Raw genomic sequence first — 72,089 nt, forward strand, 5'->3', positions numbered from 1 at the left:
TCCAAGCCAATGGTCCCAAGAAACAAGCTGGAGTAGCCATTCTAATATCAAATAAAATCAACTTTCATCCAAAATTAATCAAAAAAGATAAGGAAGGACACTTCACACTCATCAAAGGAAAAATCTACCAAGGTGAACTCTCAGTTCTGAACATCTATGCTCCAAATGCAAGGGCACCTACATACATAAAAGAAACTTTACTAAAGCTCAAAACACACATTACACCTCACACAATAATAGTGGGGGATTTCAACACCCCACTCTCAGCAATGGACAGATCATGGAAACAGAAACTAAACCGAGACACATTGACATTAACAGAAGTTATGAACCAAATGGACTTAACAGACATCTATAGAACATTTCATCCTAAAACAAAAGAACATACCTTTTTCTCAGCACCTCATGGTACCTTCTCCAAAATAGACCATATAATGGGTCACAAAACATGCCTCAACAGATACCAAAAGTCTGAAATAATCCCATGCATCCTATCAGATCACCATGGAATAAGGCTGGTCTTTAATAATGACAAAACCAATGGAAAACCCACATGCATGTGGAAACTGAGCAATGCTCTACTCAATGATGACTTAGTCAAGGAAGAAATAAAGAAAGAAACTAAAGACTTTTTAGAATTTAATGGAAATAAGGAAACATTATACCAAAACTTGTGGGACTTGATGAAAGCAGTGCTAAGAGGAAAACTCATAGCTCCAAGTGCCTACAAAAAGAAATTGGAGAAAGCATACATTAACAACTTGACAGCACATCTGAAAGCTCTAGAACAAAAAGAAGCAAATACACCCAAGAAGAGTAGACTTCAGGAAATAATCAAACTCAAGGCTGAAATCAACCAAGTAGAAACAGAAAGAAGTATACAAAATATCAATAAAACCAGGAGCTGGTTCTTTGAGAAAATCAACAAGATAGATAAACCCTTAGCCAGATTAACCAGAGGGCACAGAGACAGTATCCAAATTAATAAAATCAGAACTGAAAAGGGAGACATAACAACAGAAACTGAGGAAATTCAAAAAATCATCAGATCCTACTACAAAGACCTATACTCAAAAAAAAAAAACCTGGAAAGTCTGGATGAAATGCACAATTTTCTAAACAGATAACAAGTACCAAAGTTAAATCAGGAGCAAATAAACCATCTAAATAGTCCCATAACCACTAATGAAATAGCAGCAGTCATAAAAATTCTCCCCACCAAAAAAAGCGCAGGACCATCTAGATGGTTTTAGTGCAAAATTCTATCAGACCTAAAAGGAAGACCTAATACCAATTCTCTTCTATCTATTCCACAAAATATAAACAGAAGGAACACTACCCAATTCGTTTTATGAAGCTACAATCATACTTATACCTAAACCTCACAAAAACCCAACAAAGAAAGATAACTTCAGACCAATCTCCCTTATGAATATTGATGCAAAAATACTCAATAAAATTCTAGCAAACCGAATCCAACAACACATCAAAATAATCATCCACCATGATCAAGTGGGCTTTAACTCAGGAATTCAGGGATGGTTCAATATTTGGAAATCCATCAATGTAATCCACTATATAAACAAACTCAAAGAAAAAAACCACATGATCATCTCACTAGATGCTGAGATGTTGACAAAATTCAACATCCCTTCATGGTAAAAGTCTTGGAAAGATCAAGAATTCAAGGCCCATACTTAAACATAGTAAAAGCAATATGCAGCAAACTAGTAGCCAACATCACACTAAATGGAAAGAAACTTGAAGCAATCCCACTTAGATCAGGGACTAGACAAGGCTGCCCACTCTCTTCCTACCTACTCAGTATAGTACTGGAAGTCCTAGCAAAAGCAATTACACAACAAAAAGAAGTCAAAGGAATACAAATAGGAAAGGAAGAAGTCAAAATATCACTATCTGCAGATGATATGATAGTATACTTAAGTGACCCCAAATCTTCCACCAGAGAACTCCTAAACCTGATAAACAACTTCAGCAAAGTGGTTGGTTATAAAATCAACTCAAACAAATCAGTAGCCTTCCTCCACATGAAAGATTAAACAGACTGAAAAAGAAATTAGAGAAATGACACTCTTCACAATAGTCACAAATATTATAAAATACCTTGGTGTAAATCTAAGCAAGCAAGTGAAAGATCTGTATGACAAGAACTTCAAGTCTCTGAAGAAAAAAATTGAAGATCTCAGAAAATGGAACGATCTCCCATGCTCATGGATCGGCAGGATTAATATAGTAAAAATGGCCATCTTGCCAAAAGCAATCTACAGATTCAATGCAATCCCCATTAAAATACCAACTCAATTCTTCACAGAGTTAGAAATAGAAATTCTCAAATTTATTTGGAATAACACAAAACCCAGGATAGTGAAAACTATTCTCAACAATAAAAGAACTTCTGGAGGAATCACCATTCCTGACCACAAGCTGTATTACAGAGCAATAGTGACAAAAACTGCATGGTACTGGTACAGAGACAGGCAGGAAGATCAGTGGAATAGAATTGAAAACCCAGAAATGAACCCACACACCTATGGTCATTTGATCTTTGACAAAGGAGCTAAAATCATGCAGTGGAAAAAGGACAGCATCTTTAACATATGGTGCTGGTTCAACTGGAGGACAACATGTAGAAGAATGCAAATCGATCCATTCTTTCTTTCTTTTTTTTTGTTTTTTGTTTTTCGAGACAGGGTTTCTCTTTGTAGCCCTGGCTGTCCTGGAATCACTCTGTAGACCAGGCTGGCCTCGAACTCAGAAATCCACCTGCCTCTGCCTCTGCCTCCCAAGTGCTTGGATTAAAGGCATGTGCCACCACTGCCTGGCTAAATCGATCCATTCTTATCTCCTTGTACAAAGCTGAAGTCTAAGTGGATAAAGGACCTCCACATAAAATCAGATACATTGAAACTAATAAAAGAAAAGGTGGGGAAGACCCTCGAATACCTAAGCACAAAAGAAAAGTTCCTGAACAGAACACCAATGGCATATGCTCTAAGATCAAGAATTGACAATCAGGACTTCATAAAGTTGCAAAGTTTCTGTAAGGCAAAGGACACTGTCAATAGGACAAAACAGCAACCTACAGATTGGGAAAAGATCTTTACCAATACCACATCTGATAGAGGGCTAATATCCAATATATACAAAGAACTCAATAAATTAGACTCTAGACAACCAAATAACCCTATTAAAAAATTGAGTATACAGCTGCACAAAGAATTCTCAACTGAGGAAACACAAATGGGTGAGAAGCACCTAAAGAAATGTTCAGCACCCTTAGTCATCAGGGAAATGTAAATCAAAACAACCCTGAGATTCCACCTCACACCAGTCAGAATGGCTAAGATTAAAAACTCAGGTGATAGTAGATGCTGGCAAGGATCTGGAGAAAGAGAAGCACTCCTCCATTGTTGGTGAGATTGCAGGATGGTGCAACCACTCTGGAAAACAGTTTGGTGGTTCCTCAGAAAATTGGACATAACATTACTTAAGGACCCAGCTATACCACTCCTGGGCAAATACCCAGAAGATGCTCTAACATATAACAAGGACATATGCTCCACTACATTCATAGCAGCCTTATGTATAACAGCCAGAATCTGGAAAGAACCCAGATGTCCTTCAACAGAGGAATCGATACAAAAAATATAGTACATTTACACAATGGAATATTACTCAGCTATTAAAAACAATGAATTTTAGAAATTCTTAGGTAAATGGAAGGAACTAGAAAATATCCTGAGTGAGGTAACCCAATCACAAAAGAACATACATGATATTCACTCATTGATTATTGGATTTTAGCCCAGAACCTTGAAATACCCAAGATTCAACTCACAGACCACATAAAGCTCATGAAGAAGGAAGACCAAGTTGGGGTGCTTTGGTCCTTCTTGAAAGGAGTAACAAAATACTCAAGGGAGCAAATATAGAGAGAAAGTGTAGGATAGAAACTGAAGGAGGGGCCGTCTGCAGACCATTCCACCTGGGTATCCATTCCATGTGCAGTCAACAAAGGTAGACACTGATGTGGATGTCAGGAAGTGCATGTTGACAGGAGCCTGACATAGCTGTCTCCTTAGAGGTCTGTCAGAGTCTGACATATTCAGAGGCAGATGCTCACAGCTAACCATTGAACTGATCAAAGGGTTCCCAATGGAGGAGTTAGAGTGAAGACTGAAGGAGTTGAAAGGTTTTACGACCCCATGAGGAGAGCAACAATACCAACCAACCAGAGCTTCCATGGTCTAAACCACCAGCCTGGGAGCACGTAGGGAGGGACCCATGGCTCCAGCTATATATGCAAGGGAGGATGGTCTTGTCAGGTATAGGTGGGAGAGGAGATCCTTGTTCCCATGAAAGCTGGACGCTGTGTGTGGGGGAATTCAAGGTTGTGGAGGTGGGAGTGGGGGTTAGGTGGGGCCACATCCTCATAGAAGCAGGAAGAGGGGGGATGGGATAGCGAGTTCCTGAGCGGGAGGGGGAGGGAATGGGGTAAGAGGAGAACATCTGAAATGTAAATAAAATATCCAATTAAAATAAAAAAAAAGAAAGAAAAAGAAAAAGAACCCTCAAAGCTGGCCTCCAGTGATGTACCTTCTCGAACAAAGCCGCACCCGCCAATCCTTCCCAAATAGTTCTATCAGCTGGGCCCAAATACTTGAGGGCTGTTCTCATTCAAACTATCATAGTAATCAAGCCACACTATTTACTCATGTCACCATGTAGTAGAAATGAATTTTCCTGTGCCGTCAGAATAGGCATGAAAATCCTGAACCTGGCATAGAAACATCTCCAAGCCATGATACCTACCCATGTCCCAAGCTGGTTCTCATACTCAAGGAAAGTTTCCTAGTGTTTTCTGATTTAGTATCTAGAATGGATTTTCTTTAATATGCTCTACCTCCGAAACACCTTTGAAGTTTTATCTTAGTGAGAATTACATACAGAGGAAAAAGAAAAAAGAAAAAGAAAAAAAACAATGCTGACTTCTCTGCCTTCCTTGCAGAACCTCACCAGACACATTTTTAGATGTATCTCCACTAAAGAGTGTATATAGTGCTTGTCCTAGGAAATAATTAGACATGTGAAGGGGTTGGGTGTTGACTGTATTTTAGTCAAAAAATGTGAAATCAGTAAGAAATAGCCTGTGAGAAATAGGTTAAGCAGAGGCTGTTCTCAGTGGTGGCTTGAGGATAGCCTGCAAAGTTGCCCTGGTTGGTTTTTGTCAACATGGCACCCATCTTGATATATCAGGAAAGAGGGGATCTTAATTGAGAAAATGCCTTATAAGTCACTTGACATATAAGCAAGTCTGTGAAGCATTTTCTTAAATAATGATTGATGTGGCCTCCCAGCTAACTGGGGTGGTACCACCTCTGGACAGGTGGATTTTAGGTATACAAGAAGCAAACTGAGAAAGCCAGGAGAAGCAAGCCAGTAAACAGCATTCCTCCACGGCTTCTGCTACAATTCCTTCTTCTAGCTCAGGCCCTGACTTCCTTAGATGATGCACTGTGATATGGACATGTAAGCCAAATAAGCATTTCCTCCCCTTGTTGATTTTGCTTTTGGTCTCTATCCCAGGAGCAGTGCGAGATAGCTTCTCATCACTGTCCATCATCGCTGTCCTCCCACCTAATATCAAGCTTATCTCTGCTTTTTTTTTTAAATAGAAGTTCTAGATTGAACACTGTGTAGAGAAGAACACAACATCTTAAAAAGAAAATGAACTGCTTAATACATTTGGCAATGAGAACATTTTATTAGAAGAAAAAGAAAATAGTCAATTATACAAAATGTTTTAGACATTAGGTGTCAGGAAAATTTTGTGTTCAGGCTCCGATGGGAAAACGTTCCCAAGAAGGATAGAATTTTAAAGAGTTAGCATGCAGAATTTACAAGGAGTGTTGCCATTGGTTACAAATTATAATCCCTTTTATATCTTTCAGAAATCTCTAGCAAAGAAAAAAATCCTACTAATATTTCTCATTTTTCTAATTTTACATTTTAAAAATGTATAGAAGGCTTTAGTGGAGAGAAATAATCCTCAAATTATTTTTAAAAAATTAAACTAGATTAATTCAGTTTTTTTGAAAATTGTTTTCCCTAGGCTGTCTAAATAATCATGTCTTTTTTTCTTTAAATGGAAGATCCCATTAAAGATATAACAAATCATAAATTTTCTTTTGTGTGCATTTCATAAGAAAGTATGGAAGAGGGCCAATCTTGCCAACTTTATTGACTTTCCTGGCTGCTGTTTCATACTTTTTTGGATGGATTGGACTACCTTAACTACCTACTGTCTTTTTTTCTTTGAGTAGAAGAAGAATCTAAGATGCATCTTGATCAACTAATTATCAATTAAAAGTTATATTTATGATGAATAAAAATAAAGTTTAATTTAATATTATATCTTAGGTTGGTTAACTTTCAGATGTTAAACGTAAAATTTTTATGAAAATCAAATATGTTAGGAGAACACTTAGGAACTAATGGAAAGGCAATGGGCAATCTTTGTTGTGTCTTACAGTTTAAATAACGAAGCCACAAGGAATATGACTGAAACAGTGAGATTTTAAAACAAGTTTTGTTTTTAATAATAAGCATTACATTAGTGTTCAAACCCACTAAAATGGTATGCATTCTCTTGTTATACAAGAGAACTCTCTTGTAGAGTGTCATCAAGGATTCTAAGTATACTACATATGGCATAACACAGGGTTTATTTTTTAACTCAGAAGTAAATGAGAACCTTTGTGTTTGGAGGGAAAAATGTCACTAACAGTAGCAGTTGCCCAGATGCCCACCCACAGCTAACATTTTGTATACTCAAAGAAGAAGTTATACTGTGACAAACATACTGACTACCTCTTCTGTTATGAAACTAAGAATTGTACATGGAATCACTTGGTGAAGGGGAAATTATACAGCAATGGAGAGATGGCTCAGCTCTCAAAGAAGACCTGAGTTCAGTTCCCAGCAGGCTGCTTGAGTAGTCCACAACTAATTGGAACTCCAGCTCCAGGGGATCTGAATACTTCTGCCTTCCACGGGCACCTGCACTCACACGTACATACCCACATGAGGACAAACACACCCAAACACACAAATGCACAATTTTAAAAAAAAAGTCTTAAAATGGAAACTAAATAATGCTAACTCTTTATCCTCCTTTCCTTCTTTTGTGCACTTTCCATTGTCTTTATTTGGAATGCGTTCTCGTTGAGCTTATTTGAGACCAAATCAGTCAAGAAAGGCTCATTGGAAGAAATGGTTTGAATAAATATGGATGTGCCTGTGGATGCTTCTGACTGTGTTAAACATAGCAGTAATACTCATTAGTCAAAACAGTATGCGGCATGAATCCTACTTGTCAAACGTCATTTTATTGCCTAATAGTTTATAATTCTATGTGTTTGGTGAATAATAACTAAGCTTATCAAAGAATCACGATGGTGGTCCTAAAATCCGATGAGAGTAAGAAACACCAGCTATTGTTTCCAAGTGAGAGGTGAAACCATCTTGATAATAAATGAAACTCATTAGACTTACAGGAAAAAAGCAAAAGGAATTGAATAAAAATCATTTTGAAGATCACTTGAGAAGCTCTTTTCTAAATTTGTAAAAGGTCGACACAGTCATTAGCTACACAGTCCACAGTTCAGTCTGATGGAGAAGATATGACATTTTCTTCAGCTAGAGGAGACTGGTGTGCTCAGTATGGAATGGCTAGAGACTCAATGTGACATTTTCAAAGCAAACTAGGGGATGTAGTTTGTTACTGGCTAAAGTGGCAGGCAGGCTGTAGACAAATCAATGTGTAAATGTGCATTATGGTGCTGACTGCAGGTAAGTGTGGCTCTGTAACAGCATTCCAATGTTTGTGTAGCTTTTATAACTGATCTGAATGATAAGGTAGAAAGTACTTAGCTAATGAAGTTATATAAAAAGGCATACATCCCAGAAAGGGAAGATATTAAAAATAAGTCAGCCAGGCGGTGGTGGCTCACGCCTTTAATCCCAGCACTTGAGAGGCAGAGGCAGGCGGATTTCTGAGTTCGAGGCCAGCCTGGTCTACAGAATGAGTTCCAGGACAGCCAGAGCTACACAGAGAAACACTGTCTCGAAAAAAACAAAACATGAATAAATAAATAAATAGTCAGAATAAATGTAAGACAGAAGCAAAAAAGGGGGACTTCTGCTTTCTTTCTGGCCTCCCAACTTTCCCCTAATGCCTGGGATGAGAGAGGAGCATGGAACATTCAAAGACATATACCTTACAGACTGCACATAGCATTAGCCAGCTATTAACAAGGTAAAGTGATCATCCACATTTAGAGAACTAAATTATTTCCTATCTTTGTCTTTAATTCAGAAACAGTTATTCTAGGCAATAAAGAGATGGAAAAGATGAAAGTTGAATGGAACATTGTTATACGTATGTGTCATATATAATCTGCTGGTCAATGGCATACCTCCTAGAGGCTCCATAAAATGCTATTGGAGGGAATGTTCTTCTTTCCTGATGACATCATGTCCATTGCAATGTCACACAGCACAATGCTTCGCTCTCCTGCAGGTGGAGGAGTGTATTAATATAGTTACATACAATACAGAACATTTGATAACGAGAATAAATGACGACACTACTAAATTGTATATTTCATTATACTATATTTCTATTGTTACATTAGATAATATTTCTTATTAAAACAGAAAAGTTCACTGTCTTTACCATATGCCAGTTATGGGTTTCCAGATGTAAGAAATTCTGGGGGCTGTGTGTTTGTGTGTTGAGATGCAGATCAGTAAAACCTAAGCCAACTCATTAATTAGGAAGTTTATTTGAAATTTCTTAATTATCTTAAGGTAGAAACTATGTTACCTAAAGATTGAATAAAAGCAATAAGTAAAATTTGTATTGTTTATAATACAAATATCCTTTTGTTTTATATTGGAGAAACAAATAAAACTAGTGTTAAAGCACAATGCATGTTTTGTTCATCAATCAGCTTGTTGTCAATAGTGTAGGGCTTGCAGAGAGCTAAGCAAAAATAAAAAGAGTAAGTAACTGAGAATATTACACAACACATAAACCAGAAATTCTAGTCCTCTAGCAGCTGATCAATATTAAGGAGACCACTAGAGTAAATAACTACGCCATTTCTCAAATAGCCACAAAATAATTCCATAAAAAAAGAATGGGAACATAAAGTGATATATCTCAGTACAGGTAATGAGGTAATTCTAGAATTTAATGTAAATTCTAACTTATTCATGCTCATAAAACTAGAAGATTTTAACGTACATCTTATCTTGAGGGGAGGGAAAACAAATACTAAAATCAAAGCATAATGTCCAGCATTTGGTAGAAATCACAGATGGCTTGTGCCACATATGTAGAATTTACAGAGAATGAAAATAAGTCACCAGGACTCTCTTATGACCCATAAATTGTATTACTCTGTGGCTTCTTAATTTTATATATATATATATATATATATATATATATATATGGTCATCAATTGTGATTTAAAGTGTATTGTAGAAATTTATGTTTTGTCAGTATAGTGAAGATCAATAACCAAATTGATATTTTCATACTCATTTTATAAAATAAGACTGTATTGGTTTATTTCCTCATTGCTATGATAAAATAGCTGATAAAAGTAACATAAAGGATTAATAACCTATTTTGGCTAAAGGGGACTAGTCTGTAGGAACAGAGAAGGTAAACGCATGAGATCTTGAGAAAGCTGGTCTCAGTAGGAGACAGAACATGAATGTTCATGGGCATCTACTTTCATATGTCCACCCTGAGTAACTTCCTATTGAATACACGTACCTGGAACATCCCAGGAAATTCAAACACATCTCAGACCAAATCATTCAACACTGATAATGAAATTCAGTCTGTATGTATTTCTGTTTGGAGTTCCAGCCTCCATTTTTATATGTTTAACCCAGTAGTGCCTCAAGTGTATATGGGCACACCTGTTATTATGATGTAAGCACATTTTCATAGCTCTTTTCCACATCAAACATTAAATATCAGGTATTTAAAATCTAACAGGAGAGGGGGAGGGAGGATTGTAAGTGACAGAAGGGTTAAGGACACCACAAGAACACAGCTTACAAAAATCAACTAATCAGAGCTCATGGGGCACTCATAGAAACTGAGCTGACAGGGTCCTCTCCATATGTGTTATGGTTGTGTAGCTTTTACATTTTTGAAGTTAAAATATAGTTATATCATTTTCCTCATTTTCTCCCTCTGACCTCTCCCATAAACCCCTGATTGTATGAAACTCTTCATCCATAAACATTTAAAAGATGAAATCATGTAGCTAAAGAACATTGGAATAATGGAAGAATTGAAAATGCACAACAGAAGACATAGCATAGATCTAAACATTTTAGATCTATAATGTGACTCAAGTGTGGTGATACATGCCTCTAATCCTAGCAGTAGGAGAGCTGAAACAGGAGGGTGAAGAATACAAGAACAAACAATTGACAAATGGATCTTCATAAAACTAAAATCACTTATTGTGAACAGACACCACAACCAAAGCTAAAGGACAGCATTTAATTGGTTCTGGTTTACAGGTTCAAAGGTTCAGTCCATTATCATCAAGGCAGGAGCATGGCAGTGTCCAGGCAGATTTGGAACTGGAGGAAATGAGAGTCCATTTCTTGTTCCAGAGACAGGTAAGAGAAGACTAACTTCCAGGCAACTAGGAAAAGGATCTTAAATCTCGAGCCCACAGTGACGCACTTACCCCAACAAAGTCACACCTCTTGGGTTGTGACTTTAGTCAACTTCTTGGGCAAAGCATATTCAAACCATCACAACACTTCTGCTAAAAAAAGCAATCAATCAGGTAAGGAGAATGTCCTCCTCCATTGAAAAGGAAGCCTAGAACGGGAGAGAACTTTTGCCACCTATACATCTTAAAGAGAGTTAATATCCAGAATACATAAAGAACCCCCCAAATCCCACCAGGAACAAAGTCAAAGATTCTTCAAAAATGAGTGATAGATGAGAACAGAGTTCTTGAAAGGCAAATAAAAGTAGTTAAGAAATTTCTCAAAAAATATGCATAGTTGCATTCCTCTTTGCAATTAGGAAAGTGCAAACCAAGCTGGGCGGTGGTGGTGCAAGCCTTTAATCCCAGCACTTGGGAGGCAGAGGCCAGCGGCAAGCTGATCTCTGAGTTCGAGGCCAGCCTGGTCTACAGAGTGAGTTCCAGGACTATACAGAGAAACCCTGTCTCTCGGAAAACCAAAAAAAAAAAAAAGTGCAAACCAAAATAACTTTTAAACTCCAATGTGCCTAGGTCAGAGTAGTTAACAACCGAACAAAAGGACAACAAATACTGGAAGAGGTGCTGAGAAAAGGGAGCCTAGCTCACTGTCGGTGGGATTGCAAATGAGAGGAGCTACTTTGTTAAACAAGCATGATTCCATTACAAATAGGGACGCCACAGGAAAGGTAACAGAGTCAATTAACCTGGACCCTTAGGAGCTCCCAGAGACTGAATCACCAACCAAAGAGTGAGCACAGGCTGGACCTAGGCCCCTGCACATATGTAGCACGTGAGCAGCTGAGCTGACGTATGGGGCACACACACATTTTAAATTGTTCAGTGGTAAAGTCATTCTGTAGAATGACTTTTTAATTTCAAATTTCTAGTAAAGAAACATCAGTTGATTTTTATGACCTTAAGAGAAATGTAACTGTGGACAATATTAGACCATGATATTACAACTTAAAATCATATATAAGCAGTCATTTAGCAATTCGCTTTCCTCTACTCTTGCTCCTCTAATCAACATGAAACGTTTTATTTCAGATGTTTCCTAAATAAGCTAACTGTGAAAGCATGCAAAATCTCAAGCCCCAGGCTGCTTCTATCCTTGTTTTCTGACAGTTTGAGAGTCCTTTTCCTATAAATAAAGGGAGAGTTCAGAATAAAGAATGATGAAGTGCGGAGAACGAGGTGGGTAGAATTAAGCTGATACAAATGGATTCAGGATCAGGATTATAGAGCTAGCTGGAGACTACGAGAGAGAGACACAGTTGAGAAAACATGTGGGCTTATGCAGGGAGCAGATAAGGCTAATCACTAAATGAAAAATTTAACTTCATCTCAAAAAGGAACTTACTACCCAAGAAAGACTGTAGACAACTCAGAGAAAAGATAACAAATTTAATAAGACTGTTTTCTCCATGTAGAATTTGCAGGAACAAATAAATACAAAGATGTGTGTGTGTGTGTGTGTGTGTGTGTGTGTGTGTGTATGTATGTGTGTAGTGTGGAACAGTCTCTTCTACAATATGGGTCCCAGGGATCAAACTCAGGTCATCCAGCTTGGCAGCAGGTGCCCTTATCTGCTGAGCCATTTGGCTAGCCTGATCATTTACAGACTGATTTCAACAGATGACCATGAAGTGGTGAAATGTATTTGTAGCGGTCTCGAGGAAGGTAGTAGAGCTGGAAGGAACATTACCACATGTATAACCATGCATACACTTATTTAATTAGACTCTTTTCCTCCACAGGCTAGCATTAGTTTTCTTCTCAGTTCTCAATGTATTGCTGTTATCCTGTGGAGACAACCTATAAGCGTCTATATAGTATGTTGTATGAACCAATCGAAGATTATTTTAAAAAAAATAGATGAGGAGGTCACTTAGGAAAGGATAAATAATTGATTTGCCAGGAGCTGATTTAAATAATAGCTTAAATACAGTTTAGAACATATTTCTTGTTGATAAAAGTCAGGTTGCCATGAGAAGATAAGTGCCTAATTATTCTGACATTGAATATACTTACATGTGTCCAAATCCAGATTATTCCATGAATTAGTTCAATGACCTTTAGGAGACTGACAAAATGTCTCTGGGCACACTAATTCTAGATAAATAGTGCTGAATTTGGGCTCATTCTGAGATTAAAATAAAGTTAATTATAGATAGATAGATAGATAGATAGATAGATAGATAGATAGATAGATAGATAGATAGAGATAGAGATAGTTATAGATAGTTATATATGGTTATATATAGTTATATATGGTATATATAACAACTTTAACTGAGCATTCTACAGTTACTATTGCTTATAATATTATTACTATTATGCTATTTATAAATACTATATAGAATTTTTATAGCATACATATTAGTTATTAGATAGACTTTACCCCTCTTTGTCTTATGCACTGTTATCATTTATTGAGGGATGAAAGGTTTTTCTGCAAGAAAACTTTCTTGTGCTTCCTTGAAAATTTTGAGAGCAATGACCAAAGTAACTTTATTGGGACAAATATTACAAAATGTCAGGCAGCTCTAGGATAAGGTATTCCTTAGTATAATAACCCAGGTTTGGATTCAAGATATAGTTCAGTGGTACAGTGCTTCCCTTAAATGGGAGAGCCCAGTTCAAAGCCCAACACTACAAACAAACAATAAACAACAACAACAACATCAACAACAATAAGAAATTCTCTAAAGCAATACATATTATAGCTATAATTCCATGTTTAACCTACATGGATTGTACATCATCAGTCTTTCAACTTTGTATTCTAACAAATTCATGTTCAGAAATGTTAATACCCATTTATTTTACACATTCATTTAAGTCTCTGAAATTCAGTTTTCTCTTGCCATACAGTATTTCTTCAATATGACTGAAAACAGACTTGGATGGCATACTGGTCATTTTGAACTGTCACTTGACACAAACTACAATCACTTGAGAGTGAAAAGTTGTTTGATCCCTGGAACCCATCAGGTAGAAAGAGAACTAAGACTAGCTTTCAGACATGTCTGTAGGGGATTACTTTGATGGTTAATTTACTCAGCCACTGTAGACAGCACCAACCCCTGGAAGTGAGTCAATGCTTGAGGACAAGGAATCAACCAACCAAACAAGAATCCATGGATTTATTCTCTTTCTACTCTTGCCTGTGGATATGGTGCATCAAGTTTCTGCCTTGACTTTCCACAATAGTGGACTGTAACCTGGATCTGAAAATGGAATAAATCCTTTCTCCTCTAAATTGATTTTGTTTCGAATTTTTTAAAATCATTACTACAGTTTTAAAAAAAATTAAGACATGTAGTGTGAATAAAATTTTGAATACCATTTTAAATAAAATAGAAGTTTCTATTTCTGTCTTTCAAGAGAAGTTCAGGAAACAATAAGCATTAGTGTGGCTGTTTGGCAGGACATTAAGATTATAATATCTTTCCGCCTATTGAGTTATCCTAGCCTTTCACGTTGTTTCTGTCCTCAACATGAACTCAAAAGTCATATGCAAACTCTCATCATCATATCCAAGCACAGAACATAAAAGAGAAAGTAAAAGAGATACATTTACCTCCCGGGAAGAGCTTTCTGCTTTACCACAATCTTACTCCTGTTCATACTGAACAAGCTTTCTCCTTGCCAAGTAAGCTAGGAAACATAGTTTTCCTGAGACCGTTTACAATCCTAACATGGGAATTGTTGTACAAAAGGGATATGGCAATGAATGTCTGTTTCCTATGCAACTAGATACCTTCCAAAAATGTTTGTTCCTGTGAGTGGCATCTGCTGCATAAGGAGTTAAAAGATAAACTACAAATACTGATTAGTACTTAGATTTTTAACAATGGAAATGAGAGTGGTTGAACTATGTACATCTAGGCAGCTTACATGTAAACCATCCAGTATGAGTCCGTTACTTTTCACCGATGACAATAAGTCAATGTAAAATAATCAAAACTGAAGGCAAGACAACAATTGAAGCAAGTTACTAATGATACAAAGAGTCAAAAGAAAAAGTTAAAGTAGTTAAGCAAAAGAAGCATGGCTTTCCTGGAGGAAGTCTCTGCTCTGGGAAACAAATATAAGCTAGGGAATTATTTTTCTATAAATCCTGCTTGTTAAACACTAATTTTTGGCATTTTCATACTATACTCTGTTGGTGCTTTGCTTCAGTTGGTACTATTTTTCTTAGTTCTTTTTTTTTAATTTTTTTATTGGATGTTTTATTTACATTTCATATGTTGTCCCCTTACCCCATCCCCCACCCATCCAGGAACCCCCATCCCCTCACCTCTCCTCCTTGTTCTCTGTGGATGTAACTTCTATCTACTCCCCCACTCCCACCTCCCCACCCTCAAAATTCCCACCCCCTGGGGCGTCCAGCCTTCATGAGGTAAAGGATCTCATCTTCCACCTATGCCCAGCAGGGCCCTCCACTCTTACGTATTCAGCTGAAGCCCTGGATCCCTCCCTAAGTGCTCCCAGGCTGGTGGTTTAGACCCTGGGAGCTGTGGTTGGTTGGTATTGTTGCTCTCAGTTCTTTTGTTTTAAAACATGTTTAGTGATTACATTCTTAACTTAATTTTACTCAAATCCCATGAATTCTACAGCTTAGGTATTTAGTTAAGATACTCCCCTTAGGAGATGGCTGATATGTAAAGGCACTAGGCGTGCACGCATGGGGACTTGAGTTCAGATCCACATGGGTAGTGTAAAAGCCAGACAGGTCACATGTACCTGTAACCTCAACACTTCTGGGAAGCAGACAGGAAGATCACTGGGACTTGCTGGGCAGCCAACCTACTTCCAAAATAACAAAACAACCAAGTTCAAGTGAGAGATCCTTTCACAGAGGAAGATACCCAAACCTCATGGTCTCCTGTGGATTCTGAACAACAGTGCATATAACTGCATATATATGCATACACCACAGATACACAAACATACATACACTGACAGGAAAACAAAAGACTATTGAAATTAATAAAGTGTTATATTACTCCAAATTATCAAGTATTTGTTATCGTCCTTGGGGACAATAGGTTTAATGTAGAGAATGACTTTCTCCTCCATCTCTTCTGTTTCCTTTCCTACTTCTTCTTCTTTCTTTCCTCTTTCTTCTTTCATTCTTTCCTTTCTTTTGTCCTATGATGTAGGCTGGTGTAAAGTTTCCTAATGTACACAATATTCTTTCATTTTTAACAGGAGCAGAGGATGTAGTTTTTAGAAAAGCTGACAGTTAGACACGGCACTATTGCTTTCATTATGTTTGTGGTGATTCATTGAATAATCAAGATGTCCTGAAAAGAAACAGGCCAGGAAGTAGGCGTTAACTGTGCAAAGATTTGAGGGTACTCTTTAAGGGAATTACTGAATAGTATATTCTGTAAAGCAGTATGCATTCTAGAACTAGAGGCGCTTTATTGTGATTCCTCTGCTGGGATTCTATTTTGACAGCCTTAACTAATTTTTTCATAATTTCCTGTATATACTGAACACTCAAGGATGACTCCAATCTAAAATGAAAAGCATTATTTTTATGGCAACATTCATACCACAACCCAAAATATTCCTTGTGTACGTCACAGAAAGAAACAACTATATAAAAACTAAGTTCAGGAGACAGAAAAGAGTATCTTTGTTGAGAGTTCCCCCCACACACTCAGGAATCATCCTTTAGTTTTTATAGAGAAAAGTGGAATGTCACCTCTCATAAACAGTTATTCAGGGAAAATTCTCTCTGGCAGGTCTTAGAGGACACTAGGAATAAAACTATCCATTTTTATATTCATAATACAAAAATTATATTCATTTTTGTATTCATAATATAAATTTCCCTGACGTTAGGGTAAGCCTGACCTCTGTTAGTATGCCTAGATACTTATTTTATGAATTCCAACTGGTGGGCCCCCTCCTAGGACAGGAACGTACCATCATTTTCATTATTTCTAATTATTCTTACTGTCCCTTGGCCTTTGCTGTGGCAGATAAGGTCAATTTCTAGTTAACATCATGAGTACTAATCCCATGCGTAAGATCTGTGCTAAAATGTTCCTCCTCATCACCTTAAGCAAATGGAAGAGTCTCCTTTTGTCTTTTTACACAAATAAGGTGAACAGAATGGGGAGCATAAAGATGCAAGACAGAGGAGGGCTTTATAATCTCCTAAAATACATCTAATTTACATTGGTGTCTTTTCAGAGAATTAGCCTACTCACCTAATACCTCATTCCTTGAATCAGTCTTACGTGTCTTCAGATAATATTCTTTTAAAGATACCAGTCATTCAGTTGTAGGAAATGCAATTTAGTAAAACTAACTGAGTAGGACTTTATCTTAAATAATGATAGATAATAAATTATCTGATTCTTAGAGTTTCTATTGCTGTAATGATGAAACACCATGACCAAAAACCAAGTTGGGAAGGAAAGGGTTTTTTTGCCTTACACTTCCACATTACTGTTATCATCAAGAAAAGCAAGACAGAAATGCAAGAAGGGAAAGGACCAGGACAAAGGAGCTGATGTAGAGACCATGGAGGGACGTTACTCACTGGCTTGATCACCATGGCTCACTCAGCATGCTTTTTTGCTTTTTTTTTTTATATAGAACCCAGGACCACCAGTGCAGGGATGGCACCAGTCACAATGTGCAGGGTCCTCCCATATCCATCACTAATTAAGAAAATGCCTTACAGCTAAATCTTATAGAAGCATGTTCTTAATTGTTCCCTCCTTTCTGATACCTCCAGCTAGTGTCAACTTGATACAAAGCTAGCCAATACACTGATTTCTGAGCTTCAAGTATACATGAATAGTGGAGGATGTGACTAAACCTACTACAGAGTCTTGGCATGTTCTTGATAGCACTGTTCAGCCTGAAATCTGATCATAATTCCCATTGACCTTCAAACTATTTTCCTCACAGAAGCAACCATTCTGGTAAGTGTCTCAGATTGGTTTCGGTTGATCTTTGCATCTCTCTTTATTGGGCTATTCTACTTTCTATTCTTATTAAAATAAGAAACTCCCTGAGCACAGAGAACATATCCTGAGAGCCAGTGTTCTCTGTTCACTAAGAGTAGTGTCATCTGAGATGTTGGTTTGAGGATTTGATGATGTAGATGGACATCTAGATACATTTCATACAAGAAATCTGTCTAACAGAAGGCTCCCCACATTCCTATCTTGCTACAAGATCCAATTCTTGGCAGAAAATTCTTGTACTTAACAGTCCCTAGAGGAAGAAATAATTTGGGTAAATTAGGGAAGAAATTCTGGAAAGGTAATTGCTGTCACTTTAAAATGGGATATAAAGAAATTTACAGATGTCTTTCTAAAGTTTTCCTGGCACTTGCTTTCCAATTATTTTAGTAAATTCAATTCCTCTGCCAGGTTACAACACTGAAATAAGTGGGTACCCAAGACTAGCTAGCCTGTGCTCATGTAATGCAAAGAATAAATACATTGATAAATATTACATGTGTTATCAATATCCAGTCTTGAATTTTAAGCAATATTAATCAAGTGTATAGATACCAGGCAATATGTGTATGCAGTACTTCACATTATAATATTCATCTTAATAATTCACAACATGCCAAGTAACCTGGTACAAATTACTTTCAATGCTTTCTGGCTGTCACAGAATTTTCTTACATTTTCTCATTTGCAATTCATAATTTGAAGAATTAAAGACCTTAGCTTTAGTTGTAAGTATTGCTGTTAGGCAGGTGAAAGGTCATGTAACTATGACAAGGGAAAAAAAGTCACAAAAATCTCTGCTTTGGGAATCAACTTAATTCTCTTTACAGATATCCATAGTGAAAGAAAATATAATTCTGCCTTTAAAGACAGTTTTATACTTATCACAGAATTGAAGCCTTGGTTTTGTCATGGGTATTAACTAGAGTTTGTGAGTTGACTTTCTGCTCTATGAAATTGGTAAAAAGTTACTTAAAGGTTTTGTGAACACTACACTGAAATATGATTATAGTTTTCTGTTTACAGGAGTCTGATATTTTGTACTTTTCTTCAGAGTGCTGAATGATACGCTAACATTCATTTCTTTACATTCATTATTACTATAGTCCTCCCCGACTGGAGCTATTTATAGAAAATAATATATGTTTCTCAGATTATGTGTAGCTGGAGGTAACCAGTCAGCTAACATCTGACCAATGAGATAGGTAGGAAGTTGTGTGGCTGATTCTGGAAACATCTCTTAAAGGACTGCTAGTGTTCATCGTTCCCTAACCTCTCCCCCTTTCCCTTCTTTGTTTTGGCTGCTGGAGATAAAACAGTGATGGACTGCAGCAGGTATATAGCACAGTTGGATGACCTTGAAATGGAAAGCATACATTTTGTTGTTGAGCAATAAAATGGAAAAGCCCAGACGCTGGCTCATGCTCATACAATGCCTCTCTGAGCTGACTGGATCCAAGGTTGTTTTACAAGAGGCACCCACTTAAACAACAATACTTTTGAAATTTATCGGTATGTGTTTGTGGCTGAACATAGAGCTAATTATTAAACATCATCTCTAACATTAGGATAGCTATTGCTAACACAAAATTTTTATTTCGTTAGGTCTTCAGAATATTCTGTGAGAAACACATAGAAAATGTTTTATTCCTCTATAAGTATAAGGTTCAATATGAATTATTTATTTCTAATGTCAATTCTCAGGTCACAATGTGTGTGTGTGTGTGTGTGTGTGTGTGTGTGTGTGTGTGTGTGTGTATGTGTGTGTGTTTCATTCAGGAACCCAGAACTTTGGGTAAGGTAGTAAGGAATGCCACCACAGCCAGGACCAATTTGAGTAATTAATAGGGTTACACTAAAGCAGTCAAGCATAAAGGCTAAAGAGTTATATGTATTGGGCTAAAATGATGAAAGGAGAATATTTAACCTTTATAAGCAATAAAAAAATGTTGAATTTAAAGACAAATATCAACTCATACATCTGTAATTAGATGTGATAGCCAAGTCTTACATCTTTATCAAAAATAAAGTTCTAAATTATAATCTTTTAGAATTTCTATAGGAATAAAAAGAAACTGATGCATGTAACTATAGCACAGTCTGAGGAGATTAGGAAATGATGGTCAGGAGAGTCAGTCGTAGTGGGACTGAGCTACAAAGTGTTTCTTATGGTACACCTATCATCCGTGCTCATTGGCGCATATTCACTCATTGGGGCATTTTGAAATTTTGGAAATCTAAGGAAAAGCATTGTGGATAATACAATTTTAAAAAATAGTTGGTGATGTTAGCCTTAAGTGTTATTTTGTCAACATTTACAATGGCCTAAAGGATATCTCTGGGCATTTCTGTGAGGATATTTCTATTAACTGTGGGTGAAGAGAGGCTCCTTCTAACAGGCCAAGTGTATATAACAAGGTCAGCAGGCCTTAAGCCTGTTTGCTCTGTGATGGTAGACCTAGCAGGCACTCCAGGGAACCAGCCTACTGCTTGCTATGTGCTACCTATTGCAAGATGTTATAGCAGTATCCCAGACGGAAAGAGACTGCCTTCCTCGGCCCTACAATTTCTTTCTGCTTAGTGATTTTGCCTTAGGGTTTATCTGCATGCCATTCTCAAAGGATTGCATGTGTAATGACTCAGTTTACCTGTTAGAACAGGGCTTAAGTTGGGTTTTCAGCATAGTTTAATCAAAGTGTCAAAGTGAAGTTGCTCCTTTGGGGAGGGAGGATTTCTACAGTATGCCTCATACTAGGACCACCTGTAGATACTTAACAGGTATGCTGAGGTTCAATGGCCTTCCAAGCTGAAGCATTAGCAAAAGCTCTATCTTATAGCTACAAATAGATAACATTTTCAAAATGATGGTATCTAGTCTATTTCAAATATATCTTCTATTTCCATCTTTATGTATCTATTTTTCTGGTAGTGCAAAGCTTTTCTTTTCAATGAGCAGGAAATATATTTCGGTTATAATTCATGATATGTGTAAGAACAATGTGGATCTCCTTAGCCATGTGACCTTCAAAGAGAGGGTGGTCTTGAACTTCTCATAAATACTTTCACCCTGATGAGAAAAGACATGGCATTGTCACTGGGACCTTGAAGGAGCAATAGCTCTCAATGTTGAATTTCCAAAAAAAAAAAAAAAAAATATGAACAAGAAAAATGCTCAGGACAGAGTTGTAATGAGAGGGATGATTTAGACAGTAGGTGTCCCCATTTCCTTTTAGAGGTCACCAGGACTGCATTTAGGGATTTGGGGGTGTGCATCTCTTAATAACTTCAAGGCTGACAGAATAGTGACCAGGGGAGTGCTCTTATAAATTATTGTTTGCTATCTTATAGGGCCTCCCTCCTGGTCTCCCACTAAAACAGTAATTCTCCCCATGCTACCTCCCTTTCTCCTTTGAAAGGGTGGAGACCCCGCTGCGTATTCCCCCATCACAGTACATCAAGTCTCTGCAGGGCTAGATGCATCCTTTCCCACTGATGCCAGACAAGGCAGTCCAATTGGGGAAATGTATTCCTCAAATAGGCAATACCTTTAGGGATAGCCCCTTCTCTAGTTGTTGGATGACCACAAGAAGACTGAGTTGCACATATGCTACATACATATGCAGCAAGGGTAGGGGGAATTGTTTCAGCCCCTGTATAATCGTTAGTTCTGTCCTTGAGAGCTCCCAAGGCTCCAGGTTATTTGACTCTGTTGGTTTTCCTGTGGAGTTCCTATCCCCTTTGGGGCCCTCAATTCTTTCCCCAACTCTTCTATAAGAGTTCCTAGGGCTCCATCTAGTATTTGGCTGTGGGTCTCTGCATTTGTTTCAGTCAGCTGCTTGGTAGATCCTCTCTAGGCCACTGTCTGTAAGCATATGACTATTATTAATAGTCTCAGGGACTGGTGCTTGCCCATGAGGTGGGTCCCAAACTGGGCTGGTTATTGGTTGGCCATTCACTCAGTTTCTGTTCCATCCCCCATCCCTGCATTTCTTGTAGACAGAATAAATTTTGGGTCAAAAATTTGGGGAGTGGGTTGCTGTCACTATTGCTCCAATGGGACTCCTGCCTGGCTGAAGGAGGTGACCTCTTCAGGTTCCATAGTTCCTCTGCTGTGAGTCTCAGCTAAGGTCAGCTCCATTGAGTCCTGGGGGCCTCCCCTATCCCAGGTCTCTGGGACACCCTCTGGATGCCTCCCACCTTTCCACCCCCACCAAGTGTGGATTTCCAGTCATCCCCTGTGGGGCAGTGGACCATGCCAGGAAACTTGATAAGGTTGAATGGGTTCAGAGACTCTGGCACTCAAGCACCTATCTGAGGACATTAGAAGTCTCCCTGTTCCATACCAAGATTCTAACCCAGAACAGGTGACCACACTCCCTACAAACGAATGTGACCAAGGGTCGCATAGCCCAGAACAGAGTTCTCCATGCTACTGAGGTATCTAGAGACATTAAGGGTTTAGCCAGTAAGGTTCCCTTCCTGGCTATTCCTTCCTACAAATGGTGTTTAATCTCTGGTCCACCCCCAGGAGGTAGTATGCACCCGTTTTCCATGATGAACAATTAAGAAACAGTTTGGAACCAAAGACCGTCTCTGTCATCAAGAACTGCTGTAGGGAGCATGGAGAAAACCTTCCTCTTCACAATTTTGCTGCCTGAGTCTCTGATAGAAAGCTCCTCCGTGCTATTAGACAATTGCCTACTAAGCTCGCTGATGAGCTAACTTGGAGTTCCGCATTCCACCCACCACCCCAGCGTCGTCCTGAGCCCATGGACCCCCTCCATTCCCAACTCCAACAACTTACAGTGCCATCTGGATGTCCAGGAGTTTGGGAACCCGTGGATCCAGACTCCTCCTGGCAGACCCGTGGGCCCCTTCTGTTCCTGCCTGTTTCCAGAGGTGACTGGATGCCCGGGAGTCAGGGAACTCCAGCTTCAGTCTCAGCCTATCATTTCTCACTCTGGCTGAGCCCCTCCCCCGATCCCAGCTTGCCGGGGGTTGCATTCCCCCATCCCCTGAGTTTTCCACTAGCCCAGCACCCGATGGTGACATAGAGTAAAATGTCTCCCCCATCCCCTTTTCCACCCAGTTTCCTCCCTCTATCTCTGTGATTACTCTGTTCTAAATGAGTTTCAAGCATCCTCACTTGTGCCTTCCTTCTTGTTTAGTTTCTTTGGGTCTGTAGAGCATAACATGGGTATCCTAAACTTTATGGTGAATATCCATTTATAGATAAGTACATATTTTGCATGTCCTTTTGTATCTGGGTTACCTCACCCAGGATGACATTATCAAATTCTATCCATTCACCTGGAAAGTGATGTCTTTGTTTTTAATTGTAGATGTACCATTCATTCATTTTTATCCACTCTTCAGTTGGGGAATATCTGGGTTTTTTTTTTCCAGTTTCTGGCTATTAGGAATAAAGCAACCATGAACATAGTTGAGTAAGCATCCCTGCTTAGTTGTATTGTGGGGCATCTTTTGGGTATATGCCCAGGAGTGGTATAGCTCGGTCTTAAGGTAGAACTATTCCCAGTTTTCTGAGAAGCCATCAGATTGATTTCCAATGTGGTTATCTAAGTTATACTTCTGCCAGCAATGGAGGAGTGTTTCCCTTGCTCCACATCCTCACCAGCACATGCTATTGGCAAGTCTGTCATGGCCTTGGTAGGAACAGAACCAAGGTTCTTGTCCCTGGGACAGGACCAGCAGACATGGGCCTCCACAAATTTCGAAGGCTGCTGTGGGCGTTAAGCTCATTTATATAATAATGTACATATTTTCACCCCAGGAATGCCCTCCCTATTAATGTTAGTGACTTCAAGATACTCTGAAACAGCATGAGTTCAGGGGGCATGTGTCTACATCTTTAGAAAAAATGGTAAACTCTGGGACCTTCAGGACAGCCCTTAAGCTGTAAAAAAGAACTCTAAAAACATGAGTTTGAAAATATAAAATTTCTAAACTATGCAAAACTATAAGGATGCAATATGAATTGTATCAGGAATTTCACAGACCTAAAGTTACAGAGGAGGCTACACTATGGACCAGCTTCTCAGAAAGATACAAAGACAGAGAAAAGGAAGTGCAAGCAGCTTCCTCAGTTCAAGGTCAGCCTGGGACACAGTGAGTCCAGGCATAGTGGAAATGATAATTTCAGTGTAAGTTCCATCCAGCAAGTTTATAGTCTGTGCTTAAGAGAGGCAGGCAGATCTCTGAAATCTTTTGCTGTCTCCTAAGAATCTAGAGGATGGGGTCATGGGATGCTGGTTCCTAGGATAATCAAAAAGAAACCTGTATTAAACAACTGGATTGATATGTAAAATAAAAAACTGGCCTTTTGGTCCGCCTGAGATGAGCTAGCAGAAAACAATAGCAGTTTCTTTTTCTTGAATATTTTTGTAGCAAGAGATCTCTTCAGATCTAACACAGTCCTTCAAAAAAAATTTCTAACAGGATTTCTGATTTTAGTCAGAAAATCCACAGACAGTGAACTCTTTCAGAATTTTTTCTAACAGTATTTCTGGCCAAGGTTAGAAATCCCAGGAACTACTTCAGAGAGCTGACACAGCTTTTTCAGAATGTTTCCTAGCAGCTATCCAGAGAAGGCTGTCTGAAGAGCGAACAAGAGCTTTTTTAAAAAATTTTTCTGGCTTTCTCATTTTGATCAGAAAACCAAGAATTACTTTTAGAATTTTTCTAACAAGATTTTTGACTTGGTCCCAAGATTCAAGAATTTTTTTATAGCAGATTTCTGACTTTGGTCAGAAAACTCATGAGCTATTCAGAGAGATTTTAGAATTTTTACTAATATAGAGAGTTGTTGAAAGGAGTCTATTCATTCCATTTTCGTCTCTACACAGAACCTAGGTTCTAGGTTACCCGTGCCAGGAGCCCACCATGAAACGAAGCCATAAGCCATCTGTCTGTTCAGCAGCAGAACCCAAAGTCTAGGAACAAGACAATAAACTCTCCAACCCAAGAAACAACCTGAAGAGAGCCACATAAATGGGAGGTATCCTATCTCAGAATCGGCCATTTATTCTGGGCAGCCCATCGGGTGGTTAATCATTCATGACCCAGGAATGCAATCCATCTGGGACATCCCTTCACCTACCAGTGAGGTTTTAGATTACCTAACCTAAATGTAGTAACCAATCAAAATTGTACTAATGTCAATGCTTTGGCCCCTGCTAAACACATTAGAGATTACCTAATCCTTCTAGAGAGTTCCTCTCAGTTCCCTATAAGAAGGCCTGCATACCTTTGTCTGGGGTCATCACCATTTTGATGTAGTGGTGACCCCTGCCATGCTGGTTGTTTCTGCAGAATAAACGCTCTTTGTATTTGAGTCTGGGCTCTTCTTACAACAATTCTTGAACCCTAACATTTTTTCGAGTAGAAATCTGGCTGTCTCATGGAGAGACTTTTTAGAATAGCAAGAAAACGCTGTCTAGAGCAGGAAAGAGAGAGAGAGAGAGAGAGAGAGAGAGAGAGAGAGAGAGAGAGAGAGAGATAGATCTGAAAACAAAGGCTGCCAGCTTGGACCCACGATTTGACTTCGAGTCATTCATTTCACAGCCCTCAAACACCCCTTCCTCAGAACCCCTCTCCAAGTACAGGCTGGTCCTTGACACACTATCTCTTGAGTTTTTTATCTTAGCCATTCTGTAAGATGGGAATCTCAGGGTTGCGTTGATTTGCATTTTCCTGATGACTAACGACTTTAAGCATATCTTTAAGGACTTCTTGAGCATTTGAGATTTCTCTGCTGGGAATTCTCTGTTTAGGTCTACAGACACCATTTTTTTTTTCATCAAAGTATTTGGGTTGCTGGTGTCTAACTTTTTGAGTTCTGTATATATTTTGGATATTATCCCTCTGTCAGAGATAGAGATGATCAAGATCCTTTTCCAATACGTAAGCTGTCATTTTGTCCTATTGACAGTGTCTTTTGCCTTACAGAAGATTTTCAGTTTTATGAGGTCCCATCTATCAATTGGTAATCTTAGAGCTTGAGCCATTAGTGTTCCCTTATGGAAGTAGTCCCCTGTACCAAATAGTCCTGTATCTACTGCCACTTTCTGTTCAGTTAGATCTGCTGTATTGGGTTTTACATTGGGAATTTTGATCCACTTGGCCTTGAGTTTTGTGCAGGGTGATAGACATGGACCTATTTGCATTCTTCTACATGCAGACATCCAGTTAAACCAGCACCATTTGTTGAAGATGCTTTCTATTTTCCACTGTATGGTTTTGCCTTTTTTGTCAAAAATCAAGTGTCCATAAGTATGTGGATTTATTTCGGGGTCTTACATTCCATTCTATTGATCAATTTGTCTGGTTCTGTACCAATACCACATGGTTTTTATTACTATTACTCTGTAGTACAGCTTGTAGTACAGTGATTTTTTTATTTCCTGTGTGAAGTTGAGAATTGCTCTTTCAAGGTCTGTAAAGAATTGTGTGGATTTTTTATGGGGATTGCATTGAATCTGAAGATTGCTTTTGGTAAACTGGACATTTTCACTATGTTAATCCTGCCAATCCATGAGCATGGGAAATCTTCCCATCTTTTGATATCTTCCTCAATTTCTTTCTTCAATGATTTGAAGTTCTTGTCATATATGTCTTTTACTTGCTTAGAGTTACACCAAGATATTTTATATGATTTGTGGCTATTTTAAACATTGTTGTTTCCCTAGTCTCTTTATCAGATGAATTATCATTTGTATAAAGGAGGAATACTGATTTATTTGAGTTAATTTTGTATCCACCCACTGGATATCAAGGTGTCTGTCAGCTGTAGGAGTTCCCTTGCAGAATTTTTGTCGTCACTCATATCATATCATCCAAGAATAACAGTATTTTGGCTTTTTTCAGTTTGTATCTTTTAGTTGTCTTATTGCTTTAGCTAGAACTTAAAGTATTATATTGAATAGATAGGGAGAAGGTGGGGAGTCTTGTCTTTTCTCTGATTTTAGTAAAATTGCTGTAAGTTTTGCTCTATTTAATTTGATGTTGGTTATTGGCTTGCTGTATATTGCTTTTATTATGTTTAGGTTTGTGTCTTGTATCCCTGATCTCTTCAAGGCTTTGAACAAGAAGAGATGTTTGAACAAGAAGGATTTTGTCAAAGGCCTTTACAGCATCTAATGAGATGATCATGTGATTTTTTTTTCTCTTTCAGCTTGTTTATATGGTGGATTATGTTGATAGTGGTATCTGCCTAGAAAATCATCCACTTTGTTAAGGTTTTCCATTTTAGAGGAGTTTTGACGTAAGACCTAAAGATTCTTTGAAATTCTTCATTGTTTGTTGTTACACTTCTCTTTTTATTTTGATTTTGTTTATTTGAATACCATCTCTCTGATTTTTAGTTAGTTTGGCTAAAGGTTTATCTATCTTGCTGATTTTCTCAAAGAACCAGCTCTTGGTTCTTTGTATTGATTTCTTTGTTTCAGGCCTGATTTTGATGATGGCCTGCCTTCTACTCCTCTTCAGTGTGTTTGCTTCCTTTTGTCTTTTAGCGCTTTCAGATGTATTTTTAAATTGCTGGTATGAAATGAACACTTTCTAATTTATTTATGGGGGCCACTTAGTGATATGAAATTTCCTCTTATTACTCTTTTCATTGTGTCCCATAAAGTTGGATATGCTGCGCCTTCATTTTCATTGAATTCTAGAAAGTCTTTAATTACTTCCGTAATTTCTTCCCTGACTGAGAGATCACTGAGTAGAGAGTTGTTCAGTTTCCATGAGGGTGTAGACTTTCTGGTGTTCTGTTGTTGAGGTCCAGCTTTAATCTATGGTCAGGTGATAAGATAAGAGGCGTTATTTGAGTTTTCTTTTATCTGTTGAGGACTGTGCTGTGATTAGCTATATGGTCAGTTTTGGATAAGAATTCATGAGGTGTATATTATTTTGTGTTTGTGTGAAATATTCTGTAAAGGTCTGTTAAGTCCACTTGATTCATAATGTCAGTTACTTTCATTATTTTTCTGTTTAGCTTTTTTCTATATGACCTGTTGATTGGTAAGAGTTGGGTGTTGAAGGCTCCCACTATTAATGTATGGGATTCCGTGCACATTTAGCAATGTTTCCTTTGTAAATGTGGGGGTCCTTGTGTTTGGGACACAGATGTTCAGAATTGAGATATCATCTTAGTAGATATTTTTCCTTTGATAAGTACGAACTATCCTTCCCTGACTCTTTTGATTAATTTTGGTTGAAAGTCTATTTTATTAGATAATAGAATTGCTACTCCAGCTTGCCTCTTGGATCCATTTGTTTAGAAATTTTTTTCTAACATCACAGAGCCACAGGATGAGACAGCATGCACTGTGACAAAAAAATTGATGTGTAGACCAGTGGGAGAGAAAAGAAATTTCTGAAACAAATCCATGTAGCCACAGCCACCAAAATTTTCACAAGGGTCAAAAAAAAACAACCCCTCGGGAGAAGGTAACTGCTTTAAGAAATAGCGCTGGGAGAAGTGGATTTCCTGTGTCTACAAATGAACTAGATCTATATTGCACACTTGTACACACATCAGTGTGCTATCAGAGCCCTTAATGTGAGACAGGACTTGGAAGCTGCTAGAGGAAGCGTAGGTAAGACTGAAGATGGACTTTCAGGGAAGACTGGTAAGGGCTTCCAGGAAAGGATTCCAAAGCACAGGAGGTAACGGCAAGACCTGACAAATGGGATTGCATGAAACTACAAAATTCTGCAAGGCCAAGGAAAAAACCACCAAAACGGAGAGCTACTTTATATAGTGGGGAAAATATTTGCCAACTACACTTCAGTGAATTGATACATCGAATATATAAAGAACTTCAAGAATCAAGTACCAAGGACTCATGAGATGTCCCAGCAGGTAAAGGCACTTGTCCCAGAAGTTTATTGAGTTTGATCATTAGAACCTACATAAAGATGGAAGGAGAGAACCAGTTCTCTCTCTCTCTCTCTCTCTCTCTCTCTCTCCCTCTCTCTCTCTCTCTCTCTCTCTCTCTCTCTCACACACACACAACTAGAAACTAAATCATCCAATCAGCACATTGGAATGCTGAATTTTATAAACACTTCTTAAGTAAAAACAAAACAAATAGCCAGTAAATATTTAAAATATTCAATATTCTTATTCATTAGAGCATTGGTTCTCAACCTTCAAAATAGGTTGAGACACCACTGTGACACCTCAAAATAGTTCATGTTGTGGTGACCCCCAACCATAAAATTATTTTTTATTATCTCATAACTGTAATTTTGCTACTGTTATGAATCATAACATAAATATCTGATATCCTGGATATCTGATAGGCAATCCCTGTCAAAGGGTTGTTTTACACCCCCAAAGGGGTTATGACCCACAGGTTGAGAACCGTTGCATTAGAACATTGTAAATTAAAACCACTTAAAGAACTAACCTGACCCCATAGGGGCTCACAGGGACTGAACCACCACCCAGGGAGCTGGCATGGGAATGACCTAGGTTCTCTGAACCTATATAGCAGTTGTGCAGATTGGTCTTCATGTCGAACTTCTAAGAGGGAGCAGGAGCTGTCTCTGTCTCTGCTGCCTGTCTTTGGAACCCTTTCCTTTATCCCCTAACTGGGTTGCCTCTTCTAGTCGCAATAGAAGATGCACAGTAGTCTATTGCAACTTGATACCCATGGGAGGCCTCTTTTTTTCTGAAGAGAAAGGGAGGAGCGAATGTGGCTTGGGGGGGGTAGGTCTGGGAGGAGAGGAGGATGAGGAAACTGTGGTCAGGATATAAACTAATTGTACATGCCTCTCAAAAACAAAAAGAAAAAAAAAAAACAGGCTGAGCAATCGAGGGAAAGCAAGCCAGTAAACAGCATACCTCCATAGCCTCTGCATCCATTCCTGCCTGCCATGAGGTTCCTGCCTTGTTTGAGTTCTATCCTGGCTTCTTTCTATGATGAACAATGATGTGAAAGTGTAAAGCAAATAAGTCCTCTTTCCTCCCACCCAACTTGCTTTTTTTTGGTAAGATGTTTTGTTGCAACAATATAAACCCTGACTAAGACAGTATTCAAAAATCAAAAGTTCTCAATTTGTTTCAGAAGTGTACATGTTTCAGAAATTGTCAAATGTACATTTGGACCAGGAGCTGAACAAGTTAACTCAATATGCTGTTTCCAACATGAAAGTCTTTATATTGGCCTACAGCCAAGATGAGGGTATGTACTTTGGAACAGTGAACTTGGAACCAAGGACAGAGTCCAGGAGCTTAGGGAAGAAGAAGAAGAAGAAGAAGAAGAAGAAGAAGAAGAAGAAGGAGGAGGAGGAGGAGGAAGAGGAAGAAAAAGGAGAAGGAGGAGAAGGAGAAGGAGAAGGAGGAGAAGGAGAAGAAGAAAATGAAAATAGGTCAAAATCTAGGAGCATAGAGCATCTGCTATGTCTTCAAATATCTGGAAAGTTAAGGGGAACTCTCCAACATTACAGTTCAAGGGAGTAGGGCCAGTGGAGGATTCTCAGAGCTCTTGCCTGGTTCTTGCAGTCATCAGAAAGGCATAGGTGCCTTCCACTGGCCAGGTCTTACTGAATAAAGTTCCACTGAGCTGCGAAACCTAACTAGGACACTTCTGACTTAGGTCCAGTGGATTACCTTATACTGTTCTGCTATGTTACATTCATGTTCTGGTAGAATGCAGTGTAGCCTTCCACCTAGGTCAGACTGTATCATGTGAGACAGTAAGTTGAAAGATAGATAGATAGATAGATAGATAGATAGATAGATAGATAGATGATAGATATGATAGGAGAGAGAGAGAGAGAGAGAGAGAGAGAGAGAGAGAGAGAGAGAGAGAGAGAGCAAAAAAAAAAAAAAGGCTACTTGAGAGGAAGGGGGCGGGGGTAGCCTGCATGCCCTCAGGTCCTAGAGCTGCTGCTAGGGGTGGATACTCAGGGATGGGTTTTCTGGCACCATGTATTAAATTATTTTAAAAGGCTGCTTAGAGAGATGGAAGGTGGAAATAGAGATTTGATAAGACCTTAGCAGGACCATGTTTATTCACAGCAAGGGCATCTTTGTCCAAAGGTTTTATTTTAAGAGAGTTTAAAATTGTCTGGCTTGAGCAACAAAAGACAGAAAACTAGTCTGCTCCCATTGAATCAAGTGTTCATTTGAATTCTTGTGTCATCTACTTCAGTAACATTGAACTGAGCAATCTTTTCAATTAGAATAATGTCCTGAAATTCAGTAACATGCAGGTGTGTGTGCACATGCTTGCCAAAGCTTGAGATATGAGAACACATGAGGCAGTGTCTCTAAGACTGTTTCAGTTAACACGTAAATCTATTGTATAGAAAGACCTGCCTAACAATAGTATCCACAGCACGTGTTCCACCAGAACTGAGCAGTGTTCCCCTCAACTCTAAGTAACTATAGAAGAATAGATACACACATATTTTAAACAATGTAACATCTTTGTGTTCTCTGCAATAGTGTATAGATCATAAAAAGATGATTTGATAAGTGTGACAATATCATCCAAGCTCTTTACAATTCATACTGCTTTCTTAGAGCGAAACATTTCTGGATTAACAAAAAGCATCTAGTCCAATGAATGAGTACAGAATTCAACACAGGTTTAATTCTTTCACTCCTGATACTTTCTATATCTTTTGAAAGATTTGGCTAGACACATTGATACCTGCTTGAAATGCCAGAAATCCAGAAACTATGCAAAGAGAGTTAAAGGCCAGCATGGGCTACATAGCAAGATCTTGCCTCAATGATACCAGAGTAAGTGGCTAGTGGGGATCTCACACACATACACACAAACACACACACATTCACACACACACACACACACACACACAGAGAGAGAGAGAAAGAGAGTAAGAGAGAAAGAGAGAGAGAGACAGAGACAGAGAGACAGAGAGAGAGAGACACAGAGAGACAGACATACATAGAGATAGCAGCAGAGAAAGATAGAGAAAAAGAAAAGAAGAGAAAACTAAAAGAATTAAATGCATTGGGGAGGATAGAAATTTGGCTTTTTAAAAAGAATTCTAAGTATAATACATTGTGAAGTCACAGGGAATGTTTGCTTAGTTACTGACATACCTCATTTAAAAATATCTATAGTTTAGAGATGACAAGTAAACACTTGCCAAGTTTTAAGAGATGTTTCTCATGTTGGAAAGACATTGGCATGTGAAAGAAGATAAGGGCCAGAGATGCTGAGAGCCTTGCTCTAGTCCTAACAGAGAACTATCCCATTTTGTTATTAATATTAAGTTTTAAAAAGGCAGTTGTTTGTATAAATCTAATATTTCAATTCCTATGTATAACCAACCTTAGCAAATTTTTAAGTAAAATTAAGACACCAGTATTTTCATTGACAAATGTATAAACATAACTGGAAGATAGAGGCTACAGTTAAAATACATATAAAATATATAAATATAAAATTTAAAAATTCAAGATCAAGAAAGTTTCAATGACTGCATTCATTCTTGTTATCTTTAGCTCCTTATTAAAATAAAAATATGTATTAATTTGCCTGATTGAAAAATTCATGACCATGCTTATAAAAAATGGAGTTTATTGTCTTGATCCTAGACTTTGGGTTCTGCTGCTGAACAGATAGACGGCTTATGGCTTAGTTTCATGGTGGGCTCCTCATAGCATCTTTGAAAGGCACTTTTCCTAACAAGAGGCATTGCTAAATTGAGTGCCTTAAAAATACAGTAGATTTTTAGAATAAGTGGTAATAATTTGTTATGATACAGGAATGAATGATGCTCTATTAGCTGAGAGTCCACTTTGTATCTCATTCTACAGTTCTGAACACACAAGAGATAATTGGATTTCTGAAATAAAGCAGTTGAAAAGGCATGTCTACAACTTACTTATTCAACTTCATGTAACAGCAATTGGCTGTCATAAAACTAAAATAACAATGTAAGCTAAATAAAAAAGATATGGTCAAATAGAGGTTGTGTTGGTGTGATACATGATCAGTTATGATCTAAATACATGTCATTCCCATGTAAAATTACCAAAAAAGTCATGTCTTAAAAAAAAAAGAGTAGTAGCTAAAAGCAACTAGAAACAAAAATGTACTGTTGTCATAGTTTCAATATGCTTGTCCCAAGGAGTGACACTATTAGGAGGTGTGGCCTTGTTAGAGTAGGTGTGTCACTGTGGGCATGGACTTTAAGACCCTCATCCTAGCTGTCTGGAAGCTAATATTCTGCTAGCAGCCTTCAGATGAAGATGTAGAGCTCTCAGCTCCTCCTGCACCATGACTGCCTGGACGCTGCCACATTCCCGCCTTGATGATAATGGACTGAACTTCTGAACCTGTAAGCCAGCCCCAATTAAATGTTCTTGTAAGAGTTCCCTTGGTCATGATTTCTGTTGACAGCAGTAAAACCCTTACTAAAACAACTGTATAGATCCATTTAATTTATATTCTCAAAAGAACAGAGCACTTGAGTCACTTAAAAGATCAGTAGCTGTTACAGACTGGAGAGATATTTGACTATTACAAAAGGACAAAAGAAAAACATTAATAAAAATGGAAATGTGTGGGGAAGTAGAACCATGCCACCAGACAGAAAAACTGGTAAGGTCAGAACACATTCAAAGATCCTGGTAATCTCATCATTGAGACTAGTAAGAATTAAAATCACCTCCCATCCAGACTACCTGTCCTGGAACACCTGACTACTTCACCACACTAAGAGAACCATGACAACCGTTCTTGTAGCTTAAAAACCTAGAGTTCTCCATGCTAATGAGGTATCTAGCTAGACCCCAAGTGTTTAGCCAATGAGCTTCCCTTCCTGGGCATCCTTTCTTGCAAAAGGTATTTAACCTGTTTCACCCTGAGTAAGACATATGGATCCTCATCCACCATGAATAAAACAGTTTGAACAAGCAAGAACTAGCTCCTCCATCAAGGATTGGTGGCAGAGGTGGAGGAGGGTGAGGGGTACTTTGTCATAAAGAGCTGCACCTAGATCTCCTCTCAAAGGTCTCTCTTCCAGCTCCTCTGTACTTTTGGCATTCATTTGGATGTAAGTCAGATTCTGCCCTGTTCTGGGCTCATCATGGGCTGCAGACCTTCATTCTCAACTCCTTGTGGTTCCCAGAGGTGTCTGGGTACACTGGAGTTTGAGAACCACAACATCCACTGCAGATTTCTCTGTTTCTTGCCCAGAAGATCATGGACTGGAACCCCTATACTAGACTGAATTCTGCATTCCCTGAACAACATTCCAGCCACAAACTGGTTTCCATAAGCAAGAGAGATATACAGTCTGTCACCATTGTGTTTTACCGCCCTGAAAGGCTTATCAGGGAGGCAAAACCACAGACTGTCGTCTGGCACCCAGCATGACACTTAGACTAAGAGTCTCATGCTCTAACATTATCTCTCAATTATAGTAGTGATTATGCTGTGATATATACTTGAAAAAAATTCATAGCAATTAAGACTTTTGGAAGGCTGAATTTTATTGGATTTAATTTTATTTCAATAAAATAGGAATAAGAAAAAGAGAAAAAAATCACACGATTTAGTTAGGTAATGTTTAGGCTCAAATACATATTATTCACAATAGGAATCTTGTCTGATCAGTGGGAGACTTCCTACCTGCGGGATTTCTGGAAAATAAATGCTCTTTGCTATTGCATATTATTTGAGTCTGGTGGTTGATTCTTACGAACACACACAATGGTCAAAATGGACTAAGATTTGTGTGGGTTGTCTCATCGACAGCAAGGGTAGTTTTGGTAGCTGCAACCATTCCTACCTTCAATTAACCTTGTATAACATTTGAACAAGTAACTGGAGGGTGCTAGCTGTGTTCCAGTCTTTTCCAAGAAGACTGAACCCTGAACCGCTCTTCTCCTTTGGAAAATGAAAGCTTAGCATCTTAGTGAGCTTCTCTTCTCTACTGCAGCACCTATAACTGACATCAATCAATAAATTTGACCTCTGGGGGGTTCTCTTTTTGGTAGATTATATTTTTCCTTGGGCAAATGGGTTTTTTTGACAACAGAAAAGTATTTCAATTGAAATTTTTAAAAAATTCTGTTGAAAATTTGAAACTAACAGACCATAGTATGTATGAATAAATATACCTAATATTCCCGTATATGTATGGGAATATATGTATATATTATATAATATATGATATTAGGTTTTAATATTGTAATATTAGGTATAATATTGTAAATTTTCCTAGTTTTGACATTTCCATTCATGCCTCCTATGACCAGATATTTTGCATTTATCTGCCAGTTAGTGGCTTTCCATTCTGATGACTATATAACATGTACATTGCACATGCACTGTGAATTGGAGAAGACAGAGATTTTCCTTTTGCTTTCCTAGTTCTTTGTCTTACAGTCAATAGTGCTGTGCTGCTTTGATGGTTCCTTCCTTGGTATTGGCGATTCCATCCCCTGGACTATAGACTGCCACTTTTCATTAGTTTTGGTTCTATCAGTGGTTGATGAACCATCAGTAAACCATGCAATAGCTAAATGTTGTGACCATTTAGTTTGTCCCCACAGTTCAATAGCTGCTTCTTTCAGGGGAGGGATGAACAGTTTAAGGATGTGGAATATAGGCAACTAAGCTATTTCCTCAGTCTAGGAAGGCACAGACCCCTTTGCTACCACCTCCTGGTCACAAAGGAATTCAGATAGGTACCAGTTCCACTGAAATAACTTTATTTCCATGGCTAAGCCTGTGAAAGACTCTGCCTTTAAATGGATCCAATTCATCATTGTAAGGGGCACCCTTATGAGCATAGCATGGTTGGCATGACTGAGTATAAGGTGATCCATGCCTTGTGAAATGTCCAGATTTGTTTCTCAAAAATAGAATATTTCTTCTATGTTTATGGAAAACGTTTGCAAAGAAGCCAACAGGTAAGTGTTAGTGAATTCATTTTTGCTTTATGAATAGTCCCTAGTTGCCAATTCACTAATAAATATGGTACCCAAAATCAGAGTGTCATCTGGTTCAATATTGGTCAGGGTTGCATACATGGAGATGAGCTTACTGGCAGTTGCAAAAACTGCTTTTTGTTTCTGTCTCTATTGGAAATTAGCTGCCTTTCTAGTAGCCATGTAGAAGATTATTATAATAAAGTGTAAATATGGTTGCTGAAGTTTGGTCTGTTGCATTGTATTGTAATGCTAAATTCTGTACCTAAAGCTATAGGCCTACTAGCAAATTCCCAGGTTTACAAGCTTTTGTTGTGCAAACCTTGTTCCTTGATTTAAATGTATTGGTTAAATAAAATTGACTACAGCCAATTGTTGGAGGGATTAGAGGTAGGTGGGTTTTAAGTTATCTGGTTGGAAATGAAGAAGAGAAAGATGGGAGAGACCAGGAGAAGAAGGAAGAAGAAGAGGAGATGAGAAAGCTGCCATGACAGTAGAAGAACCGTGAACACATGGCCAGGAGAAACAGCAAGTATTTGGGGTACACCACTGGGGAAGTATCCCAGATATTAGTTAGTTTATCCTGTTATTACACAAGACCTACCAGAAGACAATAGGCACTCCCAAGGTTATAAAAAAAAGTTAAATGGAATCCTATAGACATTAGATTTGAGGAGATTGAATGATATAATCATTTCATATGCTATGCATTCACTCTATGTGAAGCAGATATTAAATTCATGGGTACCTCAAAACAGAATTATCTCCCAAGACTAGAAAGATTTAGCACCAACAATATTGGAAGCTTGTCCTCACTTACAATGGTGAACATGGTAGAAAGAGGATGCTAAGGCCATAGAACAATAGCATAAGGCAAGAGATAATGGTATTTCCCAGGATCAGTTGCTAGGTGAAGGTTAATATGCTCAGTTACAAAGGTAGCTTGAATCTGATGATCAAACCTTGGTGCTATGTTGTTTAGCAGCTTTAAATGCTTGGAACAAGGTTGAAGAATCAGGAAAGAGATATTTTTACTAAAATTTTAAAAATTCACTAAAATTATACAAGAACCAAAAGAAGCCTTCTGCTACTCTGATGCAAAAAGAAATTTCTAAAATTATTAAGAAAAATGAAAATGTCATGTTTTAATTATGGTAAGCTATTTCCTTTGAAAAAGGATTATAGCCATGGAGCGCCTAGAAATAGTGGTTTTTTTCTAACAATAATTCAAAAAGAAGGCCCAGACTTCAGAAGTATGCAGAACACAGCCTTTTATAGTATGGTAAAAGCTAGCGTTGGACTTATGAATGCAGATCAACAAGGAGCAGGTAAAGTAACTGTTTGCCATTAGGAAACACCCAAGGGAGCCTCCTGCAAGCCACAATATCAGATTTGATTCAATCATTCCCAATTTTGGAGTAGTTCATCCATAGAGCAACAAAAAGATTTAATGCCTGTTAAAAACCAAACTGTTCTGAATGTAACCAAGAACAGAAGAACTTCAGCATACAAAACCAAATTCAATCTACCTTCCTCTTACTGTGTCTTTCTATGATGTTTTCCTATGTTCAGTCCCTGTCAACTGGTTGCTTGCACCACCTCTTGACCAATAATTGACTTTATTTCATCCTGTTTACAGTAAGCAGAAAGCTCTTAGATTAAAGTTGTGTGCTACAGCTGCGCCACATCACAACTAAAACAGGCTTTTCCCAGGGTTTGCAGTGTGGTCAAATATCCCGCAACATTATATACATTATATACAGTTGAACATATATGAATAGTGCTTAGCTACAAAAAGCTAAGGTTTAAAATTTGCAGAGAAATGAATGAACATAGAATGTATAATATTAATCAAGATCACACAGTGTCAGAAACAAAAGCCTGCATGTTCTCTCTAATATGCAAAATGTAGTCAATAATATGTAAATAAATGTGCTTGTGTTTACATGTATAACATGGAGAAAACAAAAAAGGCTAAATATAAGGGGATAAGGAGGAACTGAAGGCAGATAATAGACACGACTTTTGAAAGGAATCAATGCTAATTGTTTTTCTAGTTCTAATTCTGTTATGGATTTTTTTTAATTTGGTGGTACATGAGTGCATAAAATATATTTCATAATGAGTGTGGAAATTTTAATGTGCTGCTCCATAGGTTCCATTCACAGTGCTTCTTCTGATTTTATAGAGGTTCATTGGGTTATATAGATTTGGGATTTGATTAATTTTGGCGTGTGATGTTTTTATTTAGTTTATTATTATTATTTTATTATGTTTATTATTATTATTATTTTAGTTTCAAGATTTTTTTTAAATAATAAATCTTATAAAATCTAAAAAAAGTCAGGTATGGTGATTTGAATAGGTTAGGTCCCCATAGACTCGTGTGTTTGACCCATAGGGAGTGGCATCATTAGGAGGTATGATCTTGTTGGAGTAGGTGTTGCTTTGTTGGAGGAAATGTCACTCTGGGGATGGACTTTGAGGTTTTCTAGTGCTCAAGCTCTGTGCAGTGCAGAATGTCAAACCCTCCTCCTGGCTGCCTGCTGAAGACAGTCTCCTCCTGGCTGCCTTAAGATCAAGATGTAAATCTCTTGGCTTTCCAGTACCATGTCTGCCTGGACACTGCCATGCTTTCCACCATAACGATGATAGTGGACTGGACCTCTGAAACTGTAAGCCGGCTCCAATTAAACATTGCCCTTTGTAAAAGTTGCCTTGGTCATAGTGTCTCTTCATACAATAAAACCCTAACTAAGGAAGAAGTTTGTACCAGGAGTGGGGTATTGATGTGATAGATCTGACAATGTTTTTGTTTGGAGGAATATATTTCTTGGGATTTTGGAATTAGAAAGGTATGAAATCCTTTAAACAGGTAATCCTGGTAGGAATATGGAAGACATTGGTAATGAGGGTAATTTGAACTTTGGGGACCTGGCTCAAGAGTTTACAGAGTAGAAGAGTTTTAGTATGTTGCCTAGAGATCATCTTGTGATATTCTGGAGAAGAATGTGGTTTCTTCTTGCCCTTATCTGAAGAGTCTTCTTAGGAATAAAGCAAAGAGATTCAGATTACATTGACAAAGGAAGTCTCAAAAAGCCAAACATAGATTTTGTCCTGTGGTTCACTCTTATGAAGAGTCTTTTCGATTAAGCATAGCAAACAGAGAAAGGAAAAACTTAAAATACATGGTTCAAAGATTAAAGGGGCATCAGGAAGTAGAATAGAGTTAAATCCTATGTTCAAAAATATTAAATGGAATTAAGGGAGTGGTGACCTTGGAGGAAGATTCTACCCAGTTAAGTTTATTGTTTATGCCTTTGCAGTTGAACAAGGGAGAGTTTGCAGAGGGTTAGGGTTAGGTCACTATGATGGTTTGCATGTGCTCTGCCCAAGGCATATTAGAAGTTGTGGTCCTGTTGAAGCAGCTCTGGACTTGTTGGAATAGGTATGTCACTGTGGGTGTGGGTTTTAAGACCCTCATCCTAGCTGCCTGGGAGCCAGTATTCTGCTAACAGCCTTCAGATGAAGATGCAGAACTCTCAGTTCCTCTTGCACCGTGCCTGCCTGGATGCTGCCATGTTCCCATTTTGATGATACTGAACCTCTGAACCTGTAAGCCAGCTCCAATTAAATGTTGTCCTTATAAAAATTACCTTGGTCATGGTGTCTGTTCACAGCAGTAAAACCTTAACTAAGACAGTCACTGTGTGCATGCCTTTATGGAAACTAAGGCTCTGGAACTTACAAAGTTGTATTCCCTCTCTGTCTTTCTTTTTCCTCTTGTTTCCAAGACATGAGATAAACATTCTTCATCCTCAGTCACTACTGCAAGACAAATTTTTAAAAAGTAATTGGGAGCCAGCTGTTAAGTTTCAAACCCTGGATAAAAGGCTGAAATGTCTAACATCAAAAAAGACCTGACCTCCAGATTCTAGTGCCCTCAGTTTCTACATGTTACAAGGTATGGCTGGCATATCCTGCCCTCTATGCTGAACTCTCAAGCCCAGGGGTTCAAATGGACTGCCCCTGTCTGGGAGGCTCTTTCTTATATAATCTAGATATTTTGGTTACCTGCACCTTTGGCTTCCTGACCACTATGCCCGGCAAACTCTTCCTTTCTCCATTCCACTCTCCCTCTCCCATATTGCTCGGGGTATGACCACTCTCCACTTTCTCAGATGTCTCTGACTCTGGCTATGCTCTCCCCCATAACTATAATAAACTTTCTCCTCTACCATACCTATGAGCAATCATGTCCTTTCTTCCTTTTCATTGCAACGAACATTTTCAAACAAAGAAGTGTAGATAAATGTTCATTAAAATGACCTATTGATCTGGTATGAGGCCTCTGCCTTCTCCTGTTCCATCAAGACTGAAACCTCACTTGAACTCCTGTCAGATATCTAGTTGTTGCCCTGTTTTATGGCGATCCTGTAGTTTTGATTCTGTAGGATCAGCCCTTTCATACACTCCAGCAGTTTTTAGAGGTTGTTGTGGTTGGCCAATTTAAAGCCCTGGGCCTGGGCTCGAGAGTTATCTGAGCTGGTCAGACCTCCTCCTGGCTTTCTTCCTCTTAGGGATAGTTCACCAGCAATGCTCAGAAACCATGGCCTGCTCTACCCTGTTGTCCATGTGAGGTGCAGACCCTGCCTTTCCAATGCTGCAGCTGGTGAGGGACGTGGCCTGTTCTCCTACTATCATGACCCTGAGGCCAGTTCTGTCTGCCAAAAGTGTCAAGGGATGAAGGAGGCGAGGGGGCATATCTCCCTTGCCCATGCTGCTTCAAAGCAGACGTGTAGCTGGGCCAGGCCTTCTATGCTCACACCTTTGAGTCTGTCTCACCTGCAACCCCCATGTCCAAGGCTAGCTCTACTGTGTTGCCCAGGGAAGGTGTAGGGCCCACTCTCTCAAGTGTTACAGCAGGGGAGGGGCAGGCCAAGATCTCCTGCTTTCATGACCCTAGGAAGAGCTCTCCTACCTGCTATAGGTGGCAAGGAGCAAGGGTATGGAAGGGCATCTCATCCATGCTGCCACATAGCAGTCAAGATGATGCAGGACCAACTCGACAATATTCATACCCTAAGGACTTGTAACCCACCCACCCTTAATCAGGGTCAGTTCTACTGTGCTGCACCGGTAAGGGTCAGGGCCTGCTCTACTGAGTGCTGGAGCAGGTAAACAGAAGGGTCAGCTTTTCTGCTCTCATCACCGCAGGGCCAGGTCTCCCACACTCAGATCCTTGATGCCAACTCACCCACAACTCTTATAATACAGTATGCTACACTTGCTCTCTGGAGTACTGCAGCTGGATAAGGGTGAGGTCGGCTCTCCTGGGATACCCAGATGAGGAATTGGGACAGCTCTGCACAGTCCTCAGACATCAAAGTGTTCCAAGGTTCCAAAGGCTAGATGGACATCCCTGACCAGGATGTCCATCTAGCCTTTGGTGGTAACAGACCCTGTTGCTGTAGGGTCATGGACTCAGTCGTTTCCCCTGGTAGCAACATGGTTCCACACCACCATGGTTCCCGGTGGCATCACTGGCCACCCTCATCAGGCTGTTCCCCACTACTCCCAAGTCTCCAGTTCTGCTCCTCCTCATCACACCCATATCCCTCTGCTTCTCCAACTCCTCCATTTGCTCCACCATTCACCTGCTCCTACTAGTGGTGCCTGTGTTCTCTGAGTGTCTGGAGTCATCTCAGCAATGGTCCCAGGAGATCTATGCCTGCCTGTGCTTTATGACACTGGGCAGAGCTCATCCAGGCCATGGTCTTACCCCCTAGGTCTGCATAGTACCAGACTGATTGGGCATCTCAGGCTATCCCCTCTTTCAGTGTCCACAACACTGTTCTGGTGGTCATCTCAGGTTTGTGACTTGCCCAGGCCCATCTGAGTGGCCCCATGTGAAGGCTCCATCTTTCTTTGGCTCACTCCTTCCTGCGGATGTGGTTTCAGGTGGGGTTCCTCTAGTCTCCAACTCACTTCCCACCCTGGGAGCCCATCAGAGCCTGCAGGTGGTTGTCTCAGGGTAGTTCTCTGTTTGGATACCCTGGTACTGGACTGTTGCTCTGCTCATGTCTGTTTTCTTCAAGGAATGTTAGGCTAACAATCATTGAGATGTTCACAGGTCAGAACACTAAGCATAGACATAGCCTCTCTCCTCTCTGCCACCTACTGATGCACATGTGACACAGCAGCCACAACTGCAATGCCTATAGAGGCAGTCACATCATTCTTTTAAGAAGAAAAATATGGGGTATCCTGCTCACCCTGGCCAGTAAGATACTCAGGGTGCAGCAGCCATGATTTGAGCAAGCCCAGGAATAGCCCATAAGGCTGAGAGACCCTGGTAACATCTCTGTGGTACTGATTTTTACAGCTATACAGTATATAAGCATTACAATGTTTAGAGAGCCACCTGTGAAAGCCTAGGAGGCCAGGGACTGTGTGTGTTTGTGTGTGTGTGTGTGTGTGTGTGTGTGTGTGTGTGTGTGTGTGTTGGGATCAGAATTGTAGCAAGCTGCCCCTGACAGGATGATGAGTAGACCTGGGAACCAGAAGCCAAAGCTATAATAGAGATTTCCAGAAGACAAGAATGCCAGGAATGTGGACCAACTACAAGGAAGGCAGAAACTATCCTGAGACATACCAGTTGGGATATGCAGCCAGTGAGACATAGAGCAAAACTTACCAAGCCCATAGGAATCCATCTGTTGTTTGTTATGGACTAGATGCTGGGCATAGAATTCAATGTTTGTCTGTCCATCTGAGTTTAAGCTTTTCCTTAGTCCAATCTCTGTCTGTCCTGTCCCTCCCTTTTGGAATTTGTGTCATCATCATGTTTGATCAGTATGGTAACCATTGGTTTTTCTGACCAGAGTTTGTCTCCTGTCAGAGAAGACTTCAAACTTGATTCAAGAACAGAACTGAAGCAGCTGAAACTTTAGTGATTAACTGTATGTTCTTTTTGATGGAAAGTGGAGTTAAACACCAGGGGTATGAGGCAGAAGGCTATACTTTGAATGTGTTCTCCAAAGGTCTATGTATTAAAGACTTTGTCCTCCAGTCTTTGGCTATGTTAGAAGGTCCTGATATCTTAAAGTGGAGTGGCCTGGGAGTAGGGAGCTACACAGACTGTGATTTCAAAAGAAATTTGAGTCTGTCAGTCTGTCTCCTTCTCTTCTTTCCTTTCTTTTTTCTTCTTTATTGAATATTTTATTTACATTTCAGATGTTATTCCCTTTCTCCATTTTTTCCTCCCACCCAGAAACCCTCTATCCCATCCTCCCTCCTCCTGCTTCTATGAGGATGTTCCCCCATACTGGGGCATGCAGCCTTCATGGGACCAAGCCCCCCCACCTATGCCCAACAAGGCCATCCTCCCCTACATAAACAGCTGGAGCCATGGGTCCCTCCCTATGTGCTCCCAGGTTGTTGGTTTAGATCCTGGGAGTTCTAGTTGGTTGGTATTGTCACTCTCCCCATGGGGCTGCAAACCTTTTCAGCTCCTTCAGTCTTCTCTCTCACTCCTCCATTGGGAACCCCATGATCAGTTCAATGGTTAGCTGTGAGCATCTGCCTCTGTATATGTCAGGCTCTGGCAGACCTCTAAGGAGACAGCTATATCAGGCTGCTGTCAGCATGTACTTTCCTTTCTTTACATGAGTTGATCCGGTTCTCTGCACACATGCTCTCAGCATTATGTTTTATTACCACATGCCCAAAAGTTATAGAGCCATCACTGATTAGAGTCGCTAAAACTTGGAGCTAAAAGCAATCTTTCCTCTTTATAAGTTTTTATCCTGTGTATTTTACTATAGTCATGAAAAGCCACCTGACCCAGAAATTCATATAGTTCTGTGATATCTTAGCAATAGTTAATTACCAACAAAGAATAGAAAGAAGAGCCAAACTACTAAGAAAAACAGCATGAGATAAGGAATTACATTGTCTTAGAGAACTGAATTCTGTGTCGTGGTAAACCTTTCTGGATTGGGTTCCAATAGAGGGGAGAACTGTGAGGGAAAAAGCACAGGAAAATAAGATGTAATGACAGTGTACTCAACATGATAATAGATGCCAAGCACAGAGCAGTTAAGACAAAATGTACTCATTTGTTTTAAAGGGAGATAAAGCACAATCAGCAATTTATTCCATTTTTTTTTTCAAGGAATCGGATACTTACTCTAATTTCAAAGGACACATTCAGAATATAAGCTTCCTGGATCTATAATTTAAAGCAGTATTCATACAAATTACAAAGACAATTTTGAAACCATGGGATGATTTCATTGATTGAATGACATATTGCATTTGATAGTAATGCCCTCTGTTTATTAGATAGTCTACTAAATTAGTAGGTGGCAAATTGTGATTATGATTAGTCATTAAAATGTTTTAAAAGGACAGGGAAACATGAAAGCATGCAATGTTTGGAAGTTCTAGTGCATTAATTAAGCAATGGATTTGATCATCATCAAATAATTTTCTATCTTCATATTTGGAACAGGATTGACTGTACCAATTGAGTAAAGGGTTTCTCATGAACATCTAGTAGAGAAATTTCCATGAGTGTCATAAGTGACACCGCTTTCCACCAGATGCAGTCATTACTGTCCTTTTGTTAATTCTTTTATTTCCTATTTTCAGAATCATGTTACTATATCCTAATCACTGTGATTAAAATTCTGACTTCTATCATTACTTCAAATGTGAATTTCAATGTGATATTTAATACATCATATTATATTCAGATGATGAGAAAGAAGTAAAAACTACAAAGGAGAAAATGATACAACCCTAACATTTGTGTTGCAATGACACCTTTAAATAAGAAAAGGAGAAAATAAATCATAGTTCCAGGGAAAATCTTTCTTTAAAAACATGAGTCTTTAGTGCTAAATTTAATACAGAATAAACAACAACAAAAAGGCAAAAAAAACAAGAAACAAACAAACAACAAAAAGAACCGTTACCCAGTGAGTCAAAGCAAAGTTGTTTTGTTATTGTTGTTATTGTTGTTGTTGTCAAAAATGTCAAATCTTGCTTAATCTTTTAAACTCAAGAGAATTTGTCCTTGAGTTTAAATATATAATGCAAACAACTCTAAGAACTGCCCTTTATAATAAGATGAATATGCAGGGATGACCACAGATGCTTAATCCACCTGGATTTGTTCAATCCATATTATATGATGCTGGAATAATTTACAGATAGTCATCAGTGTTTGACATTGCTGAGAAATCATGAAAAGGAAATTAGTTCTAAACTTCCACTCTCTATGTTCCTAAACAGCAGTATGCATTAGAAATATCCTTGACCACAAAGTGTACTACAGAGCAGTAGTGCTAAAAACTGCATAGTATTGGTACAGAAACAGACATATTGATTAATGGAATCAAATCAAAGACCCAAAGAAACCTACACACCTTTGAACACTTGATTTTTTAAAAAGAACCCAAAATCATACAATGCAAAAAATAAAACCAACTTCAACAAATAGTGCTAGACTAACAGGATGTCTAAATGTAGAAGAATGAAAATAAATCCATACTTATCAACCTTCGAAAAACTCAGGTCTAAGTGGATCAAGGACCTCAACATAAAATGGGATACACTAAATCTCATAGAACACGTTGGTAGAGGAGACAAGTTCCTGAACAGAACACCCATGGCTCAGGCTCTAAGATCAACAATTGATAAATGGGACCTCATGAAACTGCAAAGCTTCTGTAAGGCAATGGATACTGTCAATAGGACAAATCGTCAGGTCACAGATTGAGAAAGGATTTTTCACTAACCCTACATCTGACAGGGCTCATATCTAAAATTTATATAGAACTTAAGAAGTTAAACACCACCAAACCAAATAACCTTATTAAAAAATGAGGTACAGAGTTAAACAAAGAATTCTCAACCAAGGCATCTTAAATGGCCAAGAAGCACCTAAAGAAATGTTCAACATCCTTAGTCATCAGGGAAATGTAAATAAAAAAAACCATGAGATTCCACCTCACACCAGTCAGAATGGCTAAGATCAAAAACTCAAGAGATAGAACATGCTGGTGAGGATGTGGAACAAAGGGAACACTCCTCCATTGCTGGTGCAAGTGCAAACTTGTACAACCACTTTGGAAATCAATTTGGCATTTTTCTCAGAAAACTGGGAATAGTTCTATCTGAAGACCAAGCTATAATACTCCTAGGCATATACCCTAAAGATACCCAACTTCTCACAAAGACACTTGCTCAACTTTGTTCCTAACAGCCTTATTTGTAATAGCAAGAAACTAGAAACAACCTAGATGTCCTTCAACTGAAGAGTGGATAAAGAAGAGTGGGTAAAGAAAATGTGATATATCTACACAATGGAATATTATTCCGCTTTTTAAAACCAAGACCTCATGAATTTTGCAGGCAAATGGATAGAACTTGAGAATATCATCCTGAGTGAGGTAACACAGCCCCCAAAGGACATGAATGGTATAAACTTACTGATAAGTGGATATTAGCCATAAAATACAGGATACCTTTGCTACACTCCACAGGCCCAAAAAAGCTAACCAAGAAGGAAGGCCTAAGTGAGGAGGCTTAAATCTCACTTAGAAGGGGGAATAAAATCGTCATAAGAGGGAAATGGAGGGAGGGACCTGGGAGAGAGGGGGAATGAAGAGGGGGATGGGGTATTCAGGATCAGGTGTGGGGAAGGACAGGAGACATGGCTACATGGCCATGAAAGTGAATGGAAATCTACAATTGACAGAGGTGAGGAAATGGGGGAGGAGGCATCTTCAGGACTATCTAGAGACCTAGGATAAGAGAGGCACCCAATGGGAATGGCCTGAGTTGTGACTTACTCACTACATTGGAAATATGGAACCTGAAGAGGCCATCTTCTATAGCCAGGCAAGAACCACAATGGAGCTATAAGAGGCACTAACCTACCCACAAAACTTTCAACTCAAAATTTATCCTGTAATGCAGGCACAGGGGAGAGAGCAGAGACTGAGGAAATGGCAACCATTCCAATAACCAGCCCAACTTAAGACCCATCCCATGGGCAAGCTCCAATCCTTAACACTATTAATGATACTCTGTTGTGCTTGCAGACAGGACCATATTGTCCTTTGAGAAGCTCCACCCAGCAGCTGACTCAGACAGATACAGACACCCACAGCCAAAAAGTGGATGAAGCTTAGGGACTCTCATGGAAGGGTAGGAGGAAGGATCATGGGCCCTGAAAGCAGTAGGAACTCCACAGTAAGACCATCCAAGTTAACTAACCTGGACCTTTGGAGCTCTCAGTGTCTGTACCACCAAACAAAAAACATACACGGGCTTCCTCACTTATATGTAGCAGATGTGCAGCTTGGCCCTCATGTGGGTTCTGAACAACTAGAATGTTGGCTATCCCAAAAGCTGTTGCCTGTAGTTGCATATGTTCTACTAGCTGGGCTGCCTTGTCTGGTTTCAGTGTGAGAAGAAACGCCTAGCCTTTGGGTTGGTGGGATACCCAGGATAGGCACCACTGGCTTAGAGAGAAGGGGAAATGGGGGAAGGATTGTGGAGGGGGGTAACTAGAAGGAGGACAGTGATTGAGATATAAAGTGAATGAGTAAAAAAAATAAATTTAAAAATATTTAAATAAAATGATTTCTATATTTAAAAAAGATATTTGATACATACAAGATAAATTCAAATTTCGATGGGGCTGCTTGGCATTACTTTGTTAATGTCACATTCTTCTAGTTTATATTATCAAAGTGCCCTATTTATGCAATTCATAAGATTTGTCTGTATTCTTTAAAACCAAATATATATGCAGTGTTCCGATTGCAGCCACTGTGGAAATCAATGTGGAGGTGCCTCTAAAAGTTAGAAATAAAAGTACCATATAAGCAAGCTTAGCACAGGGATAGTTACTCATCTGTGTTCATTGCTGCTCTAGCCACAATACCTAGCCAATGGAAACATACATTGCTTGATAAATAGATAATGAAAATGTATCATATTAAAATTATGAAGTCTGCAGATAAGTAGATGAAACAAGAAATAATCATACTGAGTAGAGTAAACACACCAAGGAAGACAAATGCTGAACATTTGTTCTCATATATAGATCTTCAGAGGGATACGGGCCCTAGTCAGCTGTGCATGCTCCAGTGACTGGTCCTCCACTCATGTGCATGTCTGCAATGCGAATCAAGCTCTGTGGACTAAAAAACAGGTTATGAAGATTGACTGGCATTCCAGTTTCTTCTCTGTCGATATGATTAAAAGAAAGTTTGAAGAGAAAGAATTTCCTTGGCTTTCTCTTCCAGTTCATAGTCCACCATGAAGGAAAGTCAAGTCAGGGACCCATACATGAGCTTGAGGCAGAAATCACAAGATGAACCATGCCACACATGAACCAATTGTTTGGGTTTTGGTATGTTCAATTTAAGTAAGTACTACCATAACCTATTAAGGAATACTTTCTTCACTCTATAAAGAGCCCTAGATGCATTAGCCACCTCCCAATAAAGCCCATACTAAGATAATCACTGAAGACATTTCTGTCTCCCAATCTGAGTATTTAGATGTTTAATGGATGAGATCACACAATACATTCCTTTGCGGCAAATTTCTTGCCCCTAGTATGATGGTTCTAAGTCTGGCCCATGCTGCAGCATGCATCAGAATTATGTCCATTTGTAATGCTGAGTAATATGCCACTGCCTCTATTTGTTTATTCACTAATGGATGAGCATTGGAGCTATCTCAACTTTTTTGGAGGTCTTATTAATATTGTATTCTCAACTTTGAGAGTTTGCACAATTCATTTCTTTTCTATAGATATCTGGAAAATTCTCCACTCTGTAGTAAATATGTTAAACATTGTGGAAACTTCCAGAGTGACTATATTGTATTAAGTTTTGACATCAGATGAATAAAGATAACAAATTGTCCACAGTTTGTCACCGAGCTGTCCTGTTTAACGTAATCATTCTAATGAGTCAGAAATGGTATTCCTGTGTGGTTTCCATTTGTTTTCTCCCAGCGATTAATCAGAGTGACCTTTCTTTTACATATTTTATGCCCAGTAACCATCCTTATGAAACTCTCACCATGCACCCCAGTCCCATTCATCTCCCCCTTCCTTCATATCCTTCCACATCCTTGCAAGACTCTAAAAAGAAAATAGAAATTTTAAATAAAAAAAAAAAACCTGACTGTGAAAGCTGCAGCATGTCACAGTATACCATTTTATCCAGAGATCTTTACTTGCAAATGATCATTGCAATGAGTCATAGATCTGGTTCAAGGCCTCTGGCTTCTGCTACACTATCAATACTGGATCCTCACCCGGAATCCTCTCAGATATTCTGTTGTTGCTCTGTGTCATGGAGATCCTGCAGCTTTGGATCTGTAGAACCTGTCCCTTCATGCACTCCAGCAGTTCACACATAGGATAGATATTGGGGTGGTCAGTCTGCCAGCTCGCCTGCATCTAGATCACCAGGGCAAGCTCTCCCACACTATGCCAGCAAGTTCACCCAAAGTGGCAGCCAGCTCTCCTAGTCTACTCACCCAAATTAGAGGCAGGCTCATCTATGCCCACACAGCTCTACTGTGTTGCCCAGGTGACATTCAAGGGCTGCTCACCTGAGTGCTTCAGTCAGTGAGGTGCAGGGCCAGCTTTTCCCATCTTATGACCTGCTGCAGGTGTCGAGGGGTGAGAGGGTATAGTGGGCATCTCCCCCATACCTACACCACCTCATGGCAAATATTCCCTATGTACTGTGATACTGGATATGTGATTCAGGAGTATTTTTTCTATGGACAGTATTTTCACATTCTTATTAGTGTCTGTAACATAGAAAAGTTTTTAATTTTGATAAAACCTGTTTTCTTTTTATATTATTTGTGGATTCTTTGTACATTTATTTTTAAAAATCTCATATAACACAAATATATGAAAATGTATACTTTTGGCAATTTCATGTGACTAATAGAAAATACAACAAGTATTTTTTTTCTTCTTATTCAGATTTCTCCATTAATGTAGAATTATATAGAGGAATACCATTTCCCTAAGCTAGATAACTTTGTATTTTTTTTGGACTGGTAATATCCATTTTTTGAAGAGGTAAGAAATAAAAGGAAAAAAATGTATCCTTACAAACTCTTGAGCTCCTGCAGGAAAATATATTGACAAATAAACCTAAACAATACACAGTATTGTGCAATTTAGGGACAATAAAAACTAACTGACAAGGGACATCTTAAAACAGGATCTTAAAACAGGATCTTTAAACAGTTTTCAAAAGAAGTTCATGACTCCTTTGGAGAAGAACATTGCTGTATTCTCCAAAGAACAATTTCAGCCTTCCTCCTTCCTCCTACCTTCCTCTCCACTCAGCAGTTTTGTGGCTTTGCTTCCCCACTCTGCTCTAGAATATGAATTTACTAGAATTACTCTTACTGCAATTCAAACTTGTAGCTGAGAAATACTCACTTCAAATGCCAATATTTTTTGACCCAGGATTTATGTGCCACTAGTGCTGCCAGCATCCACAAGGTGATACTTTAATATGTCAGTATTCTGATATGATCCAATTGGGATTTGTTTGAACACCATTCTGTTCAAAACAGGGTGGTTGAGGGAACAAATAATTATCCCAGTCTTTTATACTTCCCCAGATACTTTCATCTTTCTCTTTGTGGAGACTATTTTATTTCAAGTCATTATACTCATTCTGCTAATTATATGAATGCCTTTGTCATAGTCTGGCTGTGCTTTTTGCATTTTTAAATGCTTAATAGCATTTGATGAATGTCTAATGGACAATGAGTAATTCTCCAAGGAGCAATATATTATTTTATGTCATTGCTCTGTCTTTTGTGTCTGTGAACAAAATGTTGAAAAGAATTTAAAAAAATAAATTTATAAAATGCGGTTATTATTTTTTTTTACAGGGCTAACTTTGTTTGCCAAGTGACATGCCTTCAAGACACTTGCCTACAAAAACAATGCCTAAAGGACAAAGGAGTCAAAAATATGTGTTAAATTAGAGTGAATAGTGATTTGTAGGCAGTCTCTTTTAAGGATGTTTATTGAAATTAAAGTATGCAATTAGTCTTTATTTCAAGAAGCCTAATTTTTTAAAGTATTTCGGGGACTAAGAACTGCTTTGATATACAGTTGTTTCATTTACATTAACTAAACATAGTGATAGCTTACTTAAGAGCCTCAAGAGTTAAGATAGGAGGGGCTGAAATGCTGAAATATTAATTTCATTATCAGATTTTGTGTATACAACACATACTCTAAAGTCACAAGCTTATTGCTCACAAGACATAAGGCAATCATATGGTTATTTGACAATCTAAAGGGAAAGACTCTGGGGTTGATCAGGTTTTTTGGATGTATTTTAGAATACTAAAGAAGGGCTTTCTTTTTCTGACTTTTTAAGTTTTCTCTAAAAAGAATTTTAAAAGGAGAAAAGAAATGTAAGAAAAAGAAAGAGCAGATGTCAATAACTTAATACAGAGGACCAGAAGGAAACAACAGGGATGTATATATCATATTTGTTAATTGTTTTCTTTATAAATTTTTGACATACTTTATGGACTCAGGGATAAAACGTTGGCCAGTAAAGAAAACCACCTCACTAAAAATTGTATCATTGTGTTGATCCATCACAGGCTCTTGGGATGGAAAGTACAGACTTTGATTGATGTAGCTCAAGGTATTTTTCCTGTTTGCTTCATTGTTAAGGGCTGATTTCAAGGTTTTGTGGTGAGAGGAAGGAATATGCCCCTGAACTGTTTCCCTAGCCCTGGCTTGATCATTTTAAAGGGTCCTTTCCTACACTATAAATGAAAGACAACAAATTTAAGTGACTGTGAAACACGTTAGGTGGCTATAGAAGGCTTTACCATTTGATCAGGTGTCTGATCAGGGGTCAGTCATAGAAAGAGAGGGACTCACCTTTGCTTGCTCCTCATGACTTCAGTCAGATTGATCTGTTGAACTCTCACCCATGAGATCATGTCACATGTGTATCTGAGTTTTTAGAATGGGGATGATTTTCTAGCATTTTCAAATGGGAAAGTATGGAAAATAGCCAAAAGCTAAATGATCCACAGAATCTTCCCCTTTCTAATTAATACACACACACACACAAACACACACACACAAACACCTATATATATATACTTATACATACACATATGTATACCTACACACACATATATGTATATATACTATTCTTTTTAATATATGTATGTACTTTGTGTGTATATATGTATTATATATGTGTATGTATATTAGAAGAGACTATATGTAGAGAGAGATAAAGAAGAGTATATATGTATACATATCTATACATAATGTTCATATATCAAAGCAGTTCTTACCCTCCAAAATATTTTTAAAAATTAATCTTCTTGAAATAAAAATTAATATATATATATGTACATATATATATATTATAATATATATGTTAGACTATATATAGTACCATTTATAATACATAATGTTACTACTACATATATATGTAAATGCATATATATATCTTGAACAAGAACAAAGAGAGATCACAATGATTTTTCAAAATACATTACAAAATATAAAAATGCAAATCTACCAGGGTGTGGGAAATGGATATATGGGGAGATGAACCATTCTACATTGTTGTGGAATGGTAAATCAGCACAATAAATATAAAAAGTGCATTGGAAGTTTAAAAAAATTACAAATAGAGACATAGTTTAAAAAATTACATATAGAGACATAGTTTTTGCCATTTCTATATGTGTATATCCAAAGTAAATCAAACCAAATCATGAAAACATAGTCAAGCAACCATATTCATTACAGTAAGCATCACAAGAAGGAAATCACTCCTAGTAGATCCCATATTAGGATCCTAGAAGTAGATTTTCCTACCAGGCAATTTATAATGATTGCATTCTCCTAAGAACAAGACAGGGCAACAAAACCCATGAATAAGACACCCTATACAACAAAGACAAGACCAGATATCAGCACCCAGAATTATAGTTTTACAGAATTACAGTTTTCCCAATCTCAGATGACAGCATAAAAACACGGTAAGAGCCAGGACACTATGTCTCCATTAGAACCACAGCAGGCCGTGAGTCTTGCAACATGCCTAAACTATAAGAAAAATACCTTAAAATAGCCTTTAGGAATATGATAGAGATCCTTCAAGAGGAAACAGATGTATTTCTTAAATACATCTATAAAAACACAAATAGTGAAGGAAAATGAATTAAACAGTTGAAGATCTAAAAATAAAAATCTAATCAATAAAGAAAACACAAACTGAGAGAAATCTGGAAACTGAGATTTAAAATCTGAATAATGTAGGCATTCAAACAGGAACAAAGGCAAGCCTCACCAATAGAATTCAAGAGATGGAAGAGAGAATCTCTGGCATTGAAGATATGATAGAAGAAATGGGTACCTTGGTCAAAGAAAATATTAAATCTAAAAAATTCCTATTCCCCCTTCTCAAATCCAAGAGTTCTGGGACACTATAAAAAGACAAAATCTAAGAGTAAAAGGAATAGAGGAAGAAGATAATTCAAGCCAAATGCAAAAAAAAAAATACAAGAAAATTTCTCTAACCTTAAAAAGGAGATGCCTCTATAAGCTATTGTAAACAGGCAGCTTTTGTGAAAATTTGCCAGTCTGAGTAGTCATAGACCTTGTAAATAGGTAGCCTTGGAAGATAATAACAACTTAGATAAGAACAGGTGAATCATAGGCATAGTCATAGTGACCTGTCCCCTGAATCTCCACCCAGCTGATACCCTGTTCTAAAAGATATCTGTATTCTCCCTGAACACCCATGCTCCAGTGTCATCCCCTTCCCCAAGTCCTGCCCTTTTTGTGTTTATAACCCCTGTGTGAATAAATAAAAATTACTATTTGAAAATAAATACATAAATACATAAATACATAAATACATAAATACATAAATACATAAATAAAGGAGATACCTATCAAGGTACAAGAAGCAAACAATACCAAATTGGTCCACAACACAGAAAAGAAAGTCTCCACAGTACATAATGATAAAACAAACAAGTAAACAGAAATAATAAACAGTATACAGAAGAATTTTACAAAAATTAAAAAAGAACAAGTAACATATAAAGATAGTCCTAATAATATAATAATACTCAACTTCTCAATAAAAGCTTTAAAAGCAAGCCCAAACTAAAAGCAATAGCCCTCACAAAATCCTCAAAATCATAATAGCCTCAAAAAATATAAAATATCTTAGAGTAACTCTAACCAAGGAAGTGAAAGTCTTGTATGGTAAAAACTTTATGACAATGAAGAAAGAGCAGGAAGAAGATATCAGAGGATGGCTAGATCTCCCATGCTCATGGATTGGTAGGATTAACACAGTAAATATGGCTATTCTACCAAAAGCAATCTACACAGTCAATGAAATGTCCATCAATCATCCCCCAAAATTTTTCCCAGAGCAGTTTTCATATGGAAACAAACATACAAAAATAAAACAAAAATGAAACAACAACAAACAAAACAGGATAGCTGAAACCATCCTGAACAATAAAATATCTGAAGGTGGTACCACTATTCCCAACTTAAAGTTGTATAATAGAGCTATAATAATAATAATAAAAAACAGCTGGTATTGGCACATAAACAGACACATTGATCCATGGACTCAATCAAGATGCAAACATAAAACCACACACATAAGGACACCTGTTTTGTTTTGTTTTGTGTTTTGTGTTTTGTTTTATGAAGAAGCCAAAATACACACTAGAAAAAAAGACAGCACCTTCAACAGATGGGGATAGTTGAACTAGAGGTCTATATGTAGAAGAACGCAAATATAGTGATACTTATCATCCTGAACAAAACTCGACTCCAAATGTATCGAAGACTTCAACATACAAGCAGGTATGATAAACTTGATAAAGGAGAAAGTGGGGGATAGCCTTGAACTTATTGGTCCAGGAGACAATTTCCTAAACAGAACACCAATAGCACAGCCACTAAAATCAACAATTCATAAATGGGACCTGATGAAACTGCAAAGCTTCTGTAAGGCAAAGGATACTGCCATTCTGACTAAGTAATAGCCTACAGAATAAGAAAAGACTTTTAACAACCATACATCTGAGAATTAATATTCTAAATACATAAGGAATTTAAAAAACTAGATATAAAAAAAAACCTAAAATCCCAATTTAAAAATAAGGTACAGATCTGAACAGAGAATTCTCAACAGAGAAAACTCAAAGGGCTCAGAAATACCTAAAGAAATATTTAACATCCTTAGTTATCAGGGAAATGCAAATAAAAATAGCTTTGAGCTTTCACCTTATACCTGTCAGAATGGCTAAGATCCATAACACACGTGACAGATCACGATGATGCAGATGTGGCGCTAGAGAAACATTCATCCATGGACAATCATGCGTGGCCACTATGGACATCAGTGTGACAGCTTATAAGGAAACTGGGAATCAATCCACCTCAAGAACCATATATCACTCGTAGGCATATACCCACAAGGAGCTTCATTCACTTGTTCAATTGTGCTCATTGCTGCTCTAGTCATACTAACCAGAAACTGGAAACATCCTAGCTGTCCCCCAGCAGAATGGATAAAATAATTGGAGTACATTTGCACAATGGAGTTTTACTTAGACATAAAAATAAAGAAAAGCAGGAAACTTTCAGGTACATAGATGGAACTAGAAAAAAAATATCATCCTGAGTGAGATAACCCAGACACAGAAAGAGAAATATGGTATCCATTTGCTTGTATGTGGATATTAACCAAGCTAAAATCTATAGAACCAATGAAGTTAGATATAGAGAAAGGGACTAGGGTTACTTCTAGTTGAGTAGTTGGCCAAAGTGGTACCATAGGGATCCTGAAACAGCCCAAGGCAAAACTATAGCTTACGCTCCACAACTGACAGCAAAACCCTACTATAGAATGTACATACCCAAGGGTATGTAATCATAATACAGGTGCAGGTGAGGGAGACACATGTGGATTCCTGGGGCAACTAGGCTAGCTGATGGTGAACTCCAAGCTAATGAGAGATCTGTGTCAAAAACTCAAGCATGGACAACTTCTGAAGATGACTTCTGAAGTTGATCTCTGGCTTCCACATGTATGCATACACATGTGCATGTACCCTCAACATGGGAGTAGACCACAGACATATGTAACACACACACATAGGAAGATACATACACAGGACAGACAATCAGTGTTATTGAGAATACATAGAAATTGACATTCTCTTGTAGTTGCTGCTGGGAGGGGGAGTTTCCATTTTGAAACATAGAGTGTCAAGTTCTTAAAACTTTATAATTAACTGCAACCTAGAAACTCCATTTGGGATCTATTCAAGAAAAATGAAAAGGTCCTATAGAAACCATGGGTGGCTATGGGCCCAGCATTTTTAAAAATAGGTTCCAAGGACCAAACTGAGGTCCTTGTGCCTGTATAGCAGGCACTGTTCCAGGCCATCTTCCCAGTTCTATGTGTTAATGAGCATGTAGTAGGGCTTCAAGTCAATCGCTCTAAAGGCTAATAATGTCAGTATATTTTAATAATAGTCATCATTCATGAGCACATTAGTTACAGTTATATTTTCTTCGGTAAAGTGTCATGGAATGATAAATTTTCCTCTATTTTTTTACTTTTGAGTTTTAAGAATATATATTTTAATTCATTTCAATTTGTGAATGTTTTCATCACATCTGTGGCTTGTGTTGTGGTTTCTTTAATGGAATATTTTGAAGTTTAGGCTTTTCTAATGTTTATGAAATCCGTGTAACATTTTCTTTTATGAACATGTTTTTAAATGTTTCTAAAAACTCCTTTTCCCATGCCAAGTAATGAAACTACACTCCCCTGGTTTCTTATTGAAAAATTAAGGTTTGATTTTATGATACAATACAGTTTGTTTATGCTCTACCTTTTTACACATGGTACTCAATTATCTCAGCACAGTTTATTTAAAAGACCATGCCTTCGCCTTCATGGAAAAAAAAAAAAAGGACCATCATTGTAAAGATTTATTTTGAACTTGTATTTCCTTTTTTGTTTGTTTGCTTTGATATTTTTATTTCTTGAATTTGCATTATCAGGAGTGACTGAAATAAAAAGGCATATATTTTAAAAAAGAACATACATACCATGCAAATAACTCATTGAACATGGAGAATACTTGATGTCTACATAGAGCCTTCACCCCTGTGTTCTAACATCTTTGGTACAGGAAGGTACCTGTATGATACCAAAAAAAAAAAAAAAAGTAAACTCCAACCCTGCCATAAACTCTTGGATCTACAACAGTATCCAGCCTGAAAGGTGCACTAGTGTAATAATGGCACAAAGCTTAGGGGAGTAACCAACAAATTTAAGAACTTAAGGACCACCCCTTGAGATGAAACTCATTCTCCACACTGCTTGGGGTGACTACTGTTGAGAGAGGGGAGGGGAGGGAGAGGGGGAGGGAGAGGGAGAGGGAGAGGGAGAGGGAGAGGGAGAGGGAGAGGGAGAGGGAGAGGGAGAGGGAGAGGGAGAGAGGTGTAATACAACATACAATGGCATTCTGCTACACTCATAGATGAGTAATTTACTCAGCCATCATCGCAGAACCTTTCTTCCTGCAGCAGATGGAACAAATACCAAGACCCACAGCCAGACATTGTGAAGAGAATGAGAGACCTTGAAACACTCGACCATAAATAGGATGTTTATCAAATCCCTCTCCTCAGGGCTCAGGAAACTCCATAAAAGAGGAGACAAAAGGAGTGTAAGAAAGAGAGAGTGGATGGAGGACACCAAGAAAACAAGGTCCCCTAAAACAACATGAATAAAATTCATGTAAACTCATAAACACTAAAGCACCTTACACAGGGCCTGCATGGGTCTGTACCAAGTCCTCTGTGTATGTATTATGACTTCCAATTTAGTGTATTTATGGGATTCCTGAATTTTCAAGCAAGCAGGTTTCTATTTCTTGGACCGTCTATTTGTTTGGTCCAATTCTGGTGTATTCAATAGATAGATAGATAGATAGATAGATAGATAGATAGATAGATAGATAGATAGATGAATTGTTGTCCCTTAGAAGCCTGTTTGTTTCTAATGAGAGACAAAAAGGGAGTAGATCTTAATTGGGTAGGGGGAGGAGGGAATGAACTGGGAAGAGCAGAAGGATAGGAAACTGTAATCTGGATATGCTATGTGAAAAAAAATTCTATGTTCAGTAAAGAAAAAATAATCTGGGAGGGAAATGGCATGTCTTAATCCCAGTGCCAGGTTAGAAGCAAAAACAAGTAGATCTAAAAGGCTCAGTGGCCAACCAATATGGCCAAACAATGAGGTTCAGTAAAATAAATGCTATCTCCTGAAATAAACTGAAGAGCTACAGAGGAAGACACTTGAAGTTGACCCCTAACCTGCAAACACATATACGTATGGGTGAGCAAATTCATGAAAACCCTATAAACACACATGCACACACCACACACACACAACAATAGAGTTGCTCAGTGACATTTCATCACTGCACACTGAAGTCTGAGGAACAAAGCATCACACTTTCCAAATCACCTCCTAGGCTTAGTGTATATGCTGATTTTCACTTACCGAATATGTGCAAGCTCCCCCACCCCATCCCCACTCCCATGAGATTTCAAAAAACCCAGAAGTAAGTCACTGAATGAGGGATTATTTCAGCTGAAAAATATGGGCAAATACATTTTCCTGATGGTATTGACATAGGGACTTCAGGCCTGTTTCTAGGCATTGTTATATACAAGGCAGATGCAGACCACACATCAAGCTAGTGTGAATAGAGGCAGTAACACCTTCTTTTTAAACCAAGGACTAATTCTATGGATTCCTTGTGTCCAGATAAGAAGACACCTGAATCCTAAGGATTCATATATTATGGGACAAAATTTGTTGTCCTGCTTCTCAGACATAATGGATTAATCCAAATATCATGTGCAATAAGAAAAAAGTCAGTGTGAGAGTCAAGAGTACTGCTATAGAGCAAGCAGTTGAAAAAAATCTCAATTTTGGTTTGTAGGTTTTACTCTTCATAACACAGTCTTGGGGTCAGAGGAGACAAGAAAGTTCCTAGGAACTTTCTTCCTGAGAAGTAATTTGGATCCTTTCTGAAAGCCAATATCTGATTTTTGTCATGAACAGCCTTTGCCCTCACCTCTTCTTCATTCCTGAGAGATGCATTGGCAAGTTATGCTTGAGTGACATCAGCAAAAATGAGACAGAAAAGACCTTCAGGAATGTTCCTTTCAATAATGTCTGTTGTTTTTCAAACAAACAAACAAACACTGGAAGAAAATTGGTCAGAAGAAACTTTTTTAGAGCATGGAAATTAATCAACAGTTTTTGGAAGCCTGAAAAGTTTTTGTGCTACAAAAATGGCAGAAGTCAGTAATAACTGAGCTTTATAGCCTGGCTTCTCACCTTATTTCCAGTCCTTGCTTCCTACCTGAGTGGTAGTAATAAAAATAATGGCTCACATTCTCAGTACCGGAGAGGCCAGGACAGTTCTAATTCACATTATTTTATGTCTCAAGGCTTTTGGGTACCATAATACAAAAGGATCTTTTTTATTATCAAATCTCTGACTTTGCTGAGTCTCAAGTCACTCCCAGAATAAAAAATAGTGAGAAATGTATTCTTTTTTACTTAGAATTTTTTCTATCTGATTTCAAAGGAAACTACACAAAGAAGCATAAATCTACATTGGCATGTCATGCACATGGCAGAAATTTATACTAATAGTGTGAAGGTCTTAGAAGGGTGGAGAAAAGCTTTTGTAGTCTATTGAAACTCAGTGGGCATTAACTTGGAGTCGTCACAGTAATGGTGGGGTAGGAGGAGGCAGAGATGATGGGGCAATGCATAGAGCAACCGGCGTCTTTAACAATGGATACCAATGTATGCCAGCCTGGATTGCCTGAGTCTTCTACAAAGGAAAAGAAAATTTGTTGATACCCAGTGAAGTGTGATGCTAACGGTCTGCACCACCTTTCACGGTTGGCGCTCTGAGAATCCCAAATTCAGCACACCCACCTCTTACCCATGTCACAACCATGGACAGTGGGCGGGGCTTCCCCAACTCTCCCTTCCTCCAAAGAGGGGACTTTCTACTCTTTCCCCTTTTCCTTCAGGGTTGAAATCAGAAGCATGGATTTATTTTTCCTGCTTTTCTTCCATTTTGGAGCCTCACTTATAGAAAACAGTGACCAATACATATCCATATTCTGCTTTATTATAAGCGATAATACTTTAAAAATTAAATCTAACAATTAAAATCTACTTATGCTCCCTTCATACTCCACTAACAAAAGGGCTTGGAAAACACAACAGTGCCACCTCACACCCCAGAAGCAGAGTTACAGTGATAAAACTTAGACTTTTGAGAAAGATGTATCCTTAGTGTATGTGTGTGTATGTGTGAGTGTGTGTGTGAGTGCGTGTGTGTGTATGCATGTATACATGCATGTGTGTTGCAGTTACAGGCAGTTATGAGCCATCCAGTGTAGGTGCTGATAACCCAAATTGGAGCCTCTGCAAGAGCAGTATAGTATTTATAAATTCCCTTATACATGAGAGAAACATCTTACCCAGGCATTATGACTACTTCTTTCCTAATTGTATGTAGTATAAAAGAATAGTCCAAATCCATATTTTGTTTCCAAAGTATATTTTGTCCTTGGGCTATTGTATTTGATGGACGGTATTATTCTCATCCAGTGAAACAAGAGACAAAGTGGGAAGAGAGAAGAGATTCATTCCTAACTCTAAGGTGTCCTTCCATGATCTACAGAGGGCCACAGAACACTTGGGATCATTTGGTGAACTGGTCCACAAACATTTCCAATACATGTAAGCTAATTGGATCAGGTAGAAGTTAATGTTTTAGCAGAGGATTTACCAAAAGATTAATCCTACCACATGGAAGAGAAATGCTGTGACTGTTCTGATGTGCTGATAACATTGTTTCTTTCTTCAGCCCTGTTCATTGGATTATTCATGCTTAAACTTTGGAACTCGCAGAGATTTATTGTTCTTTGTTACAAGGCAGCTAAGGACATTTTTGCCTGATTTATACCTAATGACATTTATATCATAGAATAGTCTGTAATTTATGAGAGATAAGTCAATTTTACAAGTACCATGCACAATTTGAAGTTGCAGCCAGCCTTAATACACCCACACAGATATCTCTAAAAACACCTACACAAAATAAAAGTTGGCACTTTTACTCAATAAGTTTAAGATAACTCATTAAAGCAACCAGAGAGAGAAAAGAAATGTCCCTTCTATCTATAAAATATTAAATAATTTAAATAAGACGGTGGACAGGTAGCCTCCAATTTATTTTACTTTGCCTTTTACACATCATATTGGTATCTTTGATAGTTAATTTTGTAATCCATTTAGATAATTGCTATTGTTACTCAATTCATTTATTTTCAAATGGTAACCTGTTTAATATGTGTGGTTTATAGTCATTGAGAGTTAGGTGTAACTTAAGGCAGTAATAATCAGTATATAGATCTTTTGGAAAAAAGGTGAGTTTTCATTAAAATAACAAAATAAGCACACTTATTTAATTGTGTGTGTGTGTGTGTGTGTGTGTGTGTGTGTGTTAAAAAGAGAGAGTGAAAGTCTCTTGCAAAATCTTATGTGTCATTAAATATGCCCTTCAAGAATGAAAGGGCCACAGCAGTTGTTTAAAGACCAGCTTAAATGCTATCCAATTCTGGGTTATGCATCTGAATACACAGGATCAAATGAACCCCATGTTGTCTATGTTTAACAAGTATATTAATGATGATAACAGAAAAGAGTGACCATCAAGCAAATAGAGAATATATTCTCCAAGAGAGATCTCTCCTTGGCTTCAGTCATCCTAAGGTTATGGGAAAACATAAGTTTTCTTTGAAAGTATGTGGTTTTGATTTTGGAAATAAGTAGGGTTGCAAATAAAATAAACCATTTTAAAGAAAAAAGAATATCCTTGTCTGGTTTGGTTTCCTTTGTTTTTTAAGACAAAGTCTCATTTTATCTCATTTTGTAGCACAGGCTGACCTGGAACTTAGAATTTTTCTGCCCATGCCTCCTGAGTGCTGGGGTTGCAGGTGTGTACTACCATGTCAGGAATATGCTAAAATGCCGCTGAGTTAAATGGACTTCTATACATTCCCTACTGATCTCACATATGTTTAGAAAAACTTAATGTATAAGCAACATAGTTTATATTTAACTTCTGTACATTTTGAATAATAATGATATCCTTTAGAAAACCCTTTTAAACACAGCATATAACTTGGAAAAATCCATTGTCTAATATCATTGCCTTAGTACAAAGAGCACCTTCTTCAACGGCAATCAATAATAGCTTACATGACTAACGAGCAGGTCCAGACAGAGGACAGTTTTGATATATTCCAAGCATTAACATCATGAGAGTCTAAAGATAAAGTTACACACTTACCCCACCATGAAGATCTGTTTTGTTTAAAATAACACTTCTTTTCCTTCTTTTCCTTTTTTTATTAGTTATTTTATTGATTTACATTTCTAATGTGGTCCCCTTCCCTGGTTTCCCCTCCAATAACCCCATCCCATCCCTCCTCCCCCCTGCCTCTATGAGGGTTCTCCCCCACCCACCCACCCACCCACTCTTGCCTCACCATCCTAGCATCCCCCTATGCTGGAGCATCAAGCCTTCACAGGACCAAGGACCCCTCTCCCCCGCCATTGATGCCAGATAAGGTAATCCTCTGCTACATATGCAGCTGGAGCCATGAGTCCATGTGTACTCTTTGGTTGGTGTTTTAGTCCCTGAGAGTTCTGGTGGGATCTGGTTGGTTGATATTGCTGATCTTCCCATGGGGTTGCAATCCTCTTCCCCTCCTTCTGTCCTTCCCTTGACTCTTCTATTGGTGTCCCCTGCTCAGTCCTATGGTTGGCTGCAAGCATCTTCATCCCTATTGGTCAGGCTCTGGCAGAGTCTCTCAGGGACAGCTATACCAGGCTCCTGTCAGCAAGCGCTTCTTGGCATCAGCAATAGTATCTGGGTTTGGTTTCTGCAGAAGGGTTGGATCCCTAGGTGGGGCAGTCTCTGGATGGCCTTTCCTTCAGTCTCTGCTCCACTCTTTGTCCCTGGATTTCCTTTATACAAGAACCATTCTGGGTTAAAATTTTTGAGATGGGTGGCTGACCCCATCCCTCAAGCAGGAGCCATGCCTATCCACTGGATATGATCTCTACAGAGTCTATCTCCCCTTTCTTGGATACTTCAGCGAATGTCATCCCCGTTGGGTCCTGGGAACCTCTTCCTTCCCTGTCATCTGGGACTTTCTAGTAGCTACCCCCAGTTACCCATCCCCAACTGCTACACAATTTTCTGACACTCTGTACTTCACCTTGTCTCCTCCCACTTCCGATCCTGCCTACCCATTTTCCCTTCCCCTCCTCTATTCCTCCCAAGTCCCTTCCTCCCTCTACCTCCCCTGATTATTTTGTTCCCCCTTCTGAGTAGAACTCAAGCATCCACACTTTGGTCTTCCTTCTTCTTGAGCTTCATATGGTCTGTGTGTTGTATTGTGGTTGGCATGTAGAAGAATATAAATTAATCCATTCTTATCTCCTTGTACAAAGCTCAAGTCCAAGTGGATCAAGGACTTCCACATAAAACCAGATACACTGAATCTAATAGAAGAGAAAGTGGAAAAGAGCCTCGAACACATGGGCACAGGGGAAAATTTCCTGAACAGAACAGCAATGGCTCAGGCTCTAAGACCAACTATTGACAAATGGGACTTCATAAAATTGAAAAGCTTCTGTAAGGCAAAGGACATTGTCAATACAACAAAGCAACAACTTACAGATTGGGAAAAGATCTTAACCAACCCTACATCTGATAGGAGGCTAATATCCAATATATTCAAAGAACTCAAGAAGCTAGACTCTAGAAAACCAAATAACCCTATTTAAAAATGGGATATAGAGCTAAACAGAGAAGTCTCAACTGAGGAGACTCAAATGGCTGAGGAGCACCTGAAGAAATCTTCAACATCCTTAGTCATTAGGGAAATGAAAATCAAAATGACTCTGAGATTCCACCTCATACCAGTCAGAATGGCTAAGATCAAAAACTCAGGTGACAGCTATACCAGTCCTGGGCATATATCCAAAAGATGCTCCAACATATAGCAAAGTCACATGCTCCACTATGTTTATAAAAGATTTATTTATAATAGCCAGAAGCTGGAAACAACCCAGATGTCCCTCAACAGAGGAATGGATACAGAAAATGTGGTAGATTTACACAATGGAGTACTACTTCTCTATTAAAAACAATGACTTCATGAAATTTGCAGGCAAATGGATTGAACTAGAAAATAAAATAGCCCTTCTAAAATCAAAATATATGTGTCCAAATCTTTGTCGTTTAAAAAGAAAACCACAATAAACTTGTGAAGCAACAAATTCTTGGAGAAAATGACCTTAGGCTTAAATGTCATTTTCATGTCCAATTGCTCGGTATATGTTTAAACAGTAGATGAGATGGCCACAATTTTTTGTGAAGGGCTAGTTTCTTAGTTAGTGTTTTATTGTTGTGAACAGACATAATGACCAAAGCAATTCTTATATAGACAACATTTAATTGGGGTTGGCTTACAAGTTCAGAGGTTTAGTCCCTTATCATCAAGGTGGGAACAAGGCAGCATCCAGGCAGGCATGGTACAGGAGGAGCTGAGACCTTTACAACTTCATCTAAAGGCTGTGATCAGAAGACTGACTTCTAGGCAGCTAAGAATAGGGTCTTAAAGCTCAAGCCCACAATGACACACCTACTCCAATGAGGCCACAACTCCAAATAGTGCCACTCCCTGGGCCAAGCATATTCAAACCATGACTGCTGGGTAATTAACTCTTGAAGTATTGTGTACCGTTCATTCATTCTGATGCTATCCTCTGCCATTGGATCTCAGAAATAGCCAGACAAAATATGCAGCTTAATGGATATGTCTATGTTCTAATTAAACTTTATCAAAACAAACAGCTGGTTCATTGATTACCTGCTTTAGGTGTTGGCTTTTATTTCCCTTATTTTTCTGTGGATTGCATCCAGCATACACAGGAGCTGTGGTGTGTGAGTCACAGGCAAGGTAGCACTGAGCTACAAGGTCTTTAGCAACTTAGCAACCTACATAGTTGAAAAAATGGTTTACATCTCCAAGGTAAGTCACCTGTTCCTAAAATCCATATAATGGACTCCAAAAACCACAGTACTGTTGTAAATGTGGTACATCCTACAATGGTGTTCTGAGTCTTCTGGAATCGGAGAACATTCTCCATACTCGTTAATCACATCTGTCCTGAAAATGTTTTCATTCTTTCTCACATCACTCTCTTCTCATGCCCAACTCCTCCTCCCTCACTTCCTCCTTTCCATCCCTCCTTCTCTCCCCCTTTCCTTTTATAACAGAGATTTAATCTTATCCTGTGTCTTGGCCGCTGTCTGTTTGCCTACATGTGTGGCAATGTGTGCCACTGTAATACAGGTTAGGGTTAACCACCGTGTTGGAACTGAAAGCTCTTATGTAGATCATGGAATTGTTTTGTTCCCAACCATATTGTGTGCATTAGGTTTTGTCTTTGCTTTTATAATCTCTGGAATAGAATAGCTTTTCTACGGCAAGAAAGTATCAGATACCACAAAACTTTTCAAAAATTTCTATTAATTACTGGAAAGATGAATTAATATTTAAAAGCATTTGCTCTTGTGTCTTCAGAAGAGCAGAATTCAAATTCCAGCACTTAAGGTCAGGCCATTCACAACCACCCCTCTAGCTCCAGGCATCTGATACCCTCTTCTGGCCTCGGACACCTACACTACAGTGTACGTATGTGAGAACAGGACAAAAGAGGGGTTCAGGTGAAAAAATCCCAGGAAACAGGACTCTGGAGACCAGCATCAGGGTGCAGACCTGAGTTTATTGTGCAGTGCATAAGTTTACATACAGTATTTGAGCCAATTCCACGCCCCTAAATCCTTGGCCAATCATATCATGCCACATCATCACCCTGCTCCAATGAAAACTCTGCCTGATGAGGTAACTCAAAAGGGGAAAAGGGAGGATCATCACCTCTTCGGACTTCTGTGAAGGCAGGGGAAGCAGCCACCACCATGACCTCAGTTCTTTTTTGCTGTCTCGCTGGTGTTTCAGGAGCCATCTGAGATCTAATGCCATGTGCGGCAGACCAGGACTTTTTGAGGAGCCACAAGAGCGTGTGGCATCGCCCTCTCCATCCACTTTTTCCTTTACAATGTTGACCTCCACATCCCCCACATACATACCCAAACAGAGACACACAGGGGGACACAGTTTAAAAGTAAAACAAATAACGAAATAATCATTATTTTTAAAAGCTGCTTGTGTTTGATGATTCCTGCCTTTGATTCTGGCACTCGGGAAAGCAGGTGTATCTCTGTAAGTCTGAGACCAGCCTGATCTACAGAAAGAGTTTCATGCCATCCGGTCTACATAGTAAGACTGTAAGGGAAAGCAAACTTACAAATAAATAGATGTCTACTACTCAACTCCGGTATTTCCTCTTAAAAGACATCTATAGAAGCATAAATAATCTAGGCTGGATGGTTTCAGGTAATCCAACTTTCCACTGGTGGGAAACAAGTAGACCCAACCACCTGCAGTGTCAGGATAAATGGCTCTAGACGTATCTACTTAGTGAGATAAACACTACTTTGAAATATTCAAGAAAACTACAGTGAATGGTATGTTAAGGATTCACTTAATAGACACACAATATGATCTTGGGTTGTTTTTAAGGTGATTATGCGGCGTGGGATTGAGCTTATAAATAGCTTCAGAAAGCAAAGGAAGACTGAGGCTCCAAGTTTGACCACCAAAGTCACTTGACACATGATCTTCTTTCTTACATCTAGGGACAAAATTAACCCAAAATCATAAAGCTGCTCCTGCAGCAAGATCTCAACATGCACATTTAAACTTTAGTGTGCATAACACACACACACACGCGTGCGCACACACACACACACGGTGGAGAGTGATGAAGTATTTTACAAATTCATCAAAATTCAACCAAGGAACCAAAGAATCAACCTAATGATTGGTGAACTCACATCAGGGTTGCTTGAGTAGTCTAACATCTGGAGAAGGGCTCGTACCGCACAGTTGGGATTGTCTCCATTGCTGAAGAATTATTCCTTTTTTCCCTATAATTTTTAGCCTTAGTTGTCCTGAAAGAGAAGCTTAGCTAACATTGCACATCTCTGGAGATGAATATTGTAAAAGTCATAACTGTTAACAGATTGATGCTCACGCTCTTTTTTTCTCCTTGTAGGGAGATCAACACACTAATTGTATCAGACACATAAAAATAATAGAAAAACATGAAAAGATGTTACAGACAATAGAGACATTATCATCATTTATAATAAGAAAAAGTACACATTTGTTCAAAAATAGGATGTTTTCATAAATTGCATTTATTCTAAGTGATTAATATTCTAAGAATTTCTACTCAATCTTTCTCTGTGGGTTGTTATTGTATATTAAATGTTTCATGTGATTAATTGTTATGGTCCTATTGCTTTTGACTCTAATGAAATATATATAATTCACTGTCAAGAAGTGAAGAAATAGATTCAGATGATTCAGCAGCACTCAGGATGCTTGTGCCCACCCCCTACAGATGGTACAGAACTGCACTACTACTGAGATTCCTCTCTTTCCCTTGAAAATACTTTTATGAATGTTTTAAAATTTGTCAAGCTGCTGTATAAGACTATGCAGTGTTCTTACTATGGGTACAGAGCAACATAGTTCCCTAGTTCAAAAACATTTTTTATAAATTTAAGTTGAATTTAAATTTAACAATTATTTGAGTAGAAATATATAAGTATAAAAATACATTGCTTTTGTTTGTCAATACAAAACCAGTATTTTATTGAAAGGGTAATACCAGGAACACATGTGCATTAACATTGGATAAAAGATAAGACTACTAATAACCAATATTCTATCTAATATTAATATTCCATAGTCATGTATTTGTGTGGAGCAGTAGCCAGTGAAATTGTAAAGAAAAAATAAGACAGTAGATATAGCATTAGGAAGATTAAGTTAAAATATCAGTATTCATATGATAATATTTATTACCTTGAGTATCTAAGAAAAAAATCTTTAAATATTAGTGATTCACACAAGAATTTGGATTATGTAAGAATTTTGGATTCCATGTTAACAGTGAAAAATGCTGAAATGTTATGAAACAAAAGGGTCAAAATCTAACAATACTAAATCTGAACTAAAAAATCTACAAAACAAAAACATTAAATTCTATATAAAGCATTTAAGAAACTTAAACACATGGACAATGATACCTTTCTTTTTTGATAGGAAGAAGTCAGTATTATAATGTGTTGGCATTTCCTTTCTTCCTCTATGCATTTCATTATTACCAATAAAACTGTGCCAAAACTGCAACAATTATGTCTTGACATTTCTATAGCATTCATGAGAAAGAAATGCAAGAAAATAAGGAAGAAATTTAAAAGAAAGAGTAAAGATTAGACTGACCAGATATTGAAACTAAATAATTAATAATATGGTAATGGCTCATTAATAAATAAGGAAAGCTCTTTTTCCCAGTGCCTCCTAGGCTGTCAGCTGTGTCAAGATGAAACTGAGTATCTCCTTCCCAGGCAACAGCTGTCAGAAACTCACTGAAGTGCATGATGAACACAAGCTTCCTAAGTTTGATAAGTGTGTGGATGATGCTCTCTAGTTCAGTCAGTGGTGGGAATGACAAACAGGTTTTCCAATTCTGGTGACCCATGGCAGAGAGCTCTTGATGGTGGGTATTCTTGTTATAGATCAAGGAGAACTGGAGAGAGACAGTTCAAGTCGGTTTGTGGATACATTGTGAATACCAATCTGAAGGTGCCCAACTTAGTTGAATGAGATGGGGAGAGTGAGGGAGGAAGGGGGACAGAGAGGAACAAAGGAAGGAAGGAGAGAAAAATTTCTCTAGATTGACAGTACTACTGTGCCTTATCAGTTCAGGATCAAAAGAGCTAGAAGAATACAAAAGCTTTTCCATCTCTCTGAAGATGATGATGTCTGCCCTTAAACAAAGAAGATAAGCCTAGGGCCAAAACTGCCAAGATTCAGCATCTTGCTAGTCCATGTGCCCTGCAATACATATGCTGACATATTACTCTGAAGAAACAACACATTTTTTTAAAAAAGAAGGAAAAGGCCGCAAACTATGCTAAATTTTTGGCCAAGAGAGCTAAGGATACCAAAGCGGAACACCAGGGACACATAGCCATGAGACATAGGCTATCCAGTGAGAGCTTCTACTTCTGCATCTATGACCAGTCAGCACCAAGTCTTTAAGAGTAACAAATAAATAACCAGACCTCTAAGAAAATTCAAAACAAAACAGAAAACCAATGAAAGAAGTTAAACAGAAATTACAAAGAGAAACCAAATTATATAAGGAAATCTATCACTTGAACAGGACAGAATATGGAAAACAGTGTTAGTAAAGCAAGATGGATGCCTTCCTGACACCTTACTCTTTAATAAACTAGAATTACATATGTGAATGATGAACAAAACCAAAGTATGCTTAGGAATTACAAATTGTCATAACATGAGGGTCTACATTAGCTCCTGACATTAAAAACAAAATAGATCCTCTCAGTCCACAACTGCTCACTACTGCCCTGGTTCCTCTAACCTCTTCTTTTCAGGCAAATTTCTCAGGATCTCTGGTTGGCCAACTAAATATGCAAATGATATTGATATCAGTTGAGCCAAAGTTATAAAAATTCAGTATAAGAATACAAATGTGGACGGAGAGAAGAATAAGTACAAGGATCTTGATGCAGAAATACTCTTGGCATGTGTGAGGATAAAACTCAGGTTATAGAATATTGAGCAGAAGGTGTGCTCCACAGTGAGACTAGCACCAGCTATGAATAAACTTACAAAAGGTAATTGATAGAGGCTCACTACACTGTTTCTTCCCTGGGTGCAATTTCCACGTTGATCTTCCCAAATAAAATCACATATAAACACAAACAACGTTATTTCTAGATAGTAATTATGATCATCTTTGTTTTTTAAAAACATATGATTTAAATTTAATTTCTTGAGACCTGTTTTGTCAATTTTCAACACTCATACTTTGCCATAGTAATTAATGCCTTTTGTGTCTCTTCCATTGTTCAAACAGAGCAGAAAAATGAGTGGTGTTTGTTTTTAAGGTTAGTGTTGGTTGGTTGGTTGGTTGGGTTGGTTGGTTGGTTGGTTGGTTGGTTTTGTTGTTGTTTTGACCTGCTGCAACTCTGCTGCAAGTATGAAATCATCTTATTTGTATGAAATGATCTTACATGTGTGTTATCCTCAGGATGGGTCAGAGAAATTTATTTGTTGTCCCTTTTCCTGCCTTTTGATTTTAAATTCTTAAAAAAAAAAAAGTAGGTAAAGGAGCATGTGAATCACATCAAGTGAAGTGGTAGCTTGCTTTTTTTTTCTTAACAAAAACATGAAGAGATGTACAGAGGAAATTAACAATGATTCTGACCTTACTTAACTGAGAAAGATTATTAGCTTAGGTTAGAGAGCAATAGAATTCAGTTCCAGGAAGTTCTACTCCAATATGGAAAGAGGCAAAGGCATCCGTGGAGGAAGATCATTTCTGGGGTCACAACCTGATTCACTGACATTCAGAAGAAGCCAGCTGAGCACGAAAACTGTGTGTTCTCTCTGCTTAGTGACTTGTTAATATTTATAAATTCTAATTTAGTGTATTTCTTTGGTTTGATTCTATAGTTCATGCTTTGGTTCTTGATGAGGCCATAGAGAGCTTACTACTAGGTTTGGGACTTCCCTTTTCAGGGACACCAGCTTAGTAAACACAAATCACTTGAGTCAAAACCCCTCTATCTAAAACCCATATCTCCTTTTTACCTTCTTTAAGTAAGGAAAATTGCCCCTGCACTGAATCATCTGACAGCCAAAGATGAACAACTAAGGTTATCCCTATATTCTACAGCCAAGAAAGTACAAAAGCTATCCAACCCTGAACTGACTCAATCTTGTTTCCCCTTCCCTTTTATCGTTTCTCATTTTATCAAACCATAACACTGTACTGTGGTGATTTATTTATTTATTTATTTATTTATTTATTTATTTAATGTATATGACTAGACAGACACACCAGAAGAGGGCATTGGATCTCATTTGGATCTCATTACAGATGGTTGTGTGCCACCATGTGGTTGCTGGGAATTGAACTCGGGACCTCTGAAAAACCAGTCAGTGCTCTTAACTGCTGAGCCATCTCTCCAGCCCCTGTGGTGTCTTCTTTATGTCCTCTGCCTCCTGGCCAACCCTGGAGTCTCCTCTGCTGCTACTGCATGGTGCTTGTCTCCCCTCAGGAACCACAAGTAAGAAACTCATCCTTCAAAAGGTGTTGCTCTGTTGGCTCACTCTTTCTGAAACTAATGAATTTCAGGTGCATTTGAGTATATACATCAATTCCTTGATCTCCAGATCTGGCATTTGCTTTACTTAAGGATACCAAAAGGCAGAAACTGAAATGGGAATTCTCTCCATTGACATCTTTGACAATGGCTTGAGAGCTGTAATGTCTTGGTTTGGGTTATTACAATGAAAATAGTAGGCAATGAACAATTACTTTCACTGAAATGCATGAAAATGCATTTTGGAAAATATAACAAACAATATCCTCTGACCTCTCAACTTGGAACCTGTGCTTTCATTTCATTTACTTTCTGATAGCTAAAGGTTGGAAGGCATATTTGAAGGGAAATATTTAAGCAATAAAGTTCAGGGCTATTTATTTTTGCAAAAATACAGATTGTACCAATTAGTGGCTGTATTTAATTATTATGAAATGTAACAAGCACAATCAATGCTAGGAAATAATTCTTGCCAACTCATAATACATCCCTGATATCTGACATTTTAGATTGTTCAAATCAATAATGAATCAATGCAACTTAACTCTACCATGCAAAAATCTTCTAGATATCATGAGACTAAAAATAAAATCATATGAATAATCTCCCAAATTTTAAACATTTTATTTAATAAAGTTTGTCTTCAGACACTCAGATAGTTAAAGGTATATGTCTGGGAGCACAGTC

At 38.3% G+C, this 72,089-nt stretch overlaps 1 non-coding gene across 1 annotated transcript; it reads right to left on the minus strand.

The window, feature by feature from the left end:
- Nucleotides 1–41,870: 41,870 nt before the first annotated feature.
- On the minus strand, nucleotides 41,871–42,002 carry LOC114640163. Its single transcript, XR_003714115.1, has one exon. It is a non-coding gene; the product is annotated as a small nucleolar RNA SNORA17 (small nucleolar RNA).
- Between the last annotated feature and the right edge of the window lie 30,087 nt (nucleotides 42,003–72,089).

The sequence above is a fragment of the Grammomys surdaster genome, unplaced genomic scaffold (assembly GCF_004785775.1).
Source record: "Grammomys surdaster isolate TR1022 unplaced genomic scaffold, NIH_TR_1.0 125780, whole genome shotgun sequence".
In the NCBI taxonomy this organism is placed as follows: Eukaryota; Metazoa; Chordata; class Mammalia; order Rodentia; family Muridae; genus Grammomys; species Grammomys surdaster.